Here is a 72,089-nt window from a genome sequence, read left to right as displayed (position 1 = left end):
CTGTTATACATGGCCTGTTTTTTTTCTGTCATCCTCTGGGGACAAGGTTTATTGTGGCAGTTTTGTTTTGGAACATTGTAATATACATACTGCTTTATCTTAGGGAAGGCTGGTCAAAGATACTTGCCCTTTACTTTGTGTCGAAGATGAGGTTTACAGTAATTCTTAGCTTGATGGGAACAACTCTAATCTTTGTGTCTGACTTTGTAAATGTCTGTCTAAGCTCCAGGCTTGATGTCATTTGCTTTGATGTCATTACAGTAAGAGACAGGTGAAGATGCAAAGTGAAGAACGTCTTGTTGAAGTACAACTGAGTGAAGTAGGCAAAATGGCCAGGATATTATAAACTGTGGAAAAATGCTATGATAACTGTTAATAAGCCACTAGGCATTCCCAACAGCCCAGTGTACCCTGCTCTCTAGCTTTCTATTTTAATTATTTAATTTTTTTGCAGAATTTAAACCTTCTCCACTCTTCCTCTTTAAGCAGTTATAAGTAAAGTGGTTAACTTTCTCTTTTTGTGAAATCTGCTCAACAAATGAATTTCAAATGAGTTCTGCCTCAGTGAGTTTCAACAGCGAGCAAGTTCTTTTCAAAGAGCAATTTTAAGGGAGCAAAATTCTATAATTTACATCCTGTGACATTTCTTGGTGGCTGTAGGAGGAAAAGTCCTGGATCGTGTGATGGTCAACAAGGGAGAGAAGCAGTCAGAGCTTCTGACTTCTGTTACTTCAATGGAGTAATATTAAAATGTTAAAGTAGTATTAATATATAAAAGAGTAATAGAATATTGAGGCGCATGTTTCAGTTTGGATTTAGTCTGCAGTGGCAGTTAAAGCACGTGGCTGATGTGCTTGGGTTTTATGTGTATATATGTTCATGTTTTCTATAGGCTCTATAATTTTTGTCTTTATTTTCACTATCTACTTATTTCCTCCTGGGCATGTTTCTTTACAATTTGCCAGGGCACTGCAGGGGCCGGGGGCTCCCTGGAGACTGTAGGGATCCCCCAAGGTGGCCAGGGCCTGGCAGCCTGGGCCTGTCCCACCGCCCAGCCAGGGAGCTGGGGGCAGCCTCAGTCCTGGCACCAGCCCCCTCCTTGGGGACAGGGCCAGGCTGAGGCCAGGACTGGACGTCAGTGCGTGGGTGGGCCTGTCTTGGTGGGTCGCAAGGCCAGGCTGTGAGGAGCTGGAGATGAGGCCTGCTGTGAGGTTGCTGGGGCAGAGACTGATGGCCCCAGGGGGCTGAGATAAGGTCCTGGGCCCACGGCGGAAGCCCCGGGGGCAGCTGGTCAGGACAGTAAGGCCTGGAAGTGCCCTCAGGGCTCTCAAACAGTTGATATAAATGTCTCCCACTACAGCTGAAGCTGAGAAGAGAAACTGCTGAGCTTTAAGTTTTGAAAGGCCTGTGACAAGGACAAACCCTATAAAGCTGGGAGGGACCATAGGCCTGGGGTGGAGTCGGGGGGTGTGTGTGTGTCAGCTATAGCAAATGAGGTTAAAATGGAGAATGCTTGGTCTTAAGAGGGGAGAAAATGAAACTTGAGGTAGAGGGAGAGCCTGCCTAGGGGAAAATGTTCCAGCTCTACCCCATTTCTGTCAGGCTGGAATATGAATTGTAAAATAAGTTAGGTTGGTAGGGATCTCTGGAGGTCAGCCAGCGCAGCCCCTTGCTCAAAGTGGGTCTGATGAGATCAGGGCTATGTCCAGTCCTGTCCTGAATGCCTCCAGGGATGGAGATTCAACAGCCTTTCTGGGCTGTGTTGCAGTGTTTGACCACCACTATGGTTTAAACAAAAAATAAATCCTTACATCTAGTTGGAATTTCCTATGCTCCAACCTGAGTCTGTGATCTACTGTCCTATCACCATGCACCTCTGAGAAGAAGAATCTGGCTCTGTCTTCATGTTTGCTGGTCAGGCATTTGTAGACAGTGATACGGTCTCTCCTTAGCCTTCCCTTCTGAAGGCTGAATAAATCCAGTGCTCTGCACTTCTCATATTTTGTATGCTTCAGCCCTTGACCATCTTAGTGGTCCTCCACTGGACTTGTTCGTTTATGTCCATGTGTTGTAGATAATAGTCCAAGGCAAAATCTCTTTGCTTCATGCTGTCTTCCAGATCTTACAGATAACGGTAGCTGTATGCCCTAATCAACATCCTATGGAGTCCTCCTTTCTTCTGTAGGTACCTTTGAGCTTTATGTAAAATGGAACTATATGGCTGGGAGAGGCTGACCACATCTGAGCACTTGATATCCTCAACATTAGCTCACCTTTCCTGTCCTTGGGGAAAACTAAGTTCAAATGCCTGTTCTATTTAGTACAGGAGAATTTGAATATATGTTTTTCCTACATAGATGATCCCTGGAGCTACTGTGCTGTTGAGTAAGATGTGGATTAAACACATTTTTTCCCCATTAACAAATCAGTATTTGCAAGCAACATAGATCAGTGTATTATTACACATTGAGTAGTTTGGTGACCTCAGGATTTATATCACTGCCTGAACCCTTACATTTACATAAGAGTGTTTTTGTGGCAAGTGAGCAGATGTCCAGGTAATTTAGGTTCTTTCCTGATTGGATGTCAACTAAATGGTAAGTCCGAAGTTTGAATTTTTAGAATTGGGTTCTAAAAATGAGGTTGAGCATGCCTTTTATGCACATGCCCCAAATTTGATCTCCACTTCCCAGCACAAGCATTTGCTGTTTACAAGAAGGCAGCCTGGAGGCCACAGATGAATAGGTTGCTGGAGTATGTGTCATCATGGCAAACTTCAATGTATTAATAATGATAAATGTGCTTTTGGTTGGCACAACTATTTGTTTTGAGGGTGGCCATGACACCAAGCTATAATCACCAAAAGAATAGTGGTGTATTTTTTTTTAATGTCTTTTCCACTAAAAACTGGACAAGAAATGACTAGTATAGAACAGGTGTTAGGTGCATAGTTAGGTGTTCTTGTGCCAAAAACCAGTTGGAGGCATAACTCTTTTCTGTATCAGGTAAGCTCGAGAAGAAAAAGGTGGTAACATCCATTTCCAGAAACAAGCACAGAATTGACTTTGGATCCATGTGTAAATATTAGCTACATGTTTACAGCTCTGTATTTGAATTGCATCAGAACCCTATTTTGCACTTAAGAAAATGCAAATTTCTAGTCGTTAGGGTTTTGTTAGAACAAACAAGCCTAGCATAAGCAAATGCTGCCTGCCTGAGTCTGTAGACAGCTCTGGAGATATTCAGTGCTCTCTCATCTCAGAGGGTTATTAATATCCAGAGTCACAGTATGAAATAAGTTCTGCAAGTGTTCTCGTGCATATAAGACATACTTAGTGGGACTGTGAATAGAAGTATTGGAGTTTTTTCTTGTACCATGTTTTTCTCTTTAGAATAGATTCCTGCTGTCACTTTTGTTATGGACCTATGCAATTGTGGCAGGTTCTGATGACTGGATGATTCTCCTTTACAAATGACAGCTCTAGATCCTGGACTGGCTGTGGCCACTATTACTTGTACCAGGACAGGATCAAGAGACATGCTCTCTTTTTCAAGCTCAGAGCTGGTTCAAAACTTCTCAGCAAGCAGAGTCAATCCTGTGCTAGTGACATGGTGGGTTTTGTTGGAGAGATAGGTGAGCCTGGGAGAAAGGACTATAAGGGCAGTCATTAGAGAATTGGAATATACTGATTTCAGATATCCCTGAGAAGGGTAGAGGTGTATATACTCTCTCTTTTTCTGTGAATCTATTTCTTCTACTACTTCCCTGTCTACCTTCTCACTCACTTTGTTTTTGACATTCACAAGCACCTCATAGCTGCCTACATTCACCTCTTTTTCCACCAGTAGGTCTTCTGTTTCAGGAGAATAAGAGAGAGTACTGGTTTGGGATGCAGCTGGTGGGAAGCCCCAGAGAACCAAACTTACTCTCCTTGCCTTGCAGAAGATAGCTATTGTCTTATCAGGGAGCTAAAAAACGCTGCAAACTCTGACTCTCTGGCAAGCAGAATTGGAACAGGGGTTGTGTAGGCAGGCGGCTGTTCAGGCTAGACACCTAGCCACATACATATAGAGTTGTTCTACCTTGTGGTCTGCTGTGCAAGCCAGTCGACATCTCTGTGTGCCCTAATAATGAAATTGTAGTGGAATACTGGGATAAAGTTGGATACAAGCATAAATTTGATCAGATTAAAATCAAGATTGTCTTGGTGGTGACTCATTTTAAAGTGTGATTTAGCAAAAACCAGTTAGCTTTTGACTAATTTTAATTTCAAAAACCACTAGGGCTGTGTAAGAGGATTTTTTTTTATTTTATTTTTTTTAAGAAAAAACCCCACCACTCCATGATACAGTTTAAATAGCAGAATTCCAGAGGACGTGGGAAGGTTCTTCTTAAGAAAGAAAAAGGGGTTGAGACAAATAATAAGTAATATAAGAGGAGGAAATGGGTAGAACTAATAGGAACCAGATTAAACAGAAATTAAACCATTGCCAAAATACTAAAAGCACTCTGTTTTTTTTATTGCTAGTACAGAGTAATTTAATTTCTATAATATTAACTTTATTCAGAAAGACAAAACTGGCAAAGAGAAGATGGTTCTTGTACCAATCCTTGTGCTCTAGAATGCTTGTGGTTAGCAGTATACTGAGACTGGTCTCCAAGAGACCTCATTCAAATGCTCTGAATTGGAGAGGGCTTGAAAATGATATATCCCATTGCTCAGAAAGTGCAGTAACCCCTAGGCTATGTGGCATCAGCTAGGTACAGCAAATACGTCCTCCAGGGGCCCACAGGGAAAGTGAATTTTCACACAGAAAGATCCTGAAGTGGGATTATTCATTTCAAATATTAGATTCAATCCAAAATAAACTTTTTAAAACTTTTTTTTTCCCTCATAACCATTGGCAGAAAGCAATTTTAGGTTGACTAAGAACATTTTAATAATGAATGAAAATGAAAAGCAATAAATTCTTTACAAGGCTCACGACACTTAATAGTAAAAGTGACAGATGTAATCAAATTTGAAATAGTTTCAGTTCCAACTCTGTCTCTGGTTTGGTTTACCAGGCAATGTTCCCTCACAGGAACATGCTATAATACAGACATAGAGCATAAATAGGATTTTCCGTATAAATAAAATTTTGCAGCAAGAAATTCATTGCACATATTGAGAAGTAAACATTTAATCAGAAAACCTGCCTGATTCTAACTACCCTTCAGAGAACACTGATAGGCATTAGTTTAGACTTAGTTGCAAAAAATTAATTAAATACATAGGAGATGGATGTTATTCAATATCTTCACTAGAAATCATGACCTAACAATGAAAGTGCGTCATTCTCCTGGATAACTTCAGGGCCAAGGAAATAGACATTTATCACATCAGTAAATATCATGGGGTATCACTTGAAAAAAACAGAAAAAATATATATACATGAGGTCAAATGTAACTAAAGAGCTCAATAAATATGTGTGAAATCTACTGGAAAATTTAAATAGAATAGACCATCACTAGGTGGGGAAAAAGGTTAAAAAGATAAGGGAAACTATTAAATGATCATTTAAAAAACCCCCAAAAAATAAAAAACCCCAAACCAAACAAAAACAAGCCACAAACAACCAACAACAACATAAAACTAAACCCCCCAAACCCCCAAAACCAACCAAACAAAATCCTGATTAGCAATACTAGTATTAGTGAATATGGTTACAGACTAGTAAGGATAGATAGAATCTTTTTAAATAGTCCTTTCTGAGTCCTATAAGAAGTCAAATTTTACTTGATTTTTATTTGATTTTTAACTAGCATAAGAAAGAAGAGTATTTGGCCATATGTTTAGTACTATAAGTAAAGCTAATCCTTCAGGTTTTGAAAGTCAGTTTGTAATCTAAATTACTAAAAGACATTTGATTGATTTAGTATTCTCACACTTTTGGGTCCCACTGAAAAAGCAGTGCATTAAATTCACTTATTTCCTCTAAATGGAAGAGGAAATGAAAACATGAACTTCCCAGCAAGATATCTAGAGATCCATGTGACCAACTTAATCTTCTCTGCTTTGAATTTTAGTAGACTAAAGGTTGACTAATAATACATTAAGTTATGTAGTTCATTCATGATAAATAGTTATGTAAGATAGAGAGGTCCATCTTTTGTTCTGATAGCTTTGGAGTGGTTAGTGAAAAGGTGCTTTGCCTTGGCTGTTAAGGCTTTTTCTGTCTCTAGTTCTGAATTTGCTTCTTCCCCAAGCTCTTTTACTTGATGTTCACCAGGTGCAAGTGATATCACTTGCCTAAACCAATAACTAGCCAGTTCTGCTGACACGTTGGACTTCCTAGAAGAATTAAATATTCATATAGCGTGCAGGTTACAACTTATATCTCCTCAGTGTCTTAGCTTCAGGGAGTTAGGTTTGCAAATCTGTGATTAAGCTATAGCATAGCTTGGGTGAAGCTCATCTCTTAGGCTACTGGCTTGACTCACAGAGACAAAACCAACTAAACTTTCATATTTTTCCAGTCATTCTTTCAATGCAGTGAACTACGGCACAATTTCAGTTCAATGGTGATTGAAGTCAGCAGAATCTAGAAACTAACATGAAAAAAATTTGAGATCACACTAGTAACCAAAGTGCTCAATTATTTCACTGAGTATTGAAGTGCACCAGGTACATTTAGTTTCAAAAATACTGAAGCTGGAAAGCAGGCTTGGGTTAACAGTGTCTTCAGACAACCTTACAACCCCTAACTTCATGAGACTCACCACTTTAAAATACCTACTTTGTTCATCTGAGAGATCCTGGTCACTTTTTGAAGACAATAGTAAACAGACATATTTTCATGCAAAACCAGAACTCTGATCTCAATAACATTAAACTAGTTTGTCCCTGGGTCTAGTGCCACATATGATTTGATTCATCACAGTAGCAAATGGTAAGCTGGGAAGGTTACTTCCCTGTCCATCAGGAACACTGGAAAGATGCTTAGCTAAGGAAGTTCTTACTGATGTTTTGCTCTGTTCTTTGAGTTACAGTAAAGGAAGTGGTCACATCTGGGTGGGCTTTATTTGGACCATGATGGGAACTCTGCCAGGTCACAAGATCTGTTTCTGTTAAAGATGCTGGGTTCATCTAATTCATTTCAGAGAAATCTTTCATAATTAGCTGACTCATACACTAATATGATCCAACCCAACCCAGATGAGGGGAGGGGAAATGGTGAAATAGCTTGTGGAGCTACAGCTTCCCTCTCTGATTTCTTTATTAACTCTTAAAAGTCCTTTATTCATTATGACTCTAGGCATGAATGAAGATGCTAACTTTAACTTTTTCTTTAACTTTCTAGCATTGTAATTTGGAAAGGATTATAACTATTTATTATTAATGGATTGATGTTACAAGAAATGTTTTGCAACTGTTTTAAGTAATGAGATGACATCAGAGCAGTAGCTATTGGGAGCTTAAATGATTACTTTGCTTACTTTATAAGCAAGTCATTATACAAACTTGTGTGATATGTATTGTATGCCTGCATTTTATCTCAGGTTTTTTACTTTAATCAAAATTCACAGAAACTAAAGTTAGATGAATGAGTACAACAGACTTCCTAAACCTAATCTAATTCATCAGAACGATTGGTGGGATGTTGGGTGAGCTTCCTGGATCACCAGACATGCTTCATCTTCCACGTGGTGTGGTATTACTAGTATACTGATGACTGTGACCTGGGTGGCTCATCTGGTATTTCTGTCTTCAAAGACATGGCTTGAGCATAGTGAACTCTGAAAAATGTTATGGAAGTTCTGATGAATTCAGTCTCTTCTAAATTAGTAGAAGCAGAAGGTATTAAGATAAGTGTTTAGACCACAGCTCATTCCCACTTACTTACAGGTCCCCACACTGATTTAGAAGACCTTGGTTCTCAGAGAGGATTGATGCTACAATGTGAGATGTCTGCATAATCTCTGGTCTTTTTTGGATCCAGGAGTAGGAACTCCTGGAAGAAAGAAGTGTTTCATACCAGAAAAATTAGAAACTGTGATAACCACTGGCTTTGGTAGTCGTGGTCCAAATGACATCTGAATAGCACAATTCTTTTTAGATTCCTGATATGATAGCCCTGATGACTGTCCTTTGAGCATCATTTAGTCCATGCTAAGTGCTGTGCATGGAATGCTACTAGCTCAGAAGACTGTGTTGCTTCTGTTAGTTTAATAAGATACCTGGCATTCTAGAAAGAAAAATGGAGAAATCTAAGCAGCTGAAGTACTGCTGGGAGAGTAACTGTGGGAACCAGCAATGTTTAGGAAGAAAAGAATAAGAGGAATTTTATAATGTTATTAACATATTAGTAAATAGAGCAGTTATTGAATCCTACCGCACTCAACGCAATTTGTGGCCTTTAGCAGAAAAGATACTAGCCTGCCTTGGGCTGAATGGCTGCCACATATATTGTTGCTGCTGGCTGAAAAAGACACTGAGGACTTGAGAAGGTATAACTAACTAGAATCTGTCCCACTACAATCTTATCTTCAGAATTTTGTAAGGGTTTTGTTCCTTGAGCAGGCCAGCTTCAGTGGCTGAGAGTGAAGAAAAGGAGAAGGGATGAGTAATCACTGCAATCAAAAAACAAATGCAAAAGACAGAGCCCTCTAAATCACAAAGGCTGTGAAAGAAAACTAGAACATGTAATTCCTGGAAACTTAAATCTGGAAGACAGGCACTTGTTATGTTGTCATAGGATGTTTGAACACCTGAGATTAGCAGATGGTATCCAGCACTTTCCTGCTTTCTATCGGACCACTAAAGATAAAATGCTCCTCTTCCAAACACAGAGGAGAAGATAGATACTCCTCTATTAGCTATTTCTCATGCTCTTTGTAGTTTTTGTGTGACTCAATTCAAGGAGAACAAAGATAAAGAGCTGCTTTGGTGCTTAAGTGTCTGAATTAACTGCTTTTAATAACTAGTTGTTAATTTTTCTCACAAAGGCTTTTCTAACCCATGCATTTGTCTAGCATGGTTCCAGGGTAAGAGAAGAATATGCTCTATAACAAGTTCTACAAGCTACTCCTAAGCTGAAGTATCATGCTTGTAAAGAATTGCAAAGCCCCATGTCAGAATAAAGATGCAGTTTGAAATCCCCTAGAATACTCTTTAGGCAACAGTCCATGAATAACTGTCAAATGTACATGCTTTTCAAGTAAACAGAAGAGGACAGCTGTTAAACAGATGTGGAACTTCCATCCTTGAATAACAAGCAAGTGTTCCCATTGTATGGGTCCTAATAATTGGTATATTTATTCAATTTTCTTCTTAGAAGTTAATATTAAAGGAAGGCTAGTGTTTACAGATTGTCCAAGAACAGAGGACAATCTAAAGTAAGGGACAACAAATCTCATATAATCAAGCATTGTTTAAAACATCTGCTCCCAATTAGGCATTGGAGTATGCTACATCTGTTTTACACGCTTTTTTTTTTATGTAATTGTTTCCCCTATTCAAACTTAAGTAAAATTTCTGATTTGTGTCTGTTTATACTAGTTACAGAGAAATTTGCCTCAGTACTAATGCTGTGAACCATAAGATTTTAGAGATCTTGAGTGAGAAACCTTGTGATCTCGGATCATAAAATTTACCAAAATTTTACTTTTGTATTTTTTTTCAGGTTCTTGACTCATGAGAATTATCTCTTTCTCAAACTGTTCTGTATCATTAGGGGTATGAGAACTGTGCTGAACATGAGAACTGTGCTGAACATGAGAACTGTGTTGAACATGAAAAGTGTGAATTTTGTATAACCACATGTCACCAGGTAGTGAGGTTTTAAGAGATCTGTCAGTTAAAACAGTATTTCCACAGAATGACAAAATCATTGAGTTGGAAGAGGTCTTTGGAAGATTTGCTCCAACCCTCCATGCTCAAAGCATGGTCAACTAGAGCACATTGCTCAGGTCTGTATCCAGTTAGCTTTTTAGTGTCTCCAAGAATGCTGTAAGTGAAGTAGGAAACTTTCAGTGTGGGAGCCAATGTGTTGTTCTGTGGCACTTGCACAAGGTAGTCAGCCTTTATTTGGTACCTGGTCCCAATTAAAGAAGGAGACACAGCTTGGTACTTTAGCACTGCTTCTTCCTCCTAGGACATAGCATTACACCATTCCTGTTGCTCTTTTTGCTTTGATGGCAACCTGTTTAAAAGTGATGTTTAATGTCATCTTAACACTCAAGAAAAACATCAAATGGATACCTCACTGTGGCCTGCCTTTTTCAAAAGGAAGATGCTGCACTTCTGCACATTCTGCAACCTCCCAAGAGATGAGTGGCTGTCTCTACGTGCTGCTTATTAGGACCCTTTGGACTTATGCTTTAAAAATATTTTTAATCTCCTATCCTTTAATTTGGTCAGTTTCAGCTTTCTGCTAATGTATTTGAGTAGTCTGCTCTGTTTCCTCAAGTCTGAGCTTTATGATTCTGGCAGCTTCATTTGATGCTGTGACACATCTCTGGCCCTCCCACTGCCCTTGTGATGACATACACAGCACAACAGGATTACAAAGCGTGTGTCCCAGAAGAGTAAAGCGAGTGGGCTGACTGGTGTAGGCAGGAAGGCTCACAAAGTATTGTCTGGAATAACAGGGCTTAGTATTTTTGGAGGGAGTTTAAATATAGTTAGTTGAAATTAATTTAACAGTAGCATCATAGGTAAACAAATTAAATATGAAAAGGAGCTAATGAGTTGGAGCACCAGGACAATCTATAGAGGTCTTACTGTTTGGGGGTTTTGTTGTTGTGGTGGGTTTTTTTTGGGGGTGTGTGTGTGTGTTTGTTTGTTTTCTTGATAAGAACTGATACGTCATTCTTTAAAAATCTCAGTGTCATTTGCTGGTTTGGAAAACATGGTGAGAAGGCTACCTCTCTTTCTTCATTTACTGGAAATACACCCTAGAAGTAACAAAAACCTCTTGGCTCCCTGAGAAAAGCTGGAAATGAGCAGTTCTATGTCAAGGAATCCTTTGATGGAGCATTTCCTAGAACATTGCAGCATGCTCCGTGGCATGTGCTGGGTTTCCTTTGCATGGGGAGGAGGGCTGGTGCCAAGCTTGGCTTTTTCCAGTCTGTAGAAGTCCAGTCAGGCTCAGTGTATAGTGTTACAAGTTGAACACCGAAACATTCCTGATGATGCTATAAAAACATCTACAATGACAATATAAAGACCACACATCCTAGGATACTTTTAAACACTTTTAGAAGATTTGTGCTACTTGTTAAGAAAACCTTATGGGATCTAGCAGGGTTTGGAAGCTCGCTGCTCTTCATATTACACCAACTTGTTGTTTCTGGGAACAAGTGTAGCACTGCCTGAACTGTTGCCAGAGTTTTCACATGCATGCAAATGTGGGGTGGGTGGTGATTGCTTAAGAATTATTTGTGCTTTTCAAGAAGAAACAAAAACCTTTAATTCCCTTTCATCTTTATATCTGTTCACATGCTGCCTTTAGGAGGAAAAGTATAAAAAAGCTGTTGAAAGAAAGAAATAACTATTCTTGATGAGATCTTTCATATTGGAGGTCTGGTATTATTATTATTTTATTTTTTAATACCTAAACACTATCTTGGCCACTTGAACACAGCTGAGTTGCACTGCGAATGTGGAGGAGCAGAATTAGATATATTTGGGCTAACTTTAACCTAGCAGTAACATGGAGATAAGTTGCCTTCATAAGAAAATCTTTTCTTGCATCTGGTTAGACTTGAAACTCGAGCTCTCTGACAAGTATTGCTGAAGTGTAGCTGATACCAGCTTTCTCTAGCTAAGAGAGTAAGAGAGGTGATGCTTTGTTTATACCTATGTATATTGCAAATAGTGCAAAGGCACCTCCTGAGAGCAGTCTGGAAGTAGTAAAATATTCATGTGGCAGAGAATGACCGCACAACCTGCTTCTGTTAAGATTTTTTTTTTTTTTTTAAATTCTTGTAGATGGTGCTTTGGGTACATCCTGTGCTTAGATGTACGCTGTTCATGGGTTTCAGTGTTCAATAGTATTACGCTTACAAATTCTGAGGTCTTAACAGGATGTATTTTGAATGCTTGTCCAAGGCCACAGCCAAAACTTTTGTCTGCTCTCAACTGTCTTCTAAACTGCAAATAAATTAAAACCAGAGGTTACAAGTATGACAGGTTCTAGAGTTGTACTTAGTGTTAAAGGAACTCCGTGTCATAGAGAAAATTTATTAGCTGGGAATATATCTTCTGAAGGCTGATGCAGGCATACTTTCTAACCTGACACTGGCAAGAGCAAAGCCTTAGTGATCAGTAAATCATTGAATGCAGTGCTGCTCTGCTATTGATTCAGACTGATGCTCTGAAGAACCTCTTTCAAGATCTGATCTGCTAATATTGTGTCTTGGCTTAGTTTAACTTTTAATTTTACAGCCAATTTCCAATATACGTGCTGGAGAGTCACATCTTTTGCTGAAGCTGCTCAGGGAGAAGGACAGCCATGTAGTAAATATTTTATAAAATGTACTAGATACTTTACATTTATATCAAACAGCTGTTGGCTTAGAGGGGTGTCAGGAGGTAAAATATGATAAAATGTGCAAGGAAGTACTTACCCCCTAATACTTTCCCCAAAATACAGTTTATACATGTGAACCAACAAAGTTTCTGCTTGCATTTTTTCAGTAGGTATTTCACATAAGACTGAGTGCACTCCACTTTGCCTGGTGTCCTACACTGTCAAGACTCTCCTTGATGGGAATTGAATAGTCCTATGTTTCTATAAGTCCCCTTAGATTTCGTTTCTTCTTGTGGAAGATGCTGCCTGTCACACTTTCCCCTCCCATGTAAAGAAGTGGGATATTCATGGTCACGTGTGTAATCTGTAATGCATCCCCATTTTTCCTGGCTTATCTGTGGAAAACAGAAACACAGTACCGACACATCAATATTATATGTTGCTGAATGAACACCCCAAAGTCTATGTATGTGAATTACATTTGCAGACTGTGTGAATTAGGCTTATGCACATCATCATATTTCATGGATTTTCCTTGCAATCAAAGTACCAGAAACTTGCTTTTTAAATTAACTGAGTTTTTGATAGAAGGAGACAGGAGGTGGAGTGAGATGCTGGTATGGGATATTGCCAGTGCTAGCCCTCTGTGAATTCAGTTTGCGAGATGTGGAATACCTCATAAGCATCCAAGCTGGTGTGGACTCAGAGTGGTACTGAGGATGCTGGGAGAAGCTTAACAGCTCCCGGGATTTGGTGTTTCAGTTAATTTGCTAGCTCTTCTGGCAGGTAATTTTTCCTAGCATACAGAATTTTGGAAGTTGCTCTGTAGTGAGCCAATGTCCAAAATTATATCTCAAATGATTTCTCTCTGCTTTAAGGAATTTTATTACACTGTATAAAGATAGCAAAATTAAATTTATTAATTAAAAAGGTTAGATGCAATCTGTTTTATAAAGGCAATGACTCAATGGTCCAAATATACCAATAGCGTGGGTGGAGAAGAGTTCTATTGCCATTAATGAAACTGTATTTGCTTTCAGATTTTGCTCAGTTTCTAAGTCAATAACAAGAATATTTAACTACTGGACAGAAAAAAGACAATATATTTATTACAGAACAGAAAAACGATAGCTCATCCTGCTTATATTTATTTTGCTCTGCCTACAATATCAATGCTGTCTAGAGACAAAAATTTCTCTTGTGATCAAAAGTCAGATTTTCATGGGGCAATGTGTGCTTCAAGAGACCATGTGCTCTGTAAGGATATTTATAAAACTGGCCTAAAATGGTTTGCATCAGTAATTTTCACCTATGCCGCATGTGGCCTGTAGCTAAATTGCATATTGGACCATGATTTCTGGACCCTGCCTTCTCCTGAAGACTACATGGAAATTATACGGGAAAGAGCAAACTGGCACAGGCCAAAATCATGCTGTTTAAACATCTGTAGTGGATGCAAATACTGAAGGAGTCAAACAGCATGGGGACCTCCATTTTTGGACCTTCTGGAAGACGGGGGAGGAACTGACATCTAAACTCCAGCATCACGCATGGGATCTGACCTACAGAAATGGAGCCCATACGTCTTAGATACTTGGCATTTGCTGAGAGGGAAACAACAGTTGCTTTCTGTCCTGCAGCAATGGTGCGATGACATGTGTTGAGCCCACATGGCAGCTAAGGAAACATCACAACAGCATGGGTTTCCATACATACACTCATGAAAAAAACTCTTTTCTTGGTAAATCAGTACTGGTTTGTTCATTTTACCATTACAAAAATCTCATCCGACCTAGCTAGTACTGCTGCATGAAGTTAGATAATTCTGCTTCAGCTGCGGTCTGTTTGTGTGTTTTCTTTACAATTTCTTTGCTTATTTCTTCCCAGACCTCAGGTTTAAGTTGTTAATTAAGTTACTTTTTTCCAAAAAGGTTTTTAGTTGCTCTGTTGCTGCTCATAAAGAAGTGGAAGAGTCTGAAATATGGCTGGACATACAGCGAAGTAGAGGTGGTGTATTCAGCACTTCTGGTCTGAAGATTTGAGAATACCTCTGATTCAGCTTGGAGACAAAGAGGAGTGTGATGCTAGATCCTCATTCATATGGACAAATTCTGATGGAGGGGAAAGAGCTAAGGGTACTTAAATACAAGAGCTTTGGTCACCTCCCACACAGAGCTCCAGAACATTAAAATAGCTCTAAGAGAACAATAGAAACTGAAGATTTCTGAACCCAAAAAATATTACAGAACTAGCATTTCTAAACTCATTATAGAGGCAGAAGGATTGAATCAAATTTCTTTTATGTTTAAAATAAAACAAACACACCAGTTGGTACACATATGAATAAATATTTTTTCATTACTTTTGTGTTTTACAAAAGTAAAACCTGCCAAAAGAGATTTGAATAACTTTCATTTTACTGAAACTTTAAAACAAAACCGCAACCACCTAAAAGCTCCAACAACCCTTCCCCCCGCTCCCCCATTTCAATACCATTTTGTTATTTTAAGTCCCTTGTTCATATCCTCTTTTATAATCTTCAGAGGTAAATGGCTTTTCCTTCATTGTTTACTTATGTGCTCATTCATAGTTTGGCACTAGTCAACTTTTGTTTGCTTTTTTCTGAGTCAGACTTCAAAAGTCACCCCATGAAACCAGTCTATAAATTTTCAAGTGCTTGAGTAAAACCCTATGTGATGAGGGCAGGTGAGGGTTTGGAGGTGGTAGTCATTAACAGCTGGAATGTGTTAGTTGTCCTGTTGAACCTGTGGTAACGTTGCTTGGGTTATAAGACATTTTTTTGTCCTTTTTGTTCTCAAGAAAAGAGAAAATGAAATTACTTCTGTTCAGTATTGCTGCCTGCCATACTCAATGGAAAACATCCCTCATGTTACTTGGCTGCCATTGATGCACAGCACTTATAGCATTTGTTTTCTACTACTTGTGTGGCAAAGGAATGCGCTAGAGTGGAGCTATAAGGCTGCTGTACCTTGAGAGAGGCAGGTTGTCTCTGTTGCTTGCATATGCCACCCCCCATTTCCAGCAGGCTTGTTGGCTGTCCATCCACTGATCTGTGTATCAACTTTTAGCTCTTTGTTTTGTGTTCAAGGCTTTATCTGATACAATCTGTTTTACATCCTGGGTGAAGTCATTAGAGGAGAAGAACTGTTATATTTCCCTTGGCTGTAATGAGATTATATGATTTTTCAGTGACTAAAGAATTGGTCTGCTACCTTCTTTTGTTTCTAAGCCATCCTGTATCACCTATGATCTCAATCATGGTCCACTCATTGACTCTTCTATTTTCCTGTCTTCTTTTATTTTCATATTGCCTGTTCTTCATGATGCTATAATGCATAACACATCATCCACCTCTATCTTTCATCCTTGAAAAGACAGTTTCTGTTCCAAACACCGCTGTGGCACGCTTCAGAATGCTTCCTGTACCAGTGCCCTTCATGCACAAATAGTTCAGTAACTGTAACCTGTGCAGCAGAAATCTCATTCCACAGAAAACTTGAGTTTTGAACTGATTTCCACTCTACTTTGTGCCGTTCCCTCATCTTCTGATGTTTTTTATGGTAGGTCATAAACAGTGCTACTAGCAGTACTGTTGGAGAAGTCAACCATAGTTTTTTTCAAGTATTTTGGCAGTAAATGTAGGAAAACATCGAAAATATACCATTTGACACCTATGGCTGCAGATCAATCTGGTTTTAATACATCACAGAATCACGCTGAGAATGACAAATTGTCCTTAGTAGAATCAAAATATTTTTTCTTTCCCCAAGGGTGAGAGGGAAAAGCACTCTTTTCCCTTTTAAACTTCTACTCTAACTGCCAAGCCTTTCAGATGATACAATTGTTCTCATAGCACTAAACATCCAGAAAAAGCTTGGATAATTCAAGGCAGTGGCTTTTACCAGTCCTGCTGATCCCTGCCTTGAGATTATTATCGCACAAAGGAAGCAGATTTGGCAGAAAAGTTGCCAGTGCTGAAGATATGACATACCCTCTTCAGTAATTCTGGAAATGATGCAGTATATTAAAGAACAATTGCACAGGAATAAATACCATGTGGTGGTACGAAAATGCTGCAAATGTTTGTCCAGAGAGTGGTGCTCTGATCTCAGCTAAAGCAACACACTCCTGTTTCATCAACCCTGTTGCCTTGGGGCTCTGGCAAATTCCTGTCTTAATCTTCAGCCTCACCTGGAGACACACCCCAGTACGCGGAGATTTTCAGGCAAGGAGTGGAATTTACTCATGAGGAAACAACTTGAAACATCCTATTTTAAAGTGAATGCAAAAGAGGTGAAAGAGGAGGGATCTGCCTTACTATGAAAGCTAAAAATCAGATGACTGAAATTAAGTTGCAAAGATAATCTTGTTGATTTAGTAAGAGTGGGAGTATAGTTATGAATGAGCACTGAGTTGCTCCTGCTTTTGCTGAATATTATCTTGAGAAGTTTGGCAAGTGTAAACTGTTATGTATGAAATTGCCTTAATTTAGCCATCTGCAATGGAAATCACAAATGGGGACAACTCAGAGAAGTGTGCAGTCCACCTTGAAGAAACGCATTATTTTAAAAATAGAAATTGAAATACTTGATCAGAACTTTACTTGACTTTGTTCTATCAAGAGTTATATGTGTGTAGTATTTCAGAACTTGTAGCTTTTTAATATTTTTGTATATGTTATACCCTTTCATGTAGTCATCTTTCTCATATGCTTTTATTATTTGTGGTTATTGTTGCCTCAGATTTGGGGTAGCAAGCTCTTTTGGAAAGACCCATTTCTTTGCTCTTTTCTTGAAGCAGGGTTCTTGGCAAATTTATGGTTTTGCTAAAATATTCTAAAATGTTAGAAATAGGTGTATTACACTTGATGAGTAATTTGATAACACTTTTCCTCAAGTACAGCAGAACTATGGTCAGAATCTCATGTGTGTTTTTTAAAACAAAAAGGCCACATTTTCAAGGGCACTGAGATCAAGAGCTCTTTTTCTGCCTTGGAGCACTCTTGCAAATTAGGCTTTGTTCAGGGCTTAATACCTGAAAAGAGCCTAATCTGTACTTCAAAATTAGGTGTTGTTAATCATGGGGTTGTAACCCTCAATTACCGTACCTGCGGAAGTTTGCTGGGTGCAGCTACATGTCAGTTACAAGGTGCTGTGTACTGTTTTTTTGCTTAGAATCTGTTATTTCCCAAGACTTATTTTCAAAGTTTGCCACAGGGTTTATTTCAGACAGCTAGTGGGAATATGCAAATTGATTTTGGTAGGTTTTGACCTTTGATCCTTTCCTTTTTGACTCTGTGTCCTGCTTGTAGGCAGGAGACCCTGTTTCACGAGAGAGAAAGGTAAGTGTTTAACTGAGCGTAGGTGATACTTAGGTGTGACACAAAGCTGGGAATCACATGGGTGTGGTATTTCTTTTTTTTCAGAAGAAATATCCATGAGAGCTACATTTCTCTCCTTGTCTAACCATTATGCCCAGTTCCCCAGCTGGTTAAGCCTACTTCATTACATCACAATGCTGGAACATGACTTTAGATCTAAAACAATTGATGAACTGACTCATAACACTAATCATTTTAGGTCTGAAGTAATGTTCTGTTGTGCCATAATGAAGATGACTCAACACAGTTTCTCCCTGTAGAGCATTTACAGGATAAACTTTTACCTTTAAGAAAATCTTCTCTACTTTGCTCTTATTTCTTGTTCCATGATACAAACGACATGGAATTTAACTGAGTATTAGTATTTGTGATTTTCTTCTTATCCAACTAAGTACAGGGCAGAAAGAAAAATAAAACAAAAAAAGCAAAGCAAGACATGAGAAATGCTGGCCCTAAATCCTAGGACTACCTTACATTTTCATACTGGGAAATCACATTAAGCCACTCAGATTGCCAGTGTCCTTAGAGTCCTAATCAGATCTGCAGCAAAATGTTATTATCTCATGTTTAATAAGTAGCCACATCCAACCCTCATCCTGTCCCCTTTCAGTGAACCAGAGATCTTTCTTAACTACAGGATTTTCTTTCACATCTATGAAGGGAGAAAAGTAGCTTTAAGTTAAAGAAAGGGTTGAACTGTAGCATTTATCATATTCATGATTAATTTGAGAATTGGGAGGTTTTGGATGTGCCAGTTAATATTTAGCACACAATTTGTAAGCAGTGCACCGGCTCTTGCAAGTCCTTGATTGCAGTGTGCACTTAAAGCCTTTGGCTTGCTACCCACGGCTCATGGTAAAGCAGTGGCACCATGTATCAGGGGAGGTGGACAGCAAACACTTTTGTTCCTAAAACACTGGCCTGAGATTGAGATTAAGACTACATGCTATTCCTAGTCCCTTTGAAATCCTTAGAAGCTGTGACATTAGTGTCACTGAAACCTAACCTTTGGGCTTCCTTCTGCCTCTCACTGGTACTGTGCACTTGACTCCCTGAGGTTGGTCTGAATTCTTTCCTGCCCCCAAAGATTAGTACTAGTTCTGAATCTTTATGATAAAGGAAGACTTTATACTAATCTATTTGTTCTGGTGAAAGAAATCTAAAAACCCCGGACAAATCCAGGTGGTCATCCCTGTAGCTTTTGTTTTCAAAAGCTTCCTTCCACAACTTTTACTGGAACCATTCTTTATGAAATAAGGCAGCCTTTGAGAATTTAAAACTACTGTGTGATTTTTGTTAAAGCTTTCCTGAGTTCTTGATGGGAAAATCAGTTTTCCCATCTACCTCTCATTTTTATTGCAGGTAGGCATATATTGTGCAGTTCAACATACAGCTTTAACTCCACACTGCCATCTCGCTGCTCTCCTCACCTTGGTTACTGTTAGATGCTCCTCACACCTACCAATGCTTCCCTGCCACTCTCAGCTGAACTCTTCCCACCTGTAGCCTTGTCAAACTGAACTGCCTGTGCAATACACACATTAAGGGCCAAGTCTGCTTCTGGCATTAACACGCAAACTCCTGTTTTCGCAGCTTTTCCCTGCAGCTGCCATCCTTTGGGGTACAGTATCTAAGTACTGTTTAGACTGTTCGAGCACCAGGAATATTTTTTTCTCTGCACAGAAGACAGCATGCTGAGCTCCCGTACAACTGTAAGTGCCCCAGAGATGCAATTGCAAAGACACAGAATTCTGTAGGCAGCTATCGTAATAAATAAGTTGTAATGAAGAAACAGGACTACGAATGTATAACTCTGATGCCATCAGACAGAAGACAATGAAAAGAACGAGAAGTAAGCAGCGAGTACAGCTTAAGAGTATGAACAGAAGGGATGTTAGGGCACAGTCTGAGCTGCATTCTAAGGAACAGCCATGGTTAGTTTAGTTTCTCATGTAGACCTGTCTGTGTAGTGTGAAGGTATTGGAGTAGCTAAGTATAGTCTATCTGTTTTTATCTGAAGATTGTTATAGAGCCTTGTATCAAAAATACTATTTTTCCTTTGAAGTAATTTCCTAGTATTGTGATTTGTTTCTCATCATTGTCTTGTCTCCCACCGAGGTAAATTCCATGCACCACACTGCCCGATGTTATCTATCAGGCAGATGGAAATAGCAGCAGGGATTTGTTTTAACACAAAGTATACTCTTTTACTTGAACACAATGCTTAGTATGGGAACTTGGACATTTTTATTTCCTTTGATTATTTTTCTCTAATTTCAAAATCTTTATCTCATGCTTCAGCTATTTATTCATTTGTGTAACTTTTATAGCATCACTCTTACACTCTAGGTGTTGCACAGCATTTAAAATATGTTCATTTTAAAAAAAGCAGAATGAGGTGGTCTTCCTTTCATTTTAACTGATGCAGTTTCCCATGTGGTGCACTTGACCTAGCATGTCTGCTACTGCATTTTCACTCTTAATACACAGCTGTGGTGAAGTGCAATTTCATGAGGATTACAGGACATTGTCCTAGAGGATGTAGGATAGTAGCAGAGTTGTTTCATAGTCAGCAAGGAACCTCAAGGCAGCAGCCTGGCTGGCTCAGGCGTGCTTCGTATCAACTGTGTTGTAATGGCTCACCTGTCCTGATCTTCAGTTTCTGCTACGTACACAGAGCCTCCAGATCCCATGACGCATATGACTGTGAACAACCTGTCCCCTTTCTTCCCTTTTAGCCCTTTGGAAAAAGAATTTTGGTCATTTTCCTTAACATGACATGGAGCAACCCAGGAGTAAGGACTGAACACATTTATTTCAGCTCATCTGTTGGGAGTCTCCTATCTTTTTATTCCCCTTTTGAACTAAACTAGAAAGCATAACTAGTGACCAATGCAGTTACTTTTCATAGTACATCCTTGAATTTATAGAGTGCTTTGTGATTTATAATTAGAACAGGTTCCTGCTTCAAGGAACTTATCTTAAGTCAGACAGATATGATATGGGCAATTAAAAAAAAAAAAAAAGGCAGTACAACGTGGAGCTGAAAGGAAGAGCCTTGCAGAGACATGCTTAGCACAGTCTTCCAAGGATTGCTGCACATGCTGCACTTCTGATTGTTCAATGTTCAGACCTGTTCTTCTTAAAACAATATGATTTGGTGCCAGCTGTGGTTCTGGGATGTGCAGAACTAGACAGACAGCCAACTGACTTTATATAGGCCATGAAAGAGCACACAAAAGATGAAAAATTTGGGTGAAGATAATGAAATATTTGGAATATTCCTGATCTCTTGGCCTGGCCAGTTCCTCTTCATTATGTTTTCTTATTTACCACTTGCCTCAGGTAGATTAAAATACAGATATAGAAAAGTTCAAAAACACCAAATTACTGCTCTACCAGAACCATCTGCTTAAAGATAATAACCCTAAATTAACAATAATGAATGCTTTACACATTTAGCATTCAAACCATCTGACTTGGCTGCTTGATTCAAAGATCTCTGTACTTTCTGTCTTCTAAGAGAGAGAATTTGTAGCACACCCACAAGGTTTATGAATTCCACTTCTGATGTACTAAGGTAAGGAGTGAATTTCAGTAATGAAGATACCATAAAAGTGATATAATTTATGTCTTTAGAAAGTAACATGTCCAGTGAAAGCTACGCTGCCTCGTAATAATAACAACAACAACAACAAAAAAAAGAAAGTAACTAAAATATCTTAAACTTAAAACATGTTTAAAATGTGTAAATATTGGAAAACTAGAACCTATAATCAGAATTTTAATTTTAATGATATCAAAGCCAGGATTTCATTTCCTCTGTACTGCAGAATTAAAAATTAAGGGAAAGCATGATGAGTTTCTACTGCAGTGAATTCTGGAACACATCATCCAGCAACTGTACACCTTTAGAACTCTTTACCAAATGTGGTAAGTAACACATTTAGGCTGATGTTTCCCCCAAAAGAGGAACAAAAACAATGTCATAAAATGCACTTTAAGACTTGCATGCTCCATAACATTTAGTTGCAGTGCTGAGGGAACAAATAATGATTCTTTGACCTCTTTCTAATGCTTCAAATTAACTTGGTTAGATTTTCACAGTGTATAAGCAGCTCAGGCACTGCGGAATTTTAAATTCTTAGCCCATCTGAAAGCATGATCATTCTGATATACATAATTGACTCTTAGCTTTGTAAAATCCTAATTTATTTCAGTTATTCTGTGGAAAATGACTCTTTTGTCTTTGTACACTCTTGTATGTCTAAAATACGGCAGAAATCTGACACAGAGAGAGGCAGCAGAGGCCCAGAGAGTAGAACCATGCAGGAATGCAAAACAGTCAGTTCACGTCAAACACCTGTCAGATATAGAATCACAGAATAGTTTGGGCTGGAAGGCACCTCAAAGTTCCAGCCTCCTGCCATGGGCAGGGACACCCTCCACTAGACCAGGTTGCCCAAAGCCCCATCCAACCTGGCCTTGAACACTTCCAGGGATGGGGCACCCACAGCTTCTCTGGGCAACCTGTTCTAGTGCCTCACCGCTCTAACAGTAAAGAATTTCTTCCTAATATCTAATCTAAATCGACCTTCCTTCAGCTTGAACCCATTACCCCTTGTCCTGTCACTACACTCCCTGATAAACAGTCCCTCACCATCTTTCCTGGAGGCCCCTTCAGGTACTGGAAGGCTGCAATTAGATCTCCCCAGAGCCTTCTCTTCTCCAGGCTGAACAAGCCCAACTCTCCCAGCCTGTCCTCATAGGAGAGGTGCTCCAGCCCTCTGATCATCTTTGTCGTCCTCCTCTGAACTCACTCCAACAGGTCCATAGAAAGATCCACAGTCAATATGGTGCATCATTTAGTACTGAGAATTGCCTTTTCAAACAGAGCTATTCTGTCTTCTCTGGTTTAGAAATAAAGGTAAAATGGAAACGAATAATAAGCTGAATAAGCTGAAACATAATAGTGAAAGAAAAATAAGACAAGCTGAAAAAACAATAGGAAACTATCCTGGGTTAATGATTGACTGCTTTTTATGCATCAAAAAACCCCCAAGTTCTGGATTTATTTGGCAATTTTCGAGAAATAGGTTTTAGCAAATAGGTTGACAACCAACACTGTACCCTGACTTCTGTTTTTGACTTTACCACTAAGCAGGTGCGAGTTAATGTGGAATTTTTAGGAACATTCAGTGTTCAATGGTCCAGTTCTGCTTTTATGAAGTCAGTGGTGTCATTGGCACAACATAAAGCTGGTATGGAGAATTCCAGAAAGGTCAGTTTCAGCTTGCTAATACCTCACTTTTAAGCTTTTAAACTTTCTCTTTCTCAGCATTTTCTGTTATATCTATGCACCTATGAAGATGGCAATAGTAATATTAGCATTTGCGGGTGTTCTTAATACAAACAAGTGGCCTGCCTATTTTATCTGAGCTGGCATTCTTCCTCTATCATATCTACCTATGGTGGTTTTGGGCATGCCTTATGCCATTTGTAACTAGCTTACAGCTTTCCAGAGGACTTAAGCCAACCCATGAAAACTCAGCACATTTGTGGACAGGCAAACTTCTTTAGACATGATTTTATACACATCTTAATAAAATTTTAATTACAAAAAATATTCCCCTACTACAATTATTATTTTAGTACAAATAAAAGACAAGAGATGAGCTGCCTTCTTAAACTTGGTTGTATGTGGAGATAAATTTATAATCACTGTAATCAAGCTACTAGAAACAATGATTGGTTGAAACATGACAGATATTCACAGAAATTCCACTCATCAGGAAACACGGGGCTGTGTTTCCTGATGAGTGTGATAGACTCACTATCCCACTTGTCAGGAAACATAAGGAAAGAAGAAGATCCTAGCAATCTTGAGGACAGAGCACTGCTAAGTGTGCAATGCCTGATGAAAGATCTTTAAATTCTATGGGAGTTTATAAATGAGCATAAAAAGATACACAGTGAAGCTGCTTTATTCCACCAGTGCCAAAGGTCTGCTACATTACAGCTTCATCCAGGCCAGTTTTGTGGCACTAAGTGAGCAAAGTATTTCTGGGCAGCTGTCCTGTGGGCTTTCAGCAGCAAATGGGGCGGACAGGACTGCACAGCTGGGTAGGGCAGCTATTGTGGAAGACGTCACACAGGTAAGAGACATGGGGGGCACAGTAAATGAACTCAGACTGGGGGTAACTGCTGAAGAAAATGAAGACCTTGTGAATCTGTGGGTGTTTAAGAAAGCCTTTAAATGTGCTTTATATCGAAGCATACCTGCTTTATTGAATTGAGGCTAAAAAGCAATGGTGGAGATGTCGATGAGTTTGAAAAAGAATCATAGAATCATACTGAGTTGGAAGGGACCTATAAGGATCATCGAGTCCAACTCCCGGCTCCATACAGGACCAGGTGAATCAGAGCATATGACTGAGAGCGTTATCCAGACGCTTCCTGAACTCAGTCAAGTTCAGTGCTGTGACGACTTCCCTGGGGAGCCCGTTCCGATGCCCGACCACCCTCTCGATAAAGAGCCTTTTCCTGATATCCAACTTAAACCTCCCCTGTCGCAGCTTCATTCCTTTCCCTCGGGTTCTATCACTGGTCACCAGAGGGAGGAGATCAGCACCTGCCCCTTTGGTCCCTCTCGTGAGGAAGTTGTAGGCCGGGATGAGGTCTCCCCTCAGTCTCCTCTTCTCTAGGCTGAACAAACCAAGGGACTTCAGCCTCTCCTCGTACGTCTTCCCCTCTAGACCCTTCACCATCTTTGTTCCCTCCTTCGGACACTCTCCAATAGTTTTACGTCCTTTTGTACTGTGGCACCCAAAACTGCACGCAGTACTCGAGGTGAGGCTGCACCAGCACAGTGTAGAGTGGGACAATCGCTTCCCTAGACCGGCTGGCAATGACGTGCTCGATGCACCCCAGGATATGGTTGGCCTTCGTGGCAGCCTGGGCACACTGTTGACTCACGTTCAACTTGTTGTCAACCAAGACACCCAAGTCCCTCTCAGCATGGCTGGTTTCCAGTGTCTCATCGCCCAGTTTGTGTGTATAGCCAGGGTTGCTCCTTCTCAGGTGCAGAACCTGGCACTTGCCCTTGTTAAACCTCATGCAGTTGGTGATTGCCCAGTTCTCCAATCTGCCCAGATCTCTCTGCAAGGCCTCTACACCCTCGTCAGAATCAACAACTCCTCCCAATTTCATGTCATCTGCAAACTTGCTCAAGACACCTTCTAGTCCTACATCCAAGTTAGACACCAAGAAGGTATTTGAAAAGTGATTAAACATTTTCTTCTTTCTCTACTTTTCCCTTGTGTCCTCACACATTTCCCCATCTATGCTGGAATGAAAAACCTGCCCCAAGACATTGAATTTTGTGGCAAAATCCATGCAATTGATAGTGGGATCAGGATATCACGCCTGGTTGTTTCATATGCTAATAGTATTTACACATCCAGGAAGATAAGTCCTCAAATGAGCCTTGTAGAAATCCTGACAAACCTCACCTATATTTCCTGCTCCCTTTCTTCTGTATTAACTCACTGACTGAGCTCAGCAGCCACCTCTTCAGCAGTCATCCGTTCTTCATGCTTTCAGCAGGTTGTATTACTATCATAAGCGCAGCCTGGAAGTCACCAGGTTCCTGAATGTGTCTGAATAATTTTTTCTTTTCGGCAAAGACCTATGTAGGGTTTCCTAAATGCAAAATCCAGCATGTTCTCTCATGTTTTGTTCTGTGGTAGGGAGTGGCAATAAGAGTGCAATAGACGATAATGTTCTGGCTGTGTTTCCCACTATGTCCTCCAACATCTGCCCTTAATAAACAATACTGTGAGAGAAATGGTGCAGAACTGTAATGAGCAGCGTATGGACAATGTGTAAGCACAACCAATATTATTGAGTTATGTTGCTAAAAAAACCCCAAACTAAAACAAAAAACAACAGAAAGAAGAATTATATTTGTGAGTTTCACGGGCTTGGTATAATTCTATCCTTCCGGGTGCTTAGATAGTGCTTAATATTTCAAAATGGATTTATACTTTGCCTGTATTTTGTCTAATGGAACTACTTCTGGAGGGAAAGAGTGGAACACTTCATTGCAAAGTTCAGTAAAATATCAAAACAATGTGTGAGTTTCTGTCTGTGACTACTCCAGAAAGTCGGGATAATTCACCTGACTTAAATATATATTTCAAGACAGTGAGCCCTTTTATAAAATTATAAAGCAATACAATTGCAAGCTCAAGACTGAATAGGGTGTGAGAATACTTTTACTGTAGTCTGAGTACCAAAAGGCAAGGAAGCCTGATGAGAAATGCACAGAATGATAAGATAATTTTGTGGCAGAAGAGAAATCTGCCATCTCATGTAAATGGAAAGGCCACACTGACCTCCTAAGTCCTTCATTTCAAGTAGGTTTCTTTTGAAGGATGCTTAGACCTTGACTCAGACTTTTCTGGCTGTGGCATTTGTTAATTATCTAAAAGGGTACATCTCTACAGCTGGGAATCACTAGGTACCACATCCTTATCACGTGGAAACACTGATAGTGTGGTAGGCAGGAAAGACTCTTTATAATTGCTCTCCAAAGGTGCAAAGTATAAAGCCTATTAATGAGATTTATTTTACACAGTATGTTGCGCCTTTTCAAATGACAGCATTGATATTTTCTCAGATAAATTACTAGAGATACCAACATAGCAAAAGTTTATAAACTGAGAGAACTAAATGATTCTCTGTCTAAACAGAGTAAGCAATAGAAGTGTTTGGGGAACATTTTAATATACTTCATTCAACAAGCCAAGCTATTAAAGAAAACATTGATGTAAGACCACAACAAGAGACAAGGAAATAGTACAGTAATTTAGATGTTGCAATATATTTTCATGATATCTTCAGCCCTTTAATAAAAAGTTTCTAGAGCACTAGACACCCTGTTGACACAACAATTCAATTCAACAGGGAACAGCCATTGCTTAAAGAAGAGATACATAGCATGACCAGATGGGCCCACTACTGCATCAACAAATAGAGTGCTAACCCCATGCTGAATTCACCTTGCTTACTATGCTTTTCACAGGGAAAGACAAGCTGTGCAGGCAAGTTACAGATTCTTAGCAGCATTGCTTCTGGAAGAGTATGATTTAAAATACATCTCTTTCCATTTGCCAGAAAGTGAATGACTTTATTTCTCCATAACTTGGAATTCCAGGCACTTGTATATCAGCTGGGTTTTACCTGCAAAGATGCAAGATTTCAGAAGTGAATGAATTTAGTACTAAATGGTCCAGGAGTATGGGGGAGAGGCAACATCAAGCATCAAGACTCTTAATAGATGTAGCTTTTAATTTTGTTGTTCCTTAATGGCAAGTTGTTTCTTTATAACTCAGGATGATTAGTTTATAAAATCAGAGACTTGACTATGATTTAGCTTGCTATTTACCATATCTATCTGTATAATGGTTCAGTACAAAACCAGGGGTGGTAATTTTGGTTTTTTAGTTAACATCTACTAGTGGACAGATGAAAAGACTTTTACGTAATGGACAAGGCAGGGAACTGATGTGAAACTTCAAAAGTATTTTCATTTAGATGGCAAAAAAATGTTAATCAAGTTCCCCTGGTCATTTCATTCACCAAGTCAGTCAGAAGCTGTTCTGTGCACAATAATCTAAACAACCATGTTGTAGGTGTCAAAAAAATTTGCCTTTCCAGCTAGAGTTTTCTTACAGTAGAAGTTTTCAGGAAGGTTAAGGGTTGAGTGTACATTACATTTTGCATGATTTTCCTGGTTATGGCTGTTAGCTACTTCTTTAAATAAGGAATTGCTTTTTGACAGATCATGTGGACCTAATAGATGCATGGTCAAATGCAGGGAATGTTGGGAACTAGAACTGGTCTTGTCTTAAGAGGTGTGATAGACCTGTCGTAACGTTATGCCAGAAGGCATATATGTTCTACATAGCCGGTACCATTATATTCCACCCATTCACTGGATTGCTCCTGATAATACATGGTCACCAAAGCATGTGCACTGGAAGTGTATTCTGTCCTGATTAGGACTCTGCCAAAACAACCGTGCCAGTGACTGATTATTTGCAGCAGCAAAAATGTTTGCAGGTTACAATTTTTTTTTTTTGTTTGCAGCTACAGATGCATTGTTTTTTTCTCCACCTTTCTCTGTTTGGTTGATTCTACCGTAATCTAGTACTAGTGAAGCTGTTTGCATTCTGTAATCAGGGCTTTTTTTTTGGTCAAATGAAGGAGAATTTTAATTTTTTTTTTCCCCATTATAAGGCAAATTTTAAAGTTCTGATAGTTTTTATAGATCTTCTCCACAAGTTTTTCAGATCTTCAGTATGGTTCCTGAAATGTGGACAGAAGGCTGAATATCATGGTCTAGCATTTGTCTCATGGCAGAAATAGAGACAACATTGTGTCTTTATGCTTGCACAAAGCTCTTGTCAAATAGAATCATAGAATAGCCCAGGTTGGAAGGAACCTCAGAAGATTGTCTGATCCAACCTTTTGTGGGAAGGAGAGCCTAGATGAGATTATCTAGCACCCTGTCCAACCACATTTTGAAAACTTCCAGCAATGGAGACTCTACTATGTCCCTGGGGATGTTGTTCCAGTGAATGATCTCGCTGTGAAAAAAACCTCTCCTTGTGCAGGTGCAACTTATACCTGTGTCCTTTGTCTTCTCCATGTGGCTGCTTGTGAAGAGAGAGCCTCCATCACCTTTGTAGCCACCCTTTAAGTACTGGGATACTGCGATGAGATCCGCCCGAGCCTTCTCTTCTCCAGGTCCTTCAGTCTTTCATTACAGGGAAGCTTCTCTAGCCCTTTCACCATCTTTATAGCTCTTTGGACTCTCTCCAGTTTGCCTTTGTCTTTCTTGAAATGCAGGCACCAGAACTGGGCACAGTACTCCAGGTGTGGTCTGACAAGTGCTGAGTCAAGTGGGGAGATCATGGTTGTATCTCTGCTAGTAATGCCACTGCAGATGCGGTCCAGGATCTGATTTGCCTTTGTTGCTGCAGCAGCACACTGACTCATGTTCAGCTTATTGTCCACCAGGACCCCCAGGTCCCTTTCAGCAAGGATGCTCCCCAGCCACACAGATCCCAGCTGGTACTGAGGTCTTTGATTATGTCATGCCAGGTGCAGGACTTTTGCATCATTTTTGTTAAAATTCCTACCATTCTTGCTAGCCCACTCTGCCAGCCTGTCCAGATCTCTCTGTGAGATGGCTCTCCCTTCTGACATGTTCATCTCACCACCCAGTTTGGTGTTATCAGCAAACTTGGTGAGACTGCTTTCAATCCCATCATTTATGAAGATGTTGGACAGTGTGGGACCCAGTATTGATCCCTGGGGGACTCTGTTTGTGACAAATAGATCTGAGATACACACATGTGGACTCGTTGCATGCTAATAGAGTCACCTGAATATTTGCATGACTTGCAGGTACATTGAAAATCCCCCCAAATAAGCACTTTTCAGAATTATTTTTTACATACCTATGTTAAAAATATAGTTTCTGCAGCTGTTGATCTGTCTCTTTATGAGCCTCCTTTTTATTTTTCTGAAGTTATAAACTTTGAAAGATTTTTGAGAAGATTCTTGGGAAATCTTTAATTACTCTAAAATGTTTCTGACTTGGCATGGAAAGGCATATCTGATAAATATTTTTTTCCATATCTGCAGGTGTATATTCTGAGAGACCGATATATAGATGCCTTTCTCTTTTTCCTTTTTGACTTAATGATGAACAATCACTTATGACTGTGAAAGTGAAGTTACTTAAATTTGCTTTGAAACTTCCAATTAGGTGGAATCTATAACCCCCCGGCAAGCTATTAGAATCTTTAATTACTCTGAAAATTAGCCGACTACATTTCATTTCAAAGTTTGACTTATCTAACCTCAGTTCCAGTCTCTGAGTTTTGTCTTCATTAGCAAGTTTCTGTGTCTAAACATCCCATACAAGGTTAATGAATTGTTCATTATAGTCTGTTATAACTGGAACACTATGTGTTTACTAACTTTTTTTTTTTTTTTTTCCAGAAAAAGAACTTTAGTATTAAACATCAATTCTGTTTTCTTCTCCATAATGTGTTTAGTCTCATCTAGACTACAGTAATCACTTGAAATTTGAGCATTTTATTTAAAAGCATTTTAAATCAGTCGTTTTTTACCCTCATTTGATCTTCTTCATCTCACATGCATGGATCTGAAGTGTTTCTCTTCATCAGTGGCTTCCTCCTTCTCTTCTGTAATTTAGTGATCATTGCAAGCACTATTGTTTCACTATTAATACCAAGTAATTGTGAAGGAAAGAGGACAACAGTAGAAGGGAGAGGATACTTTCTTCAGCCTGGAGGCTGTTTTCTTGCCAGTAACAGTGTGGTTTAGTGCTCCATGGTGCACATCCATGCAAATCATAAAAGAGTGTTCTTTATCCCTGGGAGAATGGTCTCTTACATTCTGTATGGATTTTGTGCTGGACTGTGTTGACTGTAAACTCCTTGTTGTATCTAGAAGATCTTGTCCAAAATTCAAAACTATTTTCCCTGCCAACTAGCCCACACACAGTCAGCAACCACAAAACCACATAGATCCTGTTGTAATGAGTAATTTGAATCTTACGTTCCAATACCCATTACTCATGCTTCTCTAGCATCTTCGCCTATCTTCTGAGAGTTAGAAAACTCTCATACATGGTGCAAAAAGCTGGCAACCAGGAGGTGATAAATTGATTCTGTAGGTAAACTGTTGTGATCAAAATTTTGCTATTTATTTTAATGAAGATATGCATTACCATAAGGTAGTATGTAAGCAGGATGTAATGTTGGGAGTCATACCGTAAATGAGTCACACTATCGACAGTAGTTGCTTCCATGCAGAATATGGCAGACTGATCATGTTAATATATTCCATGAAAAGGGGTAGCAACAAGGTGGCTACCAAGTGAATTTCTTCCCTATGGTGATTAGAACTTGCTTTACAGCATGATAGTAAGATATATTCCCCAAGAAAAATAATGCCTTATATAGAAATGATCTTGGAAAGTTTGAAAAGTCAAGAAAAGTGATACATAACAAGGAGCAGCAAAAATCCCTTTTTTTTCCTGAATGTCTACGGTCAGCAAGTCTTAAGACTACAGTGTGATAGACAGGATGGGTGAAGCACAGAAAAGAGCTTATCTGTCACTTGCTGGTACTGTGCTCTCCTTGTGCTGAAAGGCAGTTAGGTCAATTTTTACAACCAAGTTTCTTCCCAGAGAGAAGGCAGATTATATAAAATCTGTAATACTTAAAATTTCTTTGTTATAAATGGTATGAATATTTGCTGATTGAAATGTACTATAGTATTTGCTTTTTAAAAATAGATTTAAAAGATCTATGATTTAATGTTATGAGGATTAGCAGAAATGCATTTTAAAAGACTGTTGGACTTTTAGGGCATTGTATATAAAGGAAACCAATTAGCTACTGAATAAGAGTTCTGGCAGGCATTTCCTATCATGAGGACAGTGATGTACTTTGCCTCCATTTTCAGTCTTATCCCTTGCTGCCTTTATTTCATTTAAAAGAAACAGGCAGACTCCTGAGGCAATATTTTCAGATGCAGCTGTCCAGTCCTGCCGTAATACCCATTAGTCTGAATGACACAGAACAGAAGGTAGAACAAATGGATAAATACTTCGTATTGTAAAATACAGTTACTCTAGATTCAGACTGAGACAAGGAGGTTAACCTGAAGGAAATAATGAAACATAAGATTTCACCTATTGAAATTACATTTCAGTTTGTAAATAACATCTGAGGTACTAAGAGATCCACGCACAGGCCTGTTTTCTACAAACTATAGAACACAGCTAGTGATTACTGCTTTTTCTAAAATACACTTGATAAAACAAATTCTTGAGTTATTGCATTTTTAGAAGAATTGGCAGTTAGAAAGGTTGATTTTAAAAATAGCCAAAACACATGCCAAAGTCTTACTTTCATAAAGCAAATGCCAAAGCCCTTTGCAGTGAGGAGACGTGGCCTGTGGGAGAGGATGTAGCCGGGCTTGTCAGCATGAGGCAGCTCATCAGAAAAGGTGCCTAATGGCAAAATCTGGAAAAGTACATTTGCCATACCTTTTATTGACCCCTAAGGAACAAGGCGTGTGGCTTGTTTTCTTCCTCCTGTAATACCTTTTTCCTTCTACACATAAAAGGTACTATCCTCCATCTCAGGAGGACATTATAAAAATTCTAGTTGTCTTGGAATAAAAATTACTCTCAAAGTCTAACACTGCTTAATTGCAGACCTTAAGATCGTCCTGATTATAGGATAGTTACAGATGCAAATCTTAAAGTTCAGACTGTAGCTCAAAGGAGATAGACAGCTAATGTGCAGTAACTTGTTATTCTCTGAGATAATTTGGTTATGTCTTGAACTTCTGGATTTTCAAAACAGTCTGGAATTTTAATCGAAGAGATATACAAAATTCCTTAGACTGATCTGAGGAGGGATAGTGGACCTTTGGGTATTTTCTCTGCACGTGACAGTCTGTAAAGCAACATTACTCACAAGGTTCCTCCTGTTGTAAAAAGTCAAGGTACAGCAATGGAGAGATGTGTTTTGACACATCTCTTGGTTGCCGTGGGAATAGTTGGCAAGGTGACATCCTGGTGTGAGAGCAAACTCGCAGAGCCACAGAACGAAGCCTTCTGACCGATACCACGTTAATCTCATTTCCGAGACTCCCTGTACTTGTGGTCTCAGGGTGACACAGTGGTTTGCACTTTGGCAAGTAAAGCAAAACATTTCTGGGTTGTAGCTCAACATTATTACCAGTGCACCCATCTCTATGAGATCATGCTTTTATTGGCAGAAACATTTGTATTTACATCCAGATTATTAATAAAACGTCTGATTATTATTGGAGAACCACAGTCCCTGCAGTCAACTAAAACCATTGCCATTCCATGTTTCTTTCTCAGTGACATCTACTTTGATGTCTATCAGTCAGCTTTCTTAAACTGCTTATTTGGCATGTTAAGGATATTGCATGGTGTTATTTTTAACCAGAATGTTGTGCAGTACCAAGTCAATCAGCTTATCGGAACTCCAAGCACGTTGCCTCTGTGTTATACCTCAACCAAACCTGTAGTCTGATTGGCGAAAGCAGTTTCGCGTGACAAGACCTATTTTCTATAACACGATGTTAACAAGCAATAATTATATTCCCATCCTTTCATCTTTTATCTCTTGCATTCCATATTAACTCATCTCCTACTTCACTTGGATTAATCAGGTGATAAGTATTTAGGTCATTTCCCTACTGTTGTGAATAGTTACGTATTAGCTGTCAACCTGTCCCTGGTTTTGTAAGATATATTTAAAACTAATATTAATGTGATATTCTTGGCTAGGTCTTTCAGGATTCTTGACTGAAAGTCCTCCTAATTTTAAGGAATTTATTCCCAGAGATGATGCTGAACACATCATCCTCCTTAATAACCCATGAGCTGGACAGGACTTCATCTCCTTTCCTCTTCCCTGCTGATTTTTAAACACACAGCACACAAAATACACATAACAAATGTAAAGTGTTCTGCCTTTTCTGCGTAATTCCTGCTCAGTGTGCTGACACCATTGCTACAGTATTTTTTTCCTAAGTACTTTAACTGCTTTTTATCCTTCCATGTCAGGGATTTACATCTGACTTCTTAATGTAACTCCTGCATTTTCACTCCTCCTGAGTTGCCATTTTTTGCTATGCATTGGTTTTTTTAGTTCTAATTTCTGCTTTTACTTTCCTGATTTACTTTGCTACAAGTAGCCAGAATTTTTTCTTTCCTGAGTGTAGTCAAGCCATCTAATCAAGTTGTATTCTAAAATCTTCCTATTTCATTTTGGAACATGTATGCCTCCACTTTTTTGCTCAGTTCTATTGTTTTTCCTTAGTATCAGGCACTTGTTTTCTAAGTTCTGAGTTTTTCATCAATCTTAATAATCTATTAAATTTAGACTGAAATCCAAATAATCAAGTTTCAATCTAGATTTTGTTGCTTACCTCTTTACTTCAAAGACAGAAGAAGAGCTGGGATCAAGATTTGGATGTGAAGGTCACCAATGTTTGTACAGGACCATGTCATATATTGTACTCTATTTGCCATTATAGAGTAGACGTGCCCTAGACAGAAATAGTTTTGAACAAACATGACCATGCAGTGACTGATTGTGTGTCTCTCCCAGTGTCAGTGCTGTAGCTGGTGCATGCCATAACCTGAACATTAGCTGTCCTATCTCTTCATCTGTACTCAAAGGAAAATGATAAAAGAGGCACTGAAAATTTAGTTAGATGTTTTCAGGCACTTCTTGTCCTTGAAATAAACTTTATTTTAAAGTTTCTGCTTTAATATTTACATTTCTTTATCTTTTTAATTAATAAAATCTATGTTGTATCCTCTCCAGGTGTCTGAGCCTTCTGGTATATAGTAATGTGTGTCCAGATAATGTATTTACATGTCTTATTATTTCTTTTTTCTCTGCTGCTGGTTTCTAGTTTAAGAATGGAGCTATCAGGGTAAGACATAGGCAATAGAATTTCATTGACCAAATTTCAGTTGAAATGTAAGAACAAAGGAAAATAAGGATAAATGGTGAGATTTAGGTCCTAGATTAAGTTAAGTGTTCTGATAATTGCCTTATCACATTACAAAACCTTTGAAAACTTTGGCGATAAATCAAAGCAGTGATTTTCCTGGAAGAATTTCTCAGCTAAGAACAGCATAGTGATTTGTTTGGTCTGGTTGATCAGATTTAGGAGTATTCCTTAACAAATGAAAGCTAAAATGAATTATTTTTCTGATCTAGATCCTTTCACTGGCCAAGTTTCCTAGCAGGTTAGCAGCTTAGCTCTCCTGATGTTCTGTTTTCTTCTTTAGTGCCAGTCTTGTCAGCTGAAAAGTTGTGCCGTCTTACAATACAGCCTGTTTCTAACAGGGGCCTCCTGGGGAGCCGTGCCATGGAGCAAGTTTCTCCTTGGTGACTCACGATCCTTTTCCCAGCATTACAGCGCTGCTCTTTTCATAGCAGAGACTCTCTGAATGGAAAAGGAGAGCTGGATTATCCTTTCTGTTTTGCTATTAGATGTAGCCCTCTGGCTCTTGGTAAGCTGCCAGTGGTAGATGTTTGGATTTTCTTGCCTTAGCAGGTACCAGGACTTTTTCATGTACATGGGGAGGTCTTAAAGTCCTCCTGTCTGAGTCAGGGCCACTCAGCTAGACAGACTCAGCAGGAGCTGCATGTTCAACAGAGAACATTGTCTCTCCAGAATTTCAGATTTATTCATACAGACTTTTTATTCAGCTTCAGCCAAAACAAAACAAACAAGAAGAGTCTACCTCCTCCACTTTCCCTTCCAGCAGCTTCACAGTCTGTAAACAACAGAACAAATCATCACTCTACAGGCTGTCTTCCTTTCTCTTGGTAGTGCTCAAGATTTAGTTTCCAGTTAACAAATCCCTCTCTGTTCTTGATTTCACAGCTCTGGCCAGATGAGATCAGCCTGAAGGAAGGAGAGAGGAATGGAGCCTTTTCAAAGAAGTGTTACCAAATGGGGCAGTAAAATCTAACTGAGATCCTCAGCTGAGACCGACTTCCAAGTAAGTATTCCAGTTGCCAGAGGTACATCCAGCATTAAGGTCTGCTTCTCTGTCAGACCTTCGTCCTGCTTTCATTTCATCTCCTAACTTGTAGTCAGTGCCCAGTAGTGGCTTATCCCAAACATTTTACTGTGAAAGCCCTTCAGGTCCCAAGACCAATCTCAAGAATTGTCTGCAATGCTTAAAAACAGTAATTTGTGTTGCTAAGATTGGTTTGATTTCATGGTTTCTTTGAGTTTGTTTGTTTGTTTTTTTTTTTTAAACTGGAAAGTACTCTTGAATCATATGTTCAAGATTTTTCCTAAACTCATGCAAGCTGGAAATTTATCCTTAAAAATCAGCAGCTGAGATTATCTAATCTTCTGCTCAAAAATCCTTCAAAATATCAGTTACTGGGGATTTTGCCGATACCTGCATTCTCTACTCCAGATCAGGGGTCAGAATGAGGCTCCTAGGCTTTACCAAAAAGAGGGCAAAATTGAGTAAATTATTTAGAGATAAGATAGACAACTTCTATATCAACTATACATTGATGTGTTTGTACACTCCTGACTGACCTAGGAAAAATGAAAAATTGCTGACTACCTGTGTAGCCTTGATTCTTCTTTCCTCTGTTTCCATTTAGCTTCCTCCTGTCATTGTGAACTCTTTCCAGGGTATTGACATCTTAGCCTAGGTCAGGGACATCATCATATTAAAAGGAATAACACAGACCAAAAGGTGTATTTTCCCACATCACCAATAGTGTCAAGGATATGAAACAGCTCTCAGCAGAAGCCAAATTTTCTTATTAAACCGAGTTCATGTTATCTTAACATTTACTCAGAATTTCCATGGCTTTAGAAGCTCTTGTGTATCTTTTTGAGGCCTTCTCTTGCAGTTAGACCTGATCACTCACTTTTTGGCAACAATTGGAACAGAAGTTTTATATGCCATTAACCATAAACAGCCTCCAGTGATGTGGATCCACCGTTTTGTATCTCTCTGAGATGGTAAGTGCTGACATAACTAGTTGACCATAGAGTTCACAATTCACTGTATTTTTTTTTTCTATTTTAGATGAAAATTTACTGTTCTCTTACTTTGAGAAATGAGATGAAAAGCGCACTTGTGTACATATTGCGTGAATCTTCAGCACATGTGTAAAAAGAACACTGGTAATGTTGCTAACACCAGAAAATGGCAGTGCAATTTTAATGAATCTATGATAGTCTTGAACTCCATGACTTCATCCTTTTCAGTTTTAGTGCAAGCAAATAAAATCTTCATTTATTAATTTATCAGCAGATATTCATGTATTTTCTTCTTGCATCTGTGTATGAAGCCCCAAGCTTTTTCTGCTTCTCTTCTGGGTTATGCAAACTCTACTCTGAACTAAGTGTTCAGTTCTTCATAAGTATGATTCCCATCTGTTCCCTTTGGAAGTACTTTTATTTCATAATAAATCCTTAAATAACCAGAGGAATGGTAGAACTGAAAGTGAAAATACACTTTCTGCTTCTTCCAGAAGTCAATGAGACATGCACTGCTGGGCTAAGACCTGGAATAAGACAAGAGTGGATAGTAAGTTTGGACTGTTGAACTCTGCTTAAATAAACCACAAAATCAGACCACTTGTGTGAGTGAAGTACAGTTAGTATCAAGTCTTACACCTCTTCTAGAATCAGGTTTCAGATGAAAATGCACAGAACAGTGGCTTCTGGTGCTTACCTTAAATACAAGGAAGGGAAGTTTACAAAGACAGGAATATGGTCTTTTGTACAGGCTGCCTCAGATGGTCAGCTTTAATCCTACGTTTCAGTTTATGACTAAAACCGGTCTTGGAATTCACCCTCTGGAGATACTGTATCATAGAATCATAGAATGGTTTGGGTTGGAGGGGACCTCAAAGATCAGCTAGTTCCAACCCCCTGCCATGGGCAAGGGCACCCTCCACTAGACCAGGCTGCCCAAAGCCCCATCCAACCTGGCCTTGAACACTTCCAGGGAGGGGACATCCACAGCTTCTCTGGGCAACCTGTTCCAGTGCCTCAGCACCCTCACAGTAAAGAATTTCTTCCTCATATCTAATCTAAACCTACCCTCCTTCAGCTTAAACCCATTACCCCTTGTCCTGTCACTACACTCCTTGATAAACAGTCCCTCTCCAGCTTTCCTGTAGGCCCCTTCAGGTACTGGAAGGCTGCTCTAAGGTGTCCCCGGAGCCTTCTTTACTCCAGGCTGAACAACCCCAACTCTCTCAGCCTGTCCTCACAGGAGAGGTGCTCCAGCCCTCTGATCATCTTTGTGGCCCTCCTCTGGACTCTCTCCAACAGCTCCATGTCTTTCTTGTACAGGGGACCCCAGAGCTGGATGCAGTACTCCAGGTGGGGTCTCACCAGAGCAGAGTAGAGGGGCAGGATCACCTCCCTCGACCTGCTGGTCACACTGCTTTTGATGCAGCCCAGGACACGGTTGGCTTTCTGGGCTGCAAGCGCACACTGCCGGCTCATGTGGAGCTTCTCATCAATCAATACCCCCAAGTCCTTCTCCTCAGGGCTTCTTTCAATCCATTCCTTGCCCAGCCTATAGTCGTGTTTGGGATTGTACCAACTCATGTGCAGGACCTTGCACTCGGCCTTGTTGAACTTCATGTGGTTCGTGCGGGCCCACCTCCCAAGCCTCTGGATGGCATCCCTTCCCTCCAGCGTGTCGACCACAGCACACAGCTTTCTGTACCCATCTATACATACTTGAAATATTGACAGTGTGTTACAATGATGTTGTATATTCTGTTCCAACAACCTCTAAAAACCACAAGAAAATAAAGTCTCTTAAAAATGACATCCCATGTTGGCAAAAGTATTTCATATTGCCCTGATAAAGAATCCTGCAATAAAATAAAAAGGTTAGTAGTTGAAACCAAATAACCTGAATACTGAATCATGTGAATTTCCATAGCTTTGTAATTTTTTTACGATCAAAGTGGGCCCGTCCCTGTGGGAAACAATAATCCAGAAATGGATTTAATTGGTAGTTCAGGGCACAAAAGACTAAAGGGCATGGAAAATACAGTACATTGTTGTCCTAGCAGGTTAAGAGTTGTTTCTTAATCTGAGAACAAAATCCCTTTTTCTGGCTTGTCAAGAATATATGAGTCCAAAGGACAAGACAAAGTTTGATATTTTAAACAATTTAGACTTTGTATCGCAAATATATTTTTTACAGATGTGAATAGAACATTAAAGCAAACCTCCTCTTAGAGAGTTTTGGAAATGCTCTTTCTCTAGGAATTGTATATGCTTTAGGCTGGAAAAGCATTAAATGTCTAGTGTTTGATTTTTCAACCGACTATTTTATTTTTTTCTCCCTGGCATTTGGGCTGCTATTTTGAGGTAATAGTTTTTTCTTTGACAATTTCGTTTTGATAGTTGCTGTTACATGAGAAAATACACTGTCACTCAGAGGACAGAGATGTAGTTCTAGTGTGTCAACACACGAAAAAGACTGGGCTAGACTGACTAGAGGGGGAATAATGAGGCACCTTCTAGAATTGAAACTTCCCCTTCCTCATCTCCTCATCTTTAAAGCCATGCCTTTAACTGAGAACTTTTGTGTCTTCATATGCTTATAACTCATTCTGCTTGTTGAGAGAGTCTGCTTGTTCATTCAGTCTAGTTCCAAAAGGCAAAAATTCTTCACACAAAGTGTGTAGACTTCTTTATCTCCTAGTTCAGCTTCTACTTAGTAGAAAATACGTTACTGAAGTAGATTTTTTTTTTTTTCCTGGCTTTTATTAAATCTATATGCATGCCTCCCAGAAGCCTAGCACCATGAACAAAATCAGACCATCTGGCTCCAGAGATCATTATATTGTATACAAACATAAATATTGGATGTTCTGTATTTTCAGGGTACACACATTCTGCTTCAGGTTTGCAGGGTAATGTTTTCACCTCCTTTTAGTCTGACTTTTTTTGGTTACAGCCAGACATAATTATGTTAATGAAATATCCCCAGGCAATGTACTATTTCAAACAGAACACCTAGTTAAGATATCTCTGTATTTTTATTGTTATTCTGGGTCAGTGGTTTTTAGAGCTTGTCTAATAGCTAGATTATCTACAGGTTTCAACACATTCCTTAGCTCAATACCAAGAACGTTAATTGAACTAATAAAGTGCTTATTACATATTTCACAGTTTTTTTAACATGTTTGAAATACAAGATGCCATAAACTCACTTTATTTTTGGAAGTACATTTTTTTTCTTTTTTTTTCTAATCTAGTAGGGCCTGCTTCTGAGCCATTTTCCTCTATATTCTCTTGATAGTCTTTTTGTTGTTTTTTTGATATGTGTATAATGAAACTATAGGCTGGATTTACAAAAATGGCGTTGATATGAGAGCACTGGATCCAAGCATGTTTGAGTCAGAAAGATCTAAAGCTACACCTGCCTCCCTTTAACCAAGGTGTCTAACCTCAAGGGCACTCTGCAGAGGAGTTGTTCTCTTCCTCCTGGGAACTCAGCATACTGAATCCCAAGTGCACGGAGGTGCTCTGGTGCAGTCCTGAGGCAGTGATGCAGATCACATCTAGTATTTCATCATGGGCATATCTGGACCACTCCTTGCAAAAGCACTGAATCACTCTCCAGAATTACCTAGGTTTTTATATAGTCAAAAATGAGGTAGTGCCTTCACTGTACACACCAAAGCAGCCTTCATGGAAATAAATAGCTTAGTCTTCTTATGAAAGGCTTTCAGTCAGGTCAGATACCTCCATTTAGACTTACATTTTCCAAGTTTGGAGCTTAAAAAAGGCTCCATTATAGTTTCATTCCACCACCAAAAACCTGCAAATGCCATTTAAAACCTTTTAAACAGATATTTCTTCATGGACTTGACATTGTGAATCAGAAATCCATTTGCTACGAGTACCTCAGACTACTGAGACAACCAGCAATGCCACTGTTAGTTATATACAGCTAGAAACAAACACTGCGCCGGTACTACCGTAGCCACAAGACTGTGAATGCAGTGCATCTCCCATGGAAATCATTTCATGGTGCAAGAAGTTTTCTTGTTACTCTAAGAAAAATTCCTGTTGTGTTGTTTTAACTCATTACCAAAACCAAGAAAATTAAAATGACCCTGCTACTCTATTGACACAGTGTGTATATTCCATACTAATGTCATCATAAATTAGAAAACAAGAAGTTAGTGTCTTCGATAGCAGCAATCTGTCATGTTCCTTCACTCTCCTTCAGCTTTTAAGAATTAATACAGTTAAAATTAGTGCTTGCTATAGAATCAAATTATTATATTCTCAGCTGTCATGAATTGACGCTAGCATCAATCTCAAGGATTTAATCTACAGGTAGGAAGCCCCTCAGATTGGGTTGCATAAAACACAGCCAGTTCTGTGCCCATAAGGGGAGCAGCAATGCCTGTAAAGGACTGGATCACATCAGGTCACCTGTGACCCCATTTATTGTTTAAACTGCAGTCTTAGTACACATCACAATTCCTGATATATGTGTAATAATGGTACATCAGAACCACTGTGTAAAAATACATTGTTACAAGGAAAAGGGGTTTTACCATGAAGGTGTTTTTCTGTGCAGTTATTATGCCTGTATGTACAGAGTAGTAATTTCAGTGAGCAGTGCGCACATAAACTTGGAAGTATAGAAAAAAATACTACTTTTAGTATATTCCAAATGAATGCAAATAAACATTTATAAAATTTTTACTTATATTCTGGTGGTTTCAGCTGAGGAACACAAGCAAAAACATGTAAAAAAAAAAAAGAAAAATATTTGAGAGAGGGAAAGAGACTTCTTTTTCCTGTAATGTTTACATTAAGGGTAGATCATGATTTTGTTTTCATCACTTTAAATGGAGAGCAAATTCATCACAAGTGATGGACTAAATACACCACCATCTGCTTGCAGTAGCTGGACATCATCTGGCACAGGTTTATTTAATTTTTATATGGTTTCACCTTTGATTTGAACTGAGACCTTTTGCTTTTGCTCTGATATTCATGCTAACTTTTATAGAGCTGCAAAGAACAGCCAAAGAAATCGTATGGCTGATACTTCTCCAGTGACATCAGAGCCCAAACCTGCATTAACACGTGTTGTTTATCTTGTAGTCCTTCTGCAGCTTCTCCACACACAGGGTGGGTGCATGTAGGCATGGGAGGAGGAGCTGGCTGTGTGCACACACCAGTGATGTAGCTTTTGCAAACCCCTCCAGCACTTTCTGGTTCCAACTTTTTTGCGTTTTACCAGGTATACATACAATATCTCTCCTCTGTTTACTGAAAGAAAATTAGCTCAGTTTCAAGCCTCAAAGACGCATTTGTCTATGAAAACATTACAAGAATGAGGTATATTTTTTCTTTCATCTTGAAAGCATCCACTAATTTCCTAAATAACATGCCCATTAACAACAAGTTGCCAGTCCTACTGCATTGTCCAGTGGCAATGTGTCAAACATGGCCTGGAGGGCAAAATGATTTATGGTTCAGTAAAGAAGAAAACAAGAACTGTTAAAAATAGTCAGGTAACAGCAGCAATGCTTGTTTTTGAAGAGTGGAACACTTACAACCCACAGAAACATTCACAGTGTTTGTGGGGATTGTTGTCAAACACTGTTTTGATCTGACCTAGGATTGGTGACTGCAGAAGAGCCTTTATCTTTCAAACAGTCTGAGACAAGTTTGATTTGTCCAGTAACCTGTGCCTACAGACTGCATCAGTGGAGACTTTTCATGGTGCTTGTTTAAATGGGGACACCTATGTATTCTGAAGACATGAAAGAGAGCTTTTATATTGACTGGTTGATGGGATTGCTCAAACTTGCCTCCAACAAAGGTAATATTTGCCTTTATTTCATTGTGTAACACTTTTTGTTTGTGCCACTGAGACCTGTGTAATTCTGTGACCATACTGCTGAGCACCTTCTGGCCACTGATGTCAAGAAAGAGACTCCTGTTGTCTTCCATAAAACTTGTCTTCTGCATAGCCGGACTAAGCAGGTGTATTGTGGCCTAGTGAATAGACTGCTGTCTTCAGGCTGAAGACATCAAGGTCAGTTTTTGACTGCAACACGTTTTCTGGGACATTTGAGGCAAATATTTTAATCATTATGAGTGCTAGCTTCCCCAGTCAAGGAATTATTAGAGCAGATGTTGTGAGTGTAGTTCCCTTCCCCTCCTTGCTCCAGCACTGACCCTTTTGCAATCTTGTTGGATCACAGGGGCAGAAGAAGAATATGATGTCATTCATTTTTCTTCATTGTCCAATTACGGCTACATCTTGTCGTGTTTTCAGAACTCCAAGATGTACTTTGAGAATATGCTCCTAAGATGTAACCACTTTTTACTTAGTGCTTCAGCTGAACTTAAGTATGGATTTGATCAGTTGTTCAGCTGTGTTCAGGGAGTTCAACAGAAACTAATACCAAGTTGAAAAGAATGAAGTGTGGAAGTCCCATTGGTTTTCCCACTAAGAAAACAAGTTTTTTTCTTATAGGTTTTAGGTGACTGCCCTGCCAGAATCTGATGATACTGAATAGTTTTACTTAATATTAGTTCTGTTGTGTTTAATAGGACCACTGTTGGTAGAGTAAAAGTGAGCATGTGGTATCTACTCCAATTTAAATGCAGCAATAAGATTGAGTTTATTGCTGAATGCCATTGCAATAAGAATGTATAGGACAACAATGATGATATTATCTTTACTTGACAGCACACATAAGGCATCATAATACATAATAAATAGCATTATCTATCTGCCATTAAGTTCTCTTCCTCATACGAGCAAAGTTTGTCATGTATGTAAATAAATCAGTCCCTTAATTGATAGGGAGATGGTTAGAAAAACAGAAAGTTCATGTGTACTCTAAAGATAACAAGCTGAAAGTTGTCAATAAACAGATTTGGTTAATCTGAAGCTGACACCCACTTTTCCAACTCAGTGCTCTTAATGGACTGTTCAAATAAGAAACTGTCATGTTGTCAGGGGCGCTAAAAGCAGTATCTATAAATGCGTGGGAAATTTTCAAGTTTGTTGGCTGGGAAAATACTCACAGGAAGGATCACTATGTGTTTGTTCTGTTATTATGTTTCTAGACGTCCACTTCTGGACAGGGTCTTATTTGACCTACTACAGCTGTTTGTGTGACTGATGTATGACAGTGAGAGTGACAATGCATCTGTTTCAGTTTGGAGATACACCATTGGTTCTTCAGATCTGATGGTTCTAAGTAAATGTGAAATGTGACTTCTAGTAACTTCCTACAGCAGCTGTGAGTTTGAGAACAGGATGGCACCCTACTATCCTATTTATGAAGAACCATGGGCATGCCAGACCATGTAATAATGATCCAAAATTTGAAAACATTTGGGAAAATATATGAAGTAAAAAACCAACCCCTCAAGTAGCTTTTTTGTCTGTATTAGTTTACCAACTGAAAATAAAATATATGATTCCAGTGAGTTCGGTGAGATATTACTGAAGTGTGTCATATTGGTAAAGTAGATGAGTCTGTATTTACCATTGTTTGAGTTTTCATCATGTTCTCATGCTTGAGTCTGAAGCTGCTCTTTATCTGGAATGATATTTGATGAGATTGCACTAGGAATGAGGAGTGGCACAGAGGAGAAACTGGGTTGTGCCTGAAATATCGGTATCTACAAAGTTTGCTTTACTTCAGACTGTGCTGCTAATGACTAACCAACGTCTCTTTTCTTCCCCAGACCCATGATTTTTGTTGCACAATTATCAGATCTTTTCTCTTGATTTTAGTTGTTTCCTTTTTGTTTTCTTCCTTCTTTCATGTTATTTCTTGTCTTCTCCTTTTAATGGTCATCTTTATTGGATGATTTTTCCCACTCCCAGAAATGAACCAAGGGTAAATTATGTACAGCTGGGCATGTAGGTGTAGGAGGTGGTACCCTGTTAGGTCCTCTGATGTTCTGGATCAGCACTGTGAATTAAGGAAATTGACAGCAGCTAAAATGAAATGAAAAAAGAAATACTGTTTGATATTAAATGAAACTAAGATTGATTTTACATAATATCAAATCTATAAACCAACAATTTTTCCTCAGTATTGGCTTGGAATTAAATTCTCAAGTTAAATAATTAGATTAAATAAAATATAGTCCATCCTCACTTATGCATTCTAGAAGATCTCAGGCTTTTGGGGTCTACTACCCAGCTAAAGATCTAGACTAAAGCCAGTCTAATTGATGACTTGTAGTTGGTATAACCAGGATTAATTTTGTATCAGGAGGGGCGAAGAATAGCATATCTGTTTTCACTCAGATGGATTAGTATTCTGGCATGTTCTGGCATCTATTTCACTACAAAATTAGCTGTTGATTTATAAACTGAAAGTAAGATATTATCTAAAATCTAAACCACAACCTAGAACCAATTATAAAACTTCCTTCTTACGTTGTAATTCTTGTATTGTGGTGACTTTTCTCCTTTCTCCAAGCATAGTATAGTACTGACATTTCTGGAACAGGTCTTCTCCAAAGTACTTCAGGACTCTTAGGATTGGAAGTCTAGGACGTGACTGTGTTCACAAGATAATATTTAGGCATGCTTTTCCTGGTATATTCCCCAGCTACATTTCAGAAGAGTATTAGCATCTCAAACACAAAGAACTGCACTTCCATGACCTTAATTAACGAATGTAAAAAAGGGCAGACATCCCACAGAAATGGATCAGAGGGCTATGTAGCATTGTGAGAAATGTAGTTATTCCCAGACTCCTACTAGGACAATATAATATAGCTCTGAAATACAATTCCTATAGTGCTGTATTTGCATTGTTGTTATTTCTTACATAAATCTCCAATTTTTAGGTTTCATCATGGTGAGATCTGAATTTCGATTTCAGCTCCAAAAGTGATGGGTATCTTGTGTTCTGCCACCTTTCACTTGTATGAAAAATGAGTCTTGAGTAAGATTTAGAGTAACTTTTGCATGAGTAGCAGTTAGAAGAATCATGCCCTCAATGTACAGTCTCTCACCTACAGCTGAAATGCTTTGCATTTTCATCTTTATGAGTATAAACAACTTTCATATGCATTTAATTCTCTTAAAATGCATGTAAATTTCAATAGCCTAACCGATACATCTGTCCTCTTTTCCTTATCTACCATTTTACATCATGTATATTAGTTTTTTAAAAAAAACTTTTACAATAGATTTTGCTTATAAGTTCTTAGAAAACAGTGATAACATAAACCAAATATAAAACAGTATTTGAAAAAAAATGCTGTTTTTGTACAAAGGAAAAGTAGCTTTTATTTCTTTCTAGATTTATGAGCTGTTGGCCTTCACCTGATGTTAAGTGCTTCTCTAAAATAATGAAAACCAGACAGTGTAATGGCCATTGAAGCTGAAACATACTTCCCCCCATGTGATTAATTGCCATCATTAAAAATCATGCCCTGCGGTAAATTTTATGTTGCCAACACATGTGTATGATCCAGTCATTTTGTGTTGGGATTTGGCATTGTCTTTTGTGTGTCTGCTTATATGAGTATCTCTAAGAATAAATTAAATCATGTCAAGATTAGGATAGAGAGTTACAGCTGGGAAGTATATGTACTGAAATAATTAATTTGAGCAATAGACTTGTGGAAACGAAGAGCCACTTGTTTTCTTTAGGCTTGTGTGCTCAGAGTAGATGGAGATTGTTTCTGAAATTGAGGAATTCTTGGGAATTTTAGCTTTAGCTTTGTTTTCTTTTCAGTCTAGAGAGAATCTAACAAGGATATTTCAATATAGTAGGTAGGGGAATGATAAGTCATGATTGCCTTTAGTTGCAAGAAACTGAACTTGGTGTCCCAGCATATCCTGTCCAGGCCTGTATGTTCCTAGTCTAAGCAGAACAGCCCGCTCTCTTCCAAGTCTCTGAACATCTGCCTTTCATAGTATCCATAACTGAGTTGGATAATGTATAGTTAGTACTCACTGACAAGTTCCAGAGAACGGAGTGAATGCAAAAAGATCTAGAATTGCATTAACATAGATGTTAGGCTATTGTGGCTATTTGTGTTCAGTCTAAAAATCTTACATCCTTTTTCAATCAATATGTTCCACCACATGTAACGTCATGGGGAAATTTTAAAGAGACCAGTGTTATTAACTAGATTCCTCCTGTATCTCATAGCTGGATACATATCTAAACAGCAGAATATTGAAGATCAGTTATGCTGGAGGAGCCACTGGTTAAAACATGGGATATAAATATGATAGGTACCTTTTTATGACAGAGGTAGTCTTCCTAAAAGTCCATGTGCCTAAGTAGTTTACCTTACTGGAGACAGAAGGAACATGGTACATTTTCTTTACCTATTGCTATATGAACCACTTACTTGGAAAAGGAGATAAAGATGAGCAAGAGCAATGAACCTATGGTAGTGGTGGAAGATATTGCTCAATAAAACCAACTGTGAGTGCTGTACACAAATAGAAGAGACTAGCTGCTTTTCTGGAGATCTGATTTAGTCTGGGAGAAATGACTGTCCTCAGTGCAGGAGTAGCTCAATGTAAATGTGACCTGTTCTACAAAGAAGGGAAAAAGAAATTATGTGGTAGTTCCTGTCATAATGTGTTTTATTAAATGGGAGCGAGTGGAAGATCTGAGTTCAGAAGGCTTGCTAGAGAAAACATCTGATAATGTCAACAACCCCCACTGGGTTAGTCACCTTGCGCTTCCTTTATACTCAGTGGAGGGATAGATAACACTTCTGGAGCTTAAGTCATCTTACCCTAAAGCAGATGTCTACAAATAGGTCTGAATCACTCCACCTGGGAGCTGAGGACAGCTATCTCAGAAGTCATAATCTACGTTGCAGACATCTCAAATTAGTGAGATAAACCCCAGCCTTAAGGTCTCAGTTCCAGCTCAGTGTCTTGCACAAACAGCTATCTGCCTGGGCAGTTTCAGTTTTTCATCTGATTTGGCAGGACATGAAACAAGCAGCTTGAGACATAAAATACCCTGCAAAACTGAGTGTGCTGGGAAGCTCTGCAACATGAACAGAGTGTAAGTGAATATACAGTGGCCTTACTTGGACGACAAAAAGCAAGCTTCAGCATTACTGCTGCTCACAGCGGGGTAAAGTTAGACTTTTAGTGAGGGACTAAGCAAATTTTTGGGACCTTATTATTGATGAGACATGGATTCCTATTTATAAATTCTGCTGGGATTTCATTAGCTCCATTACAGGGTCAGTTATTACTCTGCGACACTTGAGCCGGTCTTGATACAGGTTCTTGAGTACAGTACTGCCACTGCAATAGCAGTCCCAGGGCTGAGACTTGCTAAGTGATGGGATGGGAGTGTTGCCAAGTTTCTTGAGTGGGTACAGACTTTTTAGAGTAGAAAGTTCTGCATCAAAGTCCCCAAGTCCAAACCATGCAAGGATATGCAATGATTATGATTTCAAGAAGATGGAAAGCTCTCTGAACAGGGGTGTAATGTAATGATGCCAACTTACTCTGCTAAAGAAGCCAAAAAGGTCCAAAGCAGTGATTCGTTTCCTGAAATAACTCTCAAAAGGGTCTACAGCAGTAAACCAACATGCTGTTGCTGAATGCATGCAGCTATGATACCAGATTCAATCCCCAAATAGTTATCACCTATTGTGTGACAAGCCACTGAAGTGAACTTATTAATACTATATTAATATAGAAAGCATTGTTTTGAGGCATATGGCTATAGGATGTCCACCAGTTATGGCTCTTAAAGCCTAAAGTTGGCATAATCTATGTGGAATTAGTGCTGTTGAATGTGCGACAGTGGGGATGACAAATCTGTTTATCTAAACTAGGAAATAGCAATAGAAATAGTGGAAACCGTCGCAATGGGATGGCTGAGCAAGCGTTGTCTGCTTACATAAGCACAGATGGTGGGGGCAAGTGAACTTCAGGAAGGTGAATATTTAATGAGATGGAAAAGAGTATTTCAGCACACTGTGCTACTAATCCCTGACTTGAGCAATAGCTGATGAGCATCACACCTGGAAAACTTCTTCCGATAACTTCAGGGTTTATAATCAACATATTCAGGGTGACATGACAAGTCACTGAATCAGCTCTGTTTATTCCCTGATGTACCGACTCTTTTTTTGCTTCAGCAGAGGTGTCATAACTACCCCAGAACAGTGTTTCACATTTTCTCTTCCTTTTTCCTTTTTTAAAATCCGTTTGAGTTGTAAGCTTTGGTTCGAGTGGATTACACAACTTTTAGTTTCATTAAGTAATGTCTGAGTTACACAGTGTTTTCGCTTTCTCCAGGTACTTCCTATTATTGTTAAATCCACCTACCACTTACTCATTTGCCCATTATCCTTATATTGTTTTGTCTAGGAGCTAAAGAACAATACAAATAAGAAAAAAGACAGTATCTAATAAGGCTGACATAAATGCTGTTTAATCTCTGCTTAAGGTTTATTTTGATAAATGTCTGTCTAAAAGTAGGGGTCTGAATGGCTGTTTAATGTTTGCGTTGCAAGTGGAGAGCAAAGTGAATCATTAGGCACATAACATAATGTTAATCTTGTTAGTCTAATAGCCAAACTGATGTTTTGCTGGTGGCAGAGGGGATTATTTGTCATTGACTGGCAACATAAATCCCCTTGTAAAAGGGTTCAGGAAAGGCATTTTAGTTCTTTGAACAGGCACACTGAAATGTGCACGAAGCAGCACCTAGAGCTAGAGTGCTCCATTTTAAACAGGCCATATTTTTCCATACAGGAGAAGCAGCTTGAGCCTGGCCTTGAGCTAACAGAAACCTATGTCGTATCGTTAGCGTAACTAAGTCTAAATGAATGAACACTGTCAAAATAGTGTCCTTTATCTTCATTAGTTCAGGTCATATTGATGCTTTATTCAGATATCTATATGCACATACCCAGTCCCATTTTGTGTCCAGGATTCAGATTGGAAAGGATTTAAAAGAAATCCGTTCCGTTCACTATGCATAGCTGCAGCATGGTCTCACCAACATCCCAAGTTAGTAGAGAATTTCAAACTCTGTGACAGTCCCAATGTCTTTTAATTGGTCAGGATGATCATACCCCAGGTATGACTGTGATTTCTATGAGTCTGGTGAATAATGATATTGGTGAAATAATCCCATGAGAGAAGCCAGAACATTAGTCGAGATGATTTCTTTGACATAGTTATCAGGATTCACTGATAATCAGAAGTAAGTATCCATAGAGTTAGTAATGTAAGTTAGTTAGTAATTCAGAAGAAGATACAGTCTTGAAATCACATATTTTGGGACAGAAATCTCTGTCAAAAGTGTAATATTCCTGTGTGCATTTCCATTGGAATTTAAATTGCCACTTTAAGTTCTCAATCTGTATTTGTTATTGTCAGTCTCAGATTACTGCGTTTTAAAGCCAAAGATCATATGCCTGAATCTTTGCCTTAGGGAGGAGGTCTTTGTCAAAAAAGAAATAGAATTTAAGCTGTTATATTTGTGAAGCAAAAGTTTGAAAATATTATCTAACACATGATAGTTATCATCGATGCATTCCAGGAACACCTACTGTGGTGTTGTCCAACAGATATTGGGGTAGTTCAAGTCCCCCAAGAGGAGCAGGGCTTGTAAAGGTGAGGCTGCTCCTTTCTGTCTATAGAGGGCCTCATCCACTTGGTCTCCCTCAGTCAGGTGGCCTGTAGCAGATGGCCACTATAGTGTCACCTGTCCCTGCCGTCACTTTAATCCTGACCTGTAAGCTCTTGGTTGGCTCCTCACCCTCCCCAGGTGGAGCTCCATGCACTGCAGTTGGTCACTGACATAGAGGGTGACACCCCCCCCATTCGTCTGCCCTGCCTGTCCTTCCTAAAGAGCCTGTATCCTTCCATCCCAACACTCCAGTCATAGGAGCCATACCACCACGTCTCTCATAATGCCAGTGAGATCATAGCCCTGCAGACATGCGCACGTCTCCAACTCCTCTTGTTTATTCCCCATGCTACGTGCATTTGCATAGCAGCATTTAAGTTGGGCCCCCAATGAACCTGACTGACTGGCTGGAATTCCTTTGTGCTGCACTTCAGGTGCTCTCCTACTGACCTGTGATCCTTCTCCCGGCTCTAGGCATCTGTTGCTGGCACTGGCATCAAACTGGTAGGAGTGGGATAGATTGAGGTTCCCCTCCCCCGGCAACTTTAGGCTAAAGCCCTCTTCACAAGCTTGGCAAGCCTATGACTGAAGATGCTCTTCCCTTTCTCTGACAGATGGATCCCATCAGCCCACAGCTGACTAGGTTTCTCAAAGTGAGTCCCATGGTCTAAGTAGCTGAACCCCTGGCTGTGGCACCAGTCCTGTAACCATTTGTTGACCCACCAGATTCGACTGGCCCTTTCAACCCCCTTCCCTTTGACTGGGAGGATTGATGAAAAAACTACTTGCGCTCCAGAGTCCCTTACCACCGCTCCCAAGGCTCTGTAACCCTTCTTGATGCTCCTCAGACTGCTCCTGGCTGTATCACTGGTGCCCACGTCAAGCAACAGCAGTAGATAATAGTCAGTGGATCGCACAGGGCTTGGCAGTCTCTTGGCGACATCCCCGGTCTGAGTCCCCGGTAAGCAGCACCCTCTCTAAAGAGTGTGTCAGATCTCACAGATGGTGCCCCTGTACCTCTCAGAAGAGAGTCGCCTACCACTGTCACCCGTCATCATCTTTTCTTAGTTACGCTGGTAGTTACATGGGGAGCAGATTGGGCTGCCTTACTCAAGCTCCAGTGTCTGTCCTGATGTGGCAGGTCTTTCCTCTTCAGTCTGAAGAGCAGTGAAGCAGTTCTGCAAAGGCACCTCAGGCTTCAGGGGAAGTCTTTTCCTCCTGCTGGTTCTTGCTGTTGTGAGCTTCCATTCTTCTGCCTTATTGCCCCCCCCCCCCCTTCAATCACTTTTTTTTTTTTTCCACAAAATGCTGTATTGTGATAGTAACCCTTACTTAGTCTCATTCAGCTGGAACTCATGAACATACTGACTCTTAAAACTGCAAAATTATTTCCAAAGGTTAACAGTAATGCTGAATGACTTTGAAAAAGGCCGTGATAATCACTAGAATACAAAGAAATTGTCATTTAGTTAAACCAATACCTGTCATTGACTTCCGTGTAATGCCCCACATTTGTCAGGAGAAGAAGGATTTTTGTGGTTTTATGCATGTATATTTTTCTGAAGCTGGAAAGGGATTTTTTACGAGGGCATGTAGTGATAGGACAAGGGGTAACAGCCTTCAGATGAAGGAGGGTAGAGTTAGATTAGCTGTCAGGAAGAAATTTGTTACTGTGAGGGTGGTGAGGCACTGGAACAGGTTGCCCAGAGAGGTTGTGGATGCCCCATCCCTGGAAGTGTTTAAGACCAGGTTGGATGGGGCTTTGCTCAACCTGGTCTAGTGAAGGATGTCCCTGCCCATGGCAGCGGGTTTGGAACTAGAGGATCTTGAGGTCCCTTCCAACCCAAGCCATTCTGTGATTCCATGATTCATTCTATTGCACTTTGCACAGTCTGACAGTATTGCTAGAGTTAAAATGAAATTTCTGTGCTGATTCAGATAGAACTGTTTTTCTAGTCTGATACATAACTGAATATCTATCTTGAAAGTAAGGGTTACTATTTTGGAATCTTTTCGTTCTATTCAGTATAAGAAGGGGAAGGCTTAGGGTTTTTTTCCCTTTTGTGAACAAACTTTTTAGCTTCTCAGTCGAAGAGACAGGCATTCTGACCGCAGTGTAATTACTTTGAGATGCTGGCAATAGGAACAATGCAGAATATACATGTTTATTTACAATTTTGCTATCAGTATTTCTTACCATTCTAAATTACCATGGGTCTTCAAGGGTTTACACACTGAGGTCCATCTTTGGAATAAATGGCACTACTCCCATTCAGAAATAAGCAGATTCAAGAGCAGATTGTGTGAGTATACACCAAAGAAACCAACAATATTTCTGATGTTTACCATGAGATGTGTTTTACACTACTGTGACATTTGATCAAGGTGTGATAAGAGATAAGAAGCATCAGTGTAGGTGTGGGTGTTTGTATAGAAGCAATTTATAAAATGAGAGGAGACACAAACAGTCCAATATATTTTTAGCCAGTGCTTTCTAAGCAGATGGTGGAACAAAGGCTATCTTAATATTGCTTTGGCGTTAGAAGCAATACAAATATGGCTATGCTAACATACTGCCGTCATTGTAATAATACTAAAAACATCCCTTGTCTTTGAGTGCAACTAAAATATCACTCTCAGTTCTGAATGAGCAAATATTTTAAAAGAATATTTGGTCTAGATACCCTATTTCTCCATAATCTCTATTAAACAGTTACTGAACTAAAAATAAAACATGACTGTTAAGTGTCCCAATAAGGACACTTTGGTTTGTTGATTATTTGTGTCTTTTCACAAGTGTGACTTACAGTCAAAGCAAGATGAAATATAGGACTGATTCACTTGACAATATTTCCCATAGAATCAAGTTTAACAAAATCTCTCTTACTATGGTTACTCTTTCAATATTATCCTGTTTTTTCTACTGCAGATAACCTTAATAACACCACTGATTTCAGTTTTATTCATGTTACACCAATTTTTGGCTTCTGTTCTCAGTATTAGAAAAATCTTGTTAAAAATCACTTTTGCAAAGTATGAAAATAGTGTAGAAATGCACAATGCAGCCTGAAATATGGAGCTGACATTCACCTTCTATATCCATTTCTCTATTATTCACTCTAACACAGTTTACAACATCACAGCAAGCAGCCGTAGTAATAATGACGCAGTGGAAAGTTTCCTATTTTTTTTACCTTTGTCTAAGGAAGAATTACATCTGTATTTCCATTTTCCAGTAGTACAAATTATATTTACATATATTATTACTAACTCAATGGTTTCTCATTGCTTTCAAAGCTCATTTTTCAGATAATAATACATTACATGTTTTGCCCCAAAAGAAAAAAAAAAAAGTATCTTTTCATACAAATGTCAGTATGATATGACAGCCTAGATATACCTCAGAATGGAGACACAAATGATTCTCAGCCACAAGGTACTTGTAGATTTTACCATAGCCTAGGCTGTGAAAGTGAGCCCTGGAATGTCTTTACTTCATTTTCTTCTGGTATTTCATGTTACTGGATATTGTCTGCTGCAAGAATTCACTACACAAATAAATGGAAGCTGGTTATTTTAAAGTATTCCTTACAATGGCTGTTCTGAAATCGCTCTGAAGCAATGATAGAAATCAAATTTTAGTAAACAGTGAATCAATGGGAACCAGCTATGGAAAGAACCACAATATGCCTAAACCATGCAGTATTGCTTCGGTGCCTGTAGTATGACTATTGCCAAGATGTAATCACTGTTGCAGAGTTGAAAATTAGAACTTTAATTAAAAAGTAAAGCATAATTGTGCTGATGTCTTAGACAATAATGAAAACTTTTCAGGTGCTAGCAAGTACATTCCTAACCAAGGACATTTCTAATCACATCTGCTTGTGCAGCAACATCCTCTGTCCTTGGCTTTGATTTTTTTTTTTTACCTCTGCTGAATTCACAGCTTTAATCACTATGTCTGCCATCTGCTATTATTCCTACCAATGCCATATTTGTTAAGTTTGAAGAGTACTGAAGGTCTAGCAGACGGTTTCCCCTCAGCCCTGTCCTGGTTGCCTAGAGGTTTTTAAACTGAACATCACAACTACTACAATCTATTCTTGAATTTTCTCCGGCCCTCCTGGCTGCCTGCTCCTTATTTTATATCTCTCCACTAGCTTCATTCATTGTGGGTTCCAGCCGCTCCTCCACTTCTGTTGCCTGTTTCTCTGTAAGTTGCCTGACACTTCCTGAATCCCAAGACACATTTCCTTTTTAAATGACACTTCATTGCTCTTCATCTCTTTAGTCTTTAAAATGTTAGTAGTGTTCTACTTGATAATGCTCTATAGAAAAACAAGAGAAAATTTGTAAGGTTAAATACTAAATGGAAAATTCTTGGATTTTCCTTGCTTTTTTTAATCTAGTGGCTTCATAAGGTTGATTGAGGGTGTTTAAAGGGTATTTTGGCCTACGCTATTCCCAGAACACTTTTCAGAGACTTTCAAATCAGGTGGTTACATGCATGGCAAAAAAAGAAAATGTTTCAGCTTGGATTTGTAGCAGTTAATTGGTCAGTAAATAACAGGCATTGTTTTTCTCAACAATATATTAAACTTAACAAATGTTTCACAGCCATCCTACCAAGGTCAAGACTGGCTATAACATGTACTTGTGATAGTCATAATCTTTAAAAAGTGCTAAAAATCAGATCTGATTGTTTTTGTTCCTCTGCGTTTATTGAAAGACCAACAGAAGAAAATGGCAAAGACAGGCTTTTAAAGGATTCTCTCTCTATTGAAAGGAAATGAGCCAAAGATAATAACTTCCCTATTGTTGCTTAATAAGGCATGGTAAATGGTAATAATAATAATGAAGAATTATTGGGAAATGATGAAGAAATAATAGGAAAAGCCAGAATTAAGGTTTCCCATGGAACTTCTATTTTTCTTCTGGTTTGGATACTGATTTATTTAATACATTATGATGTTACAATGTAAGAAAAATCCTGCTGAGTATTAATCAAGCACACAATAAATTGATTAACAATTGACAAACCTGACCATCTGCAGGAGTAGCTATCAGTGTGGATACCTCACCTGATCAAATTATTTCTGAGGGCTCTGTCCAGTTTAATGTGAATTCAGTCAGGTCCAACATTTTCACCAAAGATCTGAAAGTAACCATAAAAATCACCATTCAAAATCTTCGCAGATCTTTTAGAGGGTTTGGCCAATAGTATATAACGATTGCTTGATAATAAAGACCTACTAAAAAAGCCTTTTCTCATACAGCCAAATGCAAAATTAGTCATCTGGGATCAAGGATTACATGTCATGTTTTTCTGAGCTTCACCCAGGTTGTGTGTTTCACATCCTCTCTCTCCCTGCCTCTGTGTAAAACCCAAGAATTCTGCAGTCTAGTTTGTTGGCATTTTAGCACCTTTAAAAGTTCCTTTGTCATTTGAATCAGCTTCTTAATCCATTTTTCCCGAAGAGAGGACTTAGTGTGCACAGAAGAAATTTGCTGCTTTTTCTTCACCCAAAGAAGTTGGGGGGAGACTTATATTCCTGACCTTTGGCAACGGTGAATGCATAAGTTCTGATAAGACTACATGGCACAGGTAGAAACCTCATAGTAACTGCTGGGTGTATATGAATTTAAATTCTTCAGAGGCTTACAATTTTCTCAGATATGAGTGTGTTTTCACAGAAAAAAATAAACAAACAAGTTTGTCTTGAATAAAGGATGAAAACTTCCTTAGCAGTCTCTCTAAGAATAAAGTTGCAAGACTTTTTCACAGAAGAGCTGCCCATATTTTTAACAAGGGCAAAACATATCTTTCCTTCTTTCATTCGATGTTTCATGAGTGAAATTTTGCCAAAATATTTATCATAGATATGGGAAATTTCAGCTCCTGTGGATGAAATTTTGCAAGTGTGTAAGGAGCTAAATCCAGTATTTTATTAGAAAGGGAAGTTTCAGGCAGTCATAATTCTATAATAGATTAGAAAAACCAGCTTCCTAAAGCTCTGTTTGTGCCAGTAAGTGATGAGGATGGTAAACAGAAGAAGCCATTGTGATGTACTTGCAGCCAATGCATAGACAGTCCTTTCTTTCTTCATCTGAGTGAAAGAGTATTTCAAATTGATACATACTGTCCCATGTTCAATTTTTGCAACTTTTCCATCTCTCATCCCAGATAGCCTTGGGCATATGTGTGAAAATATCAGTGCTGAGGTATCTTCAGAACAATGGTACTCTCCCCAGCAACATGTTACTGTGAGCATGTTAGACATAGCCTTACTCTCCATACCGATTCCCTGCTGAATTCTGAATTGGATTTAAGATCTTGGTGTTCACATTTGAAACCTTCCTAAGCCTGAGACAAAGAAATTCAGGAGGAAAACCATATCCAGCTGTGCTCCTGTGGCACAAAGTAAGAGGCAAGGTCTTACCTGGTAGTCTGAGGAACTCCTGGTATTCCTGAGGACCACTATACTCATTATGCCTCCCACTGAGTCCATGAAGCATTACTCTGACCTTGTGTTTTCTGTTATAAACACATAGCAACATGCATGCTAAACAAACAAACAAACAAATGAAAAACACTCTACCAATACCAGACCCTCCCCTACTTCTTCCCTGGGGAGAGAGAAGAAAACAAACACTATGTGACAGATGTTAGTCATGCTGCTTAATGCACAAGTAAAGACACTCAGATGTCACGGAAATGACCATGACAAAAAAGACATAAAATCACAGAATAATTGAGGTTACAGGGGATCTCAGGAGCTCTTTAGTCCAACATCCAGCTCAAGGTAGGGTCAGCTGTGAGATCACATCAGGTTGGTCAAGGCTTTGTCCAGTTCAGTCTTGAAAACTTCCAAGGTCATACACAGATCAGTCTGATGACAGTATACAGTGCATTGAATATGCTGGAATCCTCTTCAGAAGGTCTCCTTAATTTCTGAATTTTATTATGTTTAAAGACCCCTGAGCTCATGACTAGAAAGAGTGGAAAGCAAGAAATAATATAGTAAGTTTATCATAAAAAACTAAAAGAATGAAAAATTAACACTTTCGGGAATAATACCATTTAAAGAAAACATCATAATCTGAATACCAGAAAACATAAATCCTAGGTTGTGGGTGACAATGGGTCATACGGGTCAGTGACAAATGTGAGAGAATGCTGGAAGGTTTGGTTCTCTATTACTTCAAACAAACTCTGTGTATTTGATTTCTAAAATGTTTCATTACTGCTCTGATTCATGTGTGGAGATGCCTTGCAGAGACTGTTGCGATTACAACCTCAAAAGTGTCAGCTCAGCTCTAATGTATAGGCAGCTGAGTTGCAAGTTCTCATTTGCCATTTGCAGTGTAGTATTTTGGGGCAAGTCAAAATCAGTGATTGGTTTTATTGTAAGAGACCTCGTGGTAAATTAAAATGGTTCAACTGATGATTTGTAAAGGGCAGGAAAGCAATGATCTCACCAGCTGCTCCTTGCTCTACTCACCCCGAACCACGGTCAGAAACCTCAGACACTCAGGGGTGCCTTTAGCACCTGCTCTTTGACTGCTTAGAGCCAACTGGTGACCACCAGTGATGGCATGCAAGTGTGGGTAGGTAAAGATGATGCTAGAGCTGTAATGAATTAACTCTGGTATTTGGGAGCACTGAAGCAGGATGGATCAGATTTGGGTAACCTGTTAGACTTAGTAGGAGTTTGCAGCCAGCTGAGACCACGTAAATCTGATTCTCTTCCAGAATCATCTAGATAGTGATGAAATTGGTGGAAAATAGAATGTGGTCTGTGCTTAAAACTTTGCTTCTGGTGAATATTGTTCTGATGGCAAATAATGCAGAGAGCTATGCCTATGGAAACAATCATTCTTACTGTGTAATTTTCTCCTCTTGGGAACTGGTGTAAACCACATCTCTGCTGGAAACAGGGTGGGAGAAATACCAAACTCTGTCTTCCACCAAAGTTGGGACAGCAAACCAATTTGAATGATGACTCCCATAGAAGACTTGCTGTTATTTATTGAATAATTTTTTTCTTAATTATTCTAAATGGATACACTCTGTTTTGAGAGGTTGAATTGGTCACCTAATCAGTTGCTGCTGTAGACATCAAAAATCTGGTCATACTGTGGAGAAGAATGTGTCTGTCTGTGCTACTTAAGGCTGGTTGATTTAATGCACTGCTATTTATATGTACCTGTCATGCTAAACAAAATATTTGGCTTGACTGTTGGCTTCAACAGTCACACAAGCTGTGCTAGTCCTGGTGCTGCTGGGACCTCACAGGCTGGCTGGCTGTGCAGGAGGAGCCAGCCCCGCGCAGTCTGCCATAGATCAGCAGCTATCTCTCGAGCTGACCTGCACCAGCTGAAAGCCACTTAGACCTATTAGATCCAACTGGGATGGGGGTCTCAGGATGGCCTGGAGGGAAGTGTGATTGCCTTCCTCTAACTTCTCTGGAGAAGGAAGATACAGAAAATGCCCTTGAGCATCCCTACCCTGCAGGAGAGGGGTAGACAGCAGTGTAGTGGGGTGGAAGCTTTTTTTTTTTTTTTTTTTTTTATCTCTGCAACTGTAAGTTTAAGTCAAGCAAATCCACCAAGAGGCCCCCATGGATGAACAAGGAGCTCCTGGGCAAAGTCAAACACAAAAAGGAAGCCTACAGAGGGAGGAAGCAAGGGCAGGTAGCCTGGGAAGAATACAGAGAAACTGTCCGAGGAGCCAGGGATCAGGTTAGGAAAGCCAAAGCCCTGATAGAGATTAGTCTGGCCACGGATGTCAAGGACAACAAGAAAAGCTTCTATAGGTATGTCAGTGATAAGAGGAGGATGAGGGAAAATGTGGGTCCTCTCCAGAATGAAATGGGTGAACTGGTTACCCAGGATATGGAGAAGGCTGAGATACTCAACGACTGCTTTGCCTCAGTCTTCACTGGCAAATTCTTGAGCCACACTGCCCAGGTCACAGAAGGCAGGGACTGGGAGAATGCAGAACCGCCCACTGTAGGAGAAGACCAGGTTCACAAATGTCTGAGGAACCTGAAGGTGCACCAGTCCATGGGACCTGATGAGATGCATCTGCGGGTCTTGAGGGAACTGGCAGATGAAGTGACTAAGCCACTCTCCATCATATTTGAGAAGTCCTGGCAGTCTGGCAAAGTTCCCGTTGACTGGAAGAGGGGAAACATAACCCCACATTTCTAAGAAGGGTAAAAAGGAAGACCTAGGGAACTACAGGCCAGTCAGTCTCACCTCCGTGCCTGGCAAGATTATGGAGCAGACCCTCCTGGAAACTACGCTCAGGCACATGGAAAATAAGGAGGTGATTGGTGACAGCCAACATGGCTTCACTAAGGGCAAATCGTGCCTGACAAACTTGGTGGCCTTCTATGATGGGGTTACAGCGTTGGTGGATAAGGGAAGTTCAGCTGACATCATCTACCTGGACTTGTGCAAGTCCATCTACCTGGACACTGTCCCACATGACATGCTTGTCTCTAAATTGGAGAGACATGGATTCGATGGATGGACCACTCAGTGGATAAGGAATTGGCTGGATGGTCGCACTCAAAGAGTAGTGATCAACGGCTCAATGTCCAAGTGGAGAACAGTGACGAGTGGTGTTCCTCAAGGGCCGGTACTGGGACCAGCACTATTCAACATCTTTGTCGGTGACATGGACAGTGGGATCGAGTGCACCCTCAACAAGTTTGCTGACGACACCAAGTTGTGTGGTGTGGTCGACACACTGGAGGGAAGGGATGCCATCCAAAGGGACCTTGGCAGGCTTGAGAGGTGGGCCTGTGCAAACTGCATGAAGTTCAACAAGGCCAAGTGCAAGGTCCTGCACGTGGATCGGGGCAATCCCAAGCACAACTACAGGCTGGGCAGGAATGGATGGAGAGCAGCCCTGAGGAGAAGAACTTGAGGGTATTGATCGATGAGAAGCTCAACATGAGCCGGCATTGTGCGCTTGCAGCCCACAAAGCCAACTGTGTCCTGGGCTGCATCAAAAGAGGCGTGACCAGCAGGTCGAGGGAGGTGATCCTGCCCCTCTAGTCTGCTCTGGTGAGACCTCACCTGGAGCACTGCGTCCAGCTCTGGGGCCCCCAGTACAAGACAGACATGGAGCTGTTGGAGATAGTCCAGAGGCAGCCATGAAGGTGATGAGAGGACTGGAGCACCTTTCCTGTGAGGACAGGCTGAGAGAGTTGGGATTGTTCAGCCTGGAGAAAAGAAGGCTCCAGGGAGATCTAATTGCAGCTTTCCAATACCTGAAGGGGCCTCCAGGAAAGATGGTGAGGGACTGTTTATCAGGGAGTGTAGTGACAGGACAATGGGTAATGGATTCAAGCTGAAGGAGAGTTGATTTAAATTAGATATGAGGAAGAAATTCTTCCCTGTGAGGGTGGTGAGGCACTGGCACAGGTTGCCCAGAGAAGCTGTGGATGCCCCATCCCTGGAAGTGTTCAAGGCCAGGTTGGATGGGGCTTTGGGCGATGTGGTCTAGTGGAGGGTGTCCCTGCCCATGGCAGGGGGGTTGGAACTAGATGATCTTTGAGGTCGCTTCCAACCCTAACCATTCTATGATTCTATGATTCTATGTTGCATCTCAAAGCTTCCTTGGAAGAAAGGGGAGACAAAAGTAGAAACTCTGAGGCAGTAGCTGTTTTGGCCTGAATGGTCACAGAGAAGATCATGTTGGTAGGTGGTAGAGCTGGGCTGCTGCGTTTAACTCAGCTTGGGTGGGGAGATGGTGCCTTGCAGATGAGAAAAGGGAGACTACAGTATTATTTTTTTTTATTCCTTTTGGATAAGGGGAAATGGTAGAGCAAACCCAGAAAGGCTTTCTGGTGTGTAAGACATCAGTCTGCCCCTGCAGGAGCCTGGGCGGGAAGAGCAGAGCAGTCAGTGTGCTGGGTCAGGGTGTGGAGCTAAGGCTGCAGGTAGGGCTCTGGGGCTCTGCTGCGGTGGGACAGGTCCTCCAAGGAGGAAGGTGAGATGTGGCCAGCACAGGAAAGCCTGGTCTGAGACCCAAGTGAGATTTTAACCCTGTCTGTTGCCATAGCTGAACAGACAACATAGAAAGGGTCTAAGTATGGAGCGTGACTATAATGTTTGTTCTGCCTCAGGTCTGTGGTGACCGGTCGCCAGCCTGTCTGTGCATGCTGTCAGAAGAAGGCAAGGGCTGGCCAGCCCTCAAGGGCTCTGTGTTTTCATTATAAGAAGGCAGGGGGTATTAGAAATCTCTTCCACACCATGAAGTCAGGCTGCAAAAAGAGGACTGTGTCTCCTGGGAGGATAGCATTGCTGCAGGGCCAGTGACTCCTTCTGAGAAGTCTCATCTGCTCCACAAATCTGAAACACAGTGGCTGCTGGTTAATGATCTCTAGCCTGTACAAACATTATGGATGGTTAAATATTAAAAAGGTGGTAAAGTTGGTGATACATAGAAAAGACGGTAATGGGGATAAGATTTTTATCTGCTGTATTTCTTATGTGGTTTCTGCATTTACATATTATTTCAATCTGGGAAATTCACAGTTTGTAAATGTCAATTAATTTGATCTCCTATTTCGACAAACCCAAGTTCTGTGTGATTTTAATGTCTATGGTTTCAAAAGTGACTTCTTTTTCTTAGTACCCTGACCTCTTGCATCCAAAAGGACACTACATTCCAGCTTTTTAAGAAGCACCAAAGTTTTCATTCCAGCAAAAGCTAGTCCCTTCTCTTGAGAAAATTTGAATTGGCTTTGAAGCTTGGCCTATTCTGGGCTAACCAAGAGTGCAGGCTGACCTTGGAATCTTGCAAATGGGATTTATATCTTCCATGCTTTAGGCTTTCTCCTGCTGTGCTCAATGGGAACAGCTATCAGCTGGTCTCTGGGTCAGCACTTCTGTTTCTCACTGAACATTGGTGCCAGAGCAACTGATAAAAATCTGGTTGGTCAAAAAATGTCATGAACCATTGTGAAGATCCATGCAAAGCATGAACTTGATGCTAGCATGTGCTTTAACAACAGAAAATGACTCAAAAAAAAAAATTTTTTTTAAGTGCTTCACTTCTTTAGTATCACAGCACCTCTGCTAAAAGCCAGTATAGTGTTACTAAAACTCAAAGTCCTGAAACACTGTTCAAATTATAGTTTGTAGCTACCAAGTATGAGCACACTATGTGTGGCTGTCTGTTTCCTTGTTGGTTCAGAGGATGCCTTGCCAAATACTGAAATATTTAGTTAAGCCCTGATGTTCCAATAATTGTTCTTTACTTCTTGATGCTGAATCCTGTGGTTAGGAGTTGCAACATCATAATAGACAGTAATTTGTTTCCCTTAATTCCCTGGGAATGAATTTCCATGTTAGAAGGGGAAAATAATTCATGAAGTGGTATCTCTGTGAAGCTAAAAGAACAAAAAGGGATGAACGATGTCTGAAATAGTTAACTAGTTGTTTGTAATGATATATTTTGGCCTAAATCAATGTCTATGGAAATCAGCTCTATTGACACACTTCTAAGGCTGAGGAGAGGGTTCAAAGCTTCCTATCCCTTCCACTGGGTCTGTAATGTGAGCACAGCCCTCCACCACTATGGGACTGTGTGAGTGAAAACTCATATTCCCTGGCTCTGCTCTTGCTGCTGGTGCTGGGGAGGCCCAGCTAGAATAGTGCCTGCCATTTCCAGAGGAATGGGAGGAAAAAGCCAGCAAGGAGTTGGCAGAGGGGCAGTAAGTTGAGCAGACGTCTGGAGCATGTTCCTGTAAAGAGTTTGAGGGGAGCTGAATTTGTTTAATGTGGTGAGGATACTGAGGTGTGATCTGATAGTTCTGCTCTTGGGTGAAGATGACAAAACTAGACATGGCAGTGATAGATGAGGCAGTAAGGGCCAGGGACAGCAAATTACAGCTTGGAAGTTTCTGCTTGGATATTCAGAAAAACTTTTTCAGTAGGAAGGCAGTGCAATTCTGGAACATGTCACCAACCCAAAGAGGTTCTGGGTGTCCATTGTTGGAGGTTTTTGGATTATGACTCATCTGATCTGTTGTTGGTAGTAGTCCTGTCTTTAGCAGGAAGTTGGACTAGAGAACTCCAGAGGTCCTGCCAACCTGATATTTCTGTAATCCTCTCTGTTTTCCATTTCTGTGCAGGCATGTGTGTCAGGAATTTGGACAGGTAAAACTACTGTGCTGGAAACTGGTAGATTTTCATGCAGTGGTAGACAGATGATAGGAAAAGGCATGGCTCAGTCTGGTGCATCCATAGTGGTATCTTTCCATTCAGCTCTGTATGCATTCTGTCCAGTCTTCACATTTTACTCCATGTTTCTTCTTTTCCTAATTGTACTTGATATAGTAATTCTGCTCCTTTACTATGACTTTGTTAAAGAGCATTGAAATGAGTGATGGTGATGTAAAGCATTACATCAGAGAGTCAAGTGGTGTTGTAAATATGAAGCTGAGTTTGGTGTGATAGGACTAGAGGAGAGCTGGCCAATACCCTGGAAGAACAAATCTGTACATTGAGGGAAATTCTTTCTTTTCTGAAGTAGGCTGCTTATAAATATTATCAGAAAAAACAACTTATTTTTCTCTCCATTCTGAGAAAGGAAGGAAATGCCAGTCTTCTGATCTCTGGACAAACTTGCTCTTGTCACCTGCTTCAGATTAGGTTCTGCAGCATTTCTAGCTGAATTCATTGGCAGAACATAAAAGATGGTCCCACAAAAGCACTGAACAGTCCCCCAGTAGAAGATATCCTTAAAAGCTAGTGTCAACATTGTGGTGTGGTTTTGCGTGTAACAAAATTTTCATTCTGCTCTCATCTGGAGAACGAGAAGAAAGCACAGAACATGGAGGGCCTTTCTAGCTGTGATCCTATGAGGTCTGAGGCTGCGAAAGTTTGGGAAATGTGTTTTCTACCCCACTGTCACCTCCACTCTCCACTTCCAAAAAACATAGATTCTTCCCTTTAACTCCACAGTTTGGCACATCTGGCAGGACCTACTCAGGAAAGACAAGTGGGGAGATTTGGGAGTTGTGTACCTAGGCAATGACATTCTGCAGAAAGTCTTGTGTGGTTCCAGCCAGCACTGCATTTGGCTGAAGCTGTTGCTGAACATTCAGCCTCCAAGTTTTTCAACAAATGAAATGACATCATGCAGTGTTTTCTCAACACAGTTTGATGTTATGAGAACGGAAGACTAATAATCCAGAGAGTTTCATTCCTGTGCTAGTGGCTACTTTTTTTCTGGTCAGACTAAAGAAAGAGTGCCAAAGTTGATGGGATGGGGTTTTAAAAAATAAAGGGGGGGTGGGGAAAAGACTGGACATTTTCCTGGTAACAGAATTGACATACAGAGTTTTTCATGCATTCAAATCAACCTGTTTTGCTGCAAGAAAGTAACTGAGTGCAGATAAGTAAGGTAAGTTTGCATCCCGGTCATGTTTAGGTGCTGTAGTCTTTGGTTTCTTTGTACAGAATTCTTGAGAAAATGACTCAAAGGCAAAGAAGTAGAACATAACAATGAAAACCAGTTGGAACCACTAGATATGATTCAGTATGAATCAGTGAGTAAGCAGGCTTGAGAACTAGGAATAATTTGCAGTGTAAACTAGCAAACCTCAAGTCACTGGAGCAAAAGAATTTAATGCAAATAAACCATAAGAATTCCTGTAATTTGAACTTCTTCTGGTTTGCTGTCCAGCAATATGAAATAGCCAAGAGAAAGAATTTCAGCATGGGGCATAAGGAGCACTGTTGGCAACCAGAGCATAATCCATATTGCTTACTTGCATTGTTAGAAAATGACAGGGAAAATCATGACTGCTTCCAGCAGCCTGGGCTGGGAAGGCAATACTTCATGTGACCTACAAGGGCTTGTCCCAGACAAACCTAGTAGATTTCCATTTGACAGAATGCAGTGCTGGCTTTTCACCCCAAGTCATACTCAAGATGGTAATTGCATTCAGATGATTTTAAAATTTAAAACTTTCTACTAAATCAAATTCTTTAGCATGGCCCTTTGGATGATAGGTTAAAAAAATCCTTAAGACAGTTAATAATCTTACTTGTAATTACAACAAACTATTTTATTTAGGCTCTTTAGTATTAGTTTATCAACTTCTATACTAGGATGCTACTAAAAGAGAACACAAGTACCAGAAAAAAATAATATTCAAGCACTTCCACCTTCTGAAATCTATTTTGTGTTTAAAACCATAATACTAAAAGTAGTTATTGCTGTTTGCTTGGTGTATAGCTGAAACCTGGGTGGTTACTTAATGGTCAGCTATGTTAAGAGTGCAGATCTGAGTCACTGTATGTTTGGAAGAGTTCCTGAAAGGTCTTGCTACATTGCATGCCTTCAAAGGGCAGTGAAGGATGATGCAATGTCTTCAACAGATCACACGGCAGCAAGGTGATTAAATCAGCATGGTAAGTTTCACAGCAGTTTGAGCCAATAGCAGTGCATCTTGAAATGCTATATTAATACTTTTAGTTCATTTACTGAATCCAGTGAGGATTCTAATTGAGTCATAATACCACTAACACATTACAGACAAAAGATCCCAAGAACTGTTGTCTCCTTCAGGCCCATTTTCTCTTTAAGTCAATGTTTAGTTAGTACTTAATGGGTAAATTACAAACGAAGTGGGCTGCTAACTGCCAAATAAGTAATGGTCCCTGCTAGTCTGAAGACTGGCCCTGAAGATGACACCATCTAGTTAGGGTGGGATTTTAATTTTAGGACTGACAGCAATATTTTTTTTTTCCTACAACAAGGTTGCTAGAATGTATTCTCCAGTCTTGTTTGGTGCACAAAATAATGTAACAGACATTCATCCAATCCTTATGCTAAGTATTGGTATACTTAAAAGGATTTTTTAAAAAAAAAATTATTTTGGTGGTGTTTTTTTGGGTGTCATGGGTTATTTTTTGTGGGTGGGGTTTGTTTGTTTGTTTGTTTGTTTTTTAATACAGCTCTTTCTTCAGGAACTTATTAAACTTCATTTGGCAGTGTTAACTATGGGTAGAGAATTGTCCTATTGGCTGATGGCCCTGTTGTGGGTAACACACATAGCAGTTCAAAGTGGAATAATTTATGTAACTGACAATCAGATGAGCACAATCTAACTGGGAATGGGGTAGGGTGGGAGTACCAAAGCACCTGTTTCCATGGTGAGTGATGTGGTTGTAATCGAGCAGTTGTGCAGGTAACTCTCTACTCTGTCCACCACTGGTGTTAGGTATGTGTTTGATTCAGGTCTCTTTGGTTTGTAAAAGCCAAAGTCAAAATGGACTGCTGTCATGTAGTATGACCACCTGTATAACCTCTATGGAGAACAACATTCTTTGATGTCTGTTTAAGTGAAGCTTTCTTAAATGGCAGAAAAAACAATCCATTCTTGACCTTTTTTTGGTAGCTCTAAAATAATAATAATAAAATACCCTGTGGTTAATTATTTTAAGCAGATAAACTTTATTTTCTTGTTAGGACTCGAAGAGAGTAGGAACTAATTTCTCTTAGAAAAGCCTGGGAAACTTTACCTGACAGTAATATGCCCTGATGCTAAAGTAATAATGGGATCTGCTGGGCTAGTAGTGTGGGGACTAAATTCCAGTAAGAAATAACAGAAATACTTCTTATGGGAAAACTGGTTGTTTCAATAGCTAAACGCTACTATGCTTGTTTGTGCTGACTTCAGACCTCATATGCCACATGTCCATGATGCGTTCCCCATCAAATCTCTTCAATGTTCTTGGTCTTGTCACAGGCAGCTTTCTCCTTTCTCTTAAACATTTTGGGGTACTAGTGTTCTCCTAGGAGGCCTAGGAGATAATTAAAAAATAAACAACCAGTGAGTCATAAATCAATAGCCATGTTAACTGCCAAGCCTTCACGCACTTTGTAACCCAACTGAGCTTCAAGTCTCTCCTCAACAATTGGTCCTATCTGGTCTTGCAAAACTCTTTCACAGATATTCTTCACTTTTGAAAAAAATTAACAAATCTACTAGCAAAATCACTACAAAAAAGTAGTATTGCTTGTTTTACATGTGTTGCCCCAAGAGGAATTTTCATCACAGAAACTGTAATTTCTTTTAAAACCCTTTCTTGATAATTGTAAATACTATGAAGACAGGCTATACAGAAGAAATGTGAGGGGAACATTATTTGTAAAAACCAGAGAAGAGCAGTGCTTGGGAACAAAGCAGTCACTTTCCTAGACCAGGATTTTTATCCAACAAGCCTGCTCTCTTGTTGTTAATAGTGGGCAGCAATGGATGTTTACAATGATTCCTCTGATGAGCAGCTTTGAAAAAAGCGCCTACAAAAGTATCTTCCTAACCACAGAAAAAAACTCTTACTTTTTAAGCACAAATATAGTACTTCCAGTTCAGGCTGTTCAGAACCACAAACTGCTGGAGGCTGAGAGGAGGAAACATCCCTGCCCCTTACCCCCTAAACTTCCAATCACCCTTTTTTTTTCCTTTGGGGGGGGGGAGGGGAGGAAGAGGGAGGGAGGTGTAACGACAGTTACAGTGTTTCTTAGCCCTTTCCTAAGCATGACATACTAGCCATTGTATAATGAGCTAGGTAGTACTCCTGGTCTGAATTAGGCCATTGTATGTGTTCACATCCTGTATTTTAATAAGAGAGTTCTGGCACTTTCCAGACTTAAGGAGGCTTTGTAATTGTAGTTCAGTGAGAGTAGCATTGGAGGTTTGCTCTGAATCTTGAGGAGTAGATATCGGCATAAATAAGTGAAAAAATTTAAGATTTTTGGATCTTAGGGTAGGGATCCTTCCTGAGATGCATGTAATCTTTAAGTTTGTATCATGCTAATGCCAACTGTATGATTTTTCATTTACATTTCAGTGTGTTAGTGGGAGGATATAGACAGTATGAGATACATGCTTTTGAATTGTTCTGACACATGTCCGTGAAACGTTGTAGTACATGACAATGTGATCAAGTTCTATGTTGAAGTTCAATGATTTGATGGCTAAATTCCCCATGAAATTTCTTACCCAAGCTTACTTATGATCATCTTAATTTTTCTGCTCTGTCTTGTAGCTTTAAGACAAAGATTTTTGTTTCCTTTCTCCAGGATGGATGTATGAGAGGAGCTGAAGAGCTTTCTAATGTATTGGTTAGATTTGAAGTCACCTCTCCTGAACACAAGCAACTGGCCCTGTAAGCAACGTTTATTGAAGCCTCACTAGTATTTCCTAGTTCCTGTTTTTGCTTCTGTCATTCATCATACCTCATTACTGTTCTACAGAGGACATTTGCTCTAGGCTTCTACTAAGGTTGGAGTGCCCTGATAACTTTTTCACATGTATTGTGCTACCAAAGTTCATAGAAATATTTTTGCTTAGTATATCCAGATTGATATATGCTCCCACTTTGAATTTAAGTTCTGCTTCTCAAGTCGGAAGCTTCAACACCCTCTGTTCTGCATGCCAATCTCAGTGCTTTCATACTGAATGTCCTCCCCTGTTGAGTCTGAGCTGAAGGAAACATTCCTGTTTTGCTGTAAGGACAGAATAACAATTTAAGATTGATCACATTTTCCCCTTTCAGTTTTTTTCTTTAAAGTTGAATAAATATTTTATGCTTAACACTCTGTGAAAACCTTTGAAAGCCCTACTGGAACTTGATTGCTTGATAATTATACCTTCCACAAATCAATCACAGAATCATAGAATGGTTTGGGTTGGAAGCGACCTCAAAGATCATCTAGTTCCAACCCCCCTGCCATGGGCAGGGACACCCTCCACTAGACCACGTTGCCCAAAGCCCCATCCAACCTGGCCTTGAACACTTCCAGGGATGGGGCATCCACAGCTTCTCTGGGCGACCTGTGCCAGTGCCTCACCACCCTCACAGTAAGGAATTTCTACCTAATATCTAATGTACCGTCTTTTAGTTTAAACCCATTACCCTTTGTCCTATCACTACACTCCCTGATAAACAGTCCCTCTCCAGCTTTCCTGTAGGTCCCTTTAGGTACTGGAAGGCTGCTCTAAGGTCTCTCCGGAGCCTTCTCTTCTCCAGGCTGAACAACTCCAGCTCTCTCAGCCTGTCCTTATAGGAGAGGTGCTCCAGCCCTCCAGCAAATGTAAGCTTTACTCATCAGCCTCCTCCCAAACTTTACATAAGGAGGCTGGAGCTTGGTAGGTTGAAAGAAAAGTGAGATGCTTCCTCTGAAGGAAATGTCACTGTTACCCTTGCATAAGCTCTAACCCTTGTGCTACTGAGGCCTGAGTTGCTTTCTGTTGAATCAATAAACTGAGAAATTGCTACAAAAACAGTTACTGTTCAATGGATGTGTTAGTCTCTCTGCTCAGTATGTGGGCATGAGAGTTCACACGAGCAGACGACGGGAGCTCACAGGAGGAACAGCCTGCGAGTAGGCCTGTTTGTGAAACTGCAAGGGCAAAGAACCTGGCTGGTATCAGCACCCTATGGATTAAATCTTTAAACTCTGATGTCAATGGAAGAACTTGTTTTCACTTACTGTATGAAGACCTGGTGCCAATGTCTAAAAATCTTTGTATCGTAGCTCAAATTGCCTGACTGAACTGTAGTAGGATGAGAAACAGGCTTGGAAAAAACCAGCCTACCACTGCCAGGATTTGCAGTTTATCTGCTGTAGAATGACTTTTTCCTTAAAAATGTTATGTATGAATGAACATGCATGAGCTGTTTTCAATTGTTTGCCCTTTTTGAACTCCCTTGTGTTCATCTAATTGACCTCCTTTTTTCCATTTTTGTGGTCACATCCTTTCTGTAGTCATCGTCAGCCTCTGCAACTTCTATTCATTATATCAGTCATCACACTGCTGACAGGGCTTTCGTTATGGAATAAAGACATACTTCTCCCTAGGCATATCAGCGTGCAAATCATCCTCTTTCCTGTGACCTTGTCAAACATTCTCATTCAGCCTTTCTTTTTCTGACATCTGTAAATAGTAATGACTCTAATTGACTCCAAAGACTTGACACCACATAAAAATAAACTGTACCGTATCTTTGCTTTGGTGGTCTGTGGGAAGGACATACTTTGATCTCAGTTACATCAGCATAAATAATGCTGGTCCTTGTTTACAGTCAATGGCGTCTGTCCTGGTATGCTTACAGGCAGAACCTGTCAGTGGGGACAGAAATATCAAGGAAATGGCGTTTGACAAGAGATGTGCCTCACGCGTGTCAAGCATATGGCTTGGATTTATCTACAAGCTGAGTTAGGTGAAAGATTTGTTCAAATTGGTGTCCACTTGTTAACGGGAAGTCGGGACTGAGCGTGCTGTAGTTGCAGTTACACTCTGGCTGCTGGCTGACTGTACAGCCAGCTTTTGCTGCAGGAGCAGAGGGCAGTGCAGCACACAGCAAGGTTTTGCTGCTTCAGGCTCTGCAGGAGTGGGCCTCCAAGGAGGCTTCTAGAAATTGATATCCAAGACTGTGCTTAACACAACCCCTGAGATGAGATCCATGCTATGGAGACTGTAGTGACTAAATAGGGAGCGCAGACTTCTTATTCAGGGCACCTAATGTCACAGGAGAAGAGTCAGAGATCACTCTGATTTAGTAGATCTGATTTAGATCTGATTTAGTAGTTAGTTTACTGACTCCTAATCAGTAAGTTTAGGTATGGGAAATATTCAATAAGTATGTATGGATTGGTGGTCAATACTACAATTTACTACACTAAAAGTTAGTAGGGATACAAAGATTATTCTGTAAACTTACTATGCACATCATAAATGTTCTGTGCATGCAAAAAAATTTCACTTACCAACCCGTGAATGTCTGGTGTCAGGTGAGGGATCTCTGAGCCTTGAAGGGTAATCTTGAGAGGTGTCCCTGCTCAAGGGGAGATCACTACTTCACTGCCTGCTTCTATGGAGGCAGAACTCAACAGGCCCTGATGGCTGCAGATATTTATACCATAAAGTGGTTGATTTGCAGTCAGATTTTCTGCTATATTAATGCAGTTTCATCTGCTTATCAGCCCAATCTCCAGCCAAACCATTTTTTTGGGGGTTGATGCTGAGTTCTCACTGATAGCCTCACACAATAGGAATAACTTTGATTAGGCCTACTTGCTGAGCATCTGCCTGGACCGAAGTTCAGATAGTTCAAGCAAGAGGAATGCATCTGCCACAGCTAATGAAGAAGACAGTGGAGTCAGTGAAGCCAGTTAACCTTTTTCATGATACTTCTTGCAACTTCTTGCTAGTTCTCACAGTTCAAGAATAGTCTTGGGATATTGTAGCAAGTTCAGAACAAAGAAATGCAGTTTACTTCATACCACATGTGAATAAACTGCAGGACCTTGCAAGACAGGATGTTGTGAATGCAAAAAAGTCAGGTTTTTAAAGCTGTTAGTCACATTAATGTAGCTCCCTTCCATTAAGGCATAGATACAGAATTTCCTTGGCCATAAATTGCTGGAAACCTGCAGGGCGCACAGAGGAGAGGAGCACTTGTTCTTTTCCTTTTTTCTTCAAGCATTTGCTCCTAGCCTCCTCTCTTTTGCCAGATGAAATGAAACAGCTCTGCCCATTTGCATAGCCTCCTAATGTGAATGTTCCCCAAAGCCTAGTGCTCTAAACATGAATAACTGGTGATAAACTGGCAAAGTGATAAACTGGAAAATGGAAAGGACTCCCTGTATCCTGGAGCTATGCGAGACTTTTTTGTCATGTCTTCTGCAGCCAAAAGATTTGACCACTAGAGAGCATGTCCTGCAATACTCTTCTTTCTGTGTTTAGCTTTCCTGAAGTAACTCCTCAGCTCTGCTGTGAGATATTAAATGATCTGGGCC

This window comes from Balearica regulorum, chromosome Z, assembly GCF_011004875.1.
Source record: "Balearica regulorum gibbericeps isolate bBalReg1 chromosome Z, bBalReg1.pri, whole genome shotgun sequence".
In the NCBI taxonomy this organism is placed as follows: domain Eukaryota; kingdom Metazoa; phylum Chordata; class Aves; order Gruiformes; family Gruidae; genus Balearica; species Balearica regulorum.
This window is presented reverse-complemented; position numbering follows the sequence as displayed.